The 72,089-nt window shown below is 45.1% G+C and overlaps 2 protein-coding genes across 6 annotated transcripts in view; one reads left to right on the forward strand and one right to left on the reverse strand.

Moving 5' to 3' along the window:
• Positions 1 to 20,819: 20,819 nt before the first annotated feature.
• On the reverse strand, positions 20,820 to 34,852 carry LOC144510435 (serine/threonine-protein kinase SBK1-like). Its single transcript, XM_078239882.1, has 5 exons — positions 34,800 to 34,852; positions 29,950 to 30,009; positions 27,450 to 27,646; positions 24,079 to 24,281; positions 20,820 to 21,608 (listed from the first exon to the last, which is right to left on the reverse strand). The coding sequence occupies exons 1-5, from the start codon at positions 34,850 to 34,852 to the stop codon at positions 20,820 to 20,822; spliced, it is 1,302 nt and encodes a 433-aa protein (XP_078096008.1).
• Positions 34,853 to 70,043: 35,191 nt separating this feature from the next.
• The window catches only part of xpo6 (exportin 6), a 110,646-nt gene continuing 108,600 nt past the window's right edge, over positions 70,044 to 72,089 (forward strand). For all 5 annotated transcript variants that reach the window (XM_078240459.1, XM_078240461.1, XM_078240462.1 and 2 more), the window contains exon 1: positions 70,044 to 70,204. In XM_078240459.1, coding sequence (XP_078096585.1) covers positions 70,202 to 70,204 — 3 coding nt within the window. In that variant the 5' untranslated portion in view covers positions 70,044 to 70,201. The remainder of the gene's footprint in view (positions 70,205 to 72,089) is intronic.

Raw genomic sequence — 72,089 nt, forward strand, 5'->3', positions numbered from 1 at the left:
GCACATTTAGAGTTATCAGACACCTGCGTGTCCTGACAGAATTATTGCTCAGTCCCAGCATCAAGTTTCACATTAAATAAGTGAAACAAAAATAATAATATCTATGTTTATATAATTGTTTAACTATTTTATACAAAAACATGCTTGTATTAAAAGGGATCCATGGAATTTTTATAACACAAAAGGGGACATTCAGAAGCAAAAGGAACAAGAATCTTTGCATTAGAGTATTCAGACATATTACAGACTTTTGGAAAGAACTGTTCTATCACAGTGCATACTTATCAGAGTACATTGGGAGGCTTCCATCTCTAAATACATCTTATTGTTTGGTTTTGTCTATACTAACATAATCTACAAGTGAGGTGAAGATGTCGGCGTTGGACTGGGGTCGGCACAGTAAGTAGTTTCACAACACCAGGTTAAAGTCCAATGGGTTTATTTGGAATCACGAGCTTTCGGAGCACTGCTCACCTGACTCACCTGATGAAGGAGAAGTGCTCCGAAAGCTCGTGATTTCAAATAAACCTGTGGACTTTAACCTGGTGTTGTGAGACTTCTTACATAGTCTACAAGTTCATTCTATTTCAGTGTTTAAGTCAGTTCCATGCCTATCACACTGTTTTGAAGAGTTCTATCTTTATTGCTGAGTTTTGGAGTGGTTTGCACTCATTAGTCCGGATTGGAGAATTCCATCCATTGTGCAGTCAGTTGGAGTGATCAGTCTCTGTTATGATGTTTGACAGTTTCACCGTTATTAAAGTCTAGGTGATTCCCATCTTGGTGTGTTCCATAAATATTACAATCCATTGATAAGCTCCATCCTTACTGCTGTATGTTTGTTCCATCCTAATTACAGCCCAGTTGTGTTTATCCTTATTACACTCTATTGATGAGTTCTACTCTAATTACAGCCAATTGATGATCTCCTCACGTATCTTGACATAATTGTCATTCAGTCTTGTTGCAATGCATTAGTAATGCCATCATATTACATACTCCAGGAGTACAATGTTGTTATTCAACAATAAAGTGACAGTTTGAGATTGGGGCATGAGGTATAGAGTTGAGTTGAGTTGAGTCCCTACAGTGCAGAAGGAGGCCATTCAGCCCATCACGTCTGTTCGACAATAATCCCACCCATGCCTTATCTCCGTACCCCCACGTATTTACCCTGCTGATCTCCCTGACGCTCTGGCACTGCGGTATGTGATTGGGGGAAGTCACAGTAACTAACTATCTTCCATTGCCAATGAGTCCTTTCATTTCTGCAGCTTGTGAGAATCCCCAGAAGTATATAAGAGAAACCACTAACCTTCTATTTAATCTGTGGATCTCACATTATAAAGGGGCAGAGTGGAGACAGCAAAATCTATAAACAGCCATTACTACTGTGATTGTCAAAGGCAGGGTACTATGGTGCACATACAACTGAGACCTGTTTACTACAGCCAGCACTGGGCTTGAGCTCATGTTTTATTACAATCTTAAACTGCCACATGACTGAGTCAGATTGCATGTTTATAGCAAGCTATTCAGTTTAAAGCATTATGCCATTTATCCACTGCCCTAACCCGATCTATATTAACCATTGCACCACCTGTCAAATGGCTGAATTGCTGTATACTGTTCACACTATTCTTCAGTAATATTCTTTACAGGGATGAATTGTGTCCACATGTTTATCGCATTTGAAAGCATATTAGCTAGATTAAAATGTAATTTTTTTTCTAATCTAGGCATTTTAATTCTCTCTCTGCATCTTTTTAGCACACTGGTCAATACACTTATGTTCATTAACCCACTTAAAGTAATGAATAATGAATTAGCAGAGACAGGAAGCTAGCTGGAATCCTTGAACTAACCGACTAAAAAGAGCACCTGAAAGATTAAACCCAGCACAGACTAGGAGTTCCACTCATTTACGGGTTCCCTAAGCCTTGCTTTTTGACTTATTTAATTTCATTACCTTAAAGGCACCTGAAACCATTGGTACAGTATACCATCCAAGATGGTCCATAAAGGGAAAAACACTTTTTGGAAGAATCAAATTTCATTCTGTTTTATTTGAGGACATAATCCAGGCATACATGCCAGTATGGTACTGTGGGAGTGCTTCATTGTTAGTGCTATGCCGGTTGATCGGTGTGGACTGTCTTGGCCCTGTTTTATTGGTGAGATCAGCTTTGCGCCCAGAAAGGACGCCAGGAACATGGCACTTCATGGAGTAGCCCCGAGGCTTACTGAGAGAGAGCTACGCTCTCTGCTGGATGCAATAGAGGAGAGGAGATACATTTTCTTCCCCTCCAGATGAGCGATGAGCCAGGGGTTGGGCCAACAATGAGGCCTCGGAGGCAGTGGCAGCGACAGTCAGTGCCTGTGCACTGACATGGAGGACTAGCCACCAGTTGCGGAAGAAAATGAAGAACCTAATTCGGTCGGCAAGGGTGAGTGTCCATCCCATCCTGGCATCAGTCCGGTCTGTCACGCTTGGAATGTCCACGCGATCCACTCCCTGACACTCCGCGGCCTTCCAGCATCCGACCCCCTAGCTTCTGCCTCCAACCCTTCTGGCAACCCAGTCTCAACCTCTGCCTGCCGAGGCAATGTCCCAACATATGCCACCCAACCAAGCCCACCCCAAACACCTGTGCCCTTCCAGCCATCAGGCATAACATCCCCCCCTTCTGTCCCCACAGGAGAAGATAGTCCATAAATGCTGGGAGCAGGAGAAGACCAGAGGTGGGGTCCCTGAGCTGCGAATCCTAACTCCCTTTGAGGAAAGAGCCCTTGACCTGGTGGGGGAGAACGAGGACAGCCAGGTAGGCGTGTGACCAGAAAGTGACCATTTGCAAAACCTTCATTCCTATAACGTCTCTCAAGTAAGTGGCATGCTGCCCAGGTACTTGTCTCTTCCTTGCACTGAACCTTGTGTCCTTTGTTGCAGGAGACGACCCTAGTGCTGCATCCACTGAGACACCTCATGATAGTTCGGGGGACACCTCGGAGAAAAGTCCTGAGGAATCTTACAAGGCCAGACAATCCATTCGGCACAGGCTTCCAACACATAATCCATCAATGCAGATACAGGCACCTCGGTGGGCCAAGTTAGTGATGAAGCATCTGGGTCACTGTCTCGTGTGCACAACACAGCTGTTGATGCACATTAGGTGGAGGCGGAAACATCCGAGGCCCCTGGCATGTGGAAGTCTGCCAGAGCCAAGTGATCAGCTGGCACCCGGCCAGGTGCCAAGTTGCTAGGATTAGTTCTTCCTAAACTGCTGGAGATGCAGCAGTAGAGCTGGGGAATGCAGGAGTGGCTGTCAGTAACACTGCAGCAAGCGTGAGGCTGTTGAGAGGAGTCCCACAGCCTACAGGAGATGATGTTGGCATTGCGTGGCACCCAGGCCAATGCACTGTCAAGGGTGGCGTCTACAATGGAAAGCCTGGAGCAGGAAATGGTCACCTTGGGTGGGAGGGTCCAAGGCATGGCCAAGTCACAGCGAGCCATGGATGAGCAGCTCGGAAGTAGTCTTGAGATACAACAGGTCATGGCTGTGGATTTTGAGAGTATGGCCCAGTCACAGCAGGCTTTCACTGAGGGGCTGCAGAGCTTGGCCCAGTCTCAGAGGGCACTTTTTGCAGGCCTCGAGAGCTTGGCCCAGTCTGAGAAGGCCGTCATCGAGGGCTCGCACACTATGGGACAAAGGCAGTTGGGCCTCCAGGACTGGCAGGGCCAGGAGGCACCGGGGCTTCTGGAGGTAAGTCAAGCTGCTCCGTTGTCCCTTAGAGTGTCCCAGGGGCCCATGTGCACCCCAAGGGAGGAGGAAGGGCTGGAGTCTGCGCCAGGGCCTTCCACCCGGGAGACTCCAGCCATTGCTAGGCATTTTGAATCTCCCCTTCCTGACATGTGTGCATAAGACATAGGAGCAGAATTAGGCCATTGGCCATTCAATCATGCCTGATATGATTCTCATCCCCATTTTCCTGCCTTCTCCTCATAACTCTTGATCCCCTTATTGATCAAGAACCTATGTATCTCTGTCTTAAAGACACTTAATGACCTGGCCTCCACAGCCCTCTGTGGCAATGAGTTCCACTGATTTACCACCCTCTAGCTGAAGAAATTCCTCCTCATCTCAGTTTTAAAGGAGCATCCCTTCACTCTGAGGTTGTGCCCTCGAGTTTTAGTCTCTCCCACTAGTGGAAACATCCTCTTCACGTCCACTCTATCTAGGCCTCTCAGTATTCTGTAAGTTTCAATTAGGCCCATTGAGTCTGCTCCACCATTCAATTGTGGCTGGCAATTTTCTCAACCCCATTCTCCCGTCTTTTCCCCGTAACATTTGGTCCCCTTATCAATCAAGAACCTATCCATCTCTGGCTTAAATAGACTCAATGACCTGGCCTCTATGGCCTTCAGTGGCAATGAATTCCACAGATTCACCAGCTCTGGCTGAAGAAATTATTCCTCATCTCAGTTTAAAAGGGTCATCCCTTTACACTGAGGCTGTACCGTCGGGTCCTAGTCTCTCCTACTCATGAAAACACCTTCCCCACATCCACTCTATCCAGTTTCAATGAGATCCCCCCTCATCCTTCTAAACTCCATCGAGTATAGATCCAGAGTTCTCAACCGCTCCTCATATGACAAACCCTTCATTCCTGGGATCATTCTTGTGAACCCCCTCTGGACCCTCTCCAAGACCAGCACATCCTTCCTTAGGTATGCAGCCCAAAACTGCTCACAATATTCCAAATGGGGTCTGACCAGAGCATTATACAGCCTCAGCAGTACATCCCTACTCTTGTACTCTAGCCCCCTAGAAATGAATGCTAACATTGAATTTGCCTTCCTAACTGCCAACTGAACCTGCATGTTAACCTTAAGAGAGTCCTGAATCAGGACTCCCAAGTCCCTTTGTGCTTCAGATTTCCGAAGCCTTTCCCCATTTAGAAAATAGTCTACGCCTCTATTCTTCCTACCAAAGTGCATAACCTCACACTTTCCCACATTGTATTCCATCTGCCACTTCTTTGCCCACTCTCCTTGCCTGTCCAAGTCATTCTGCAGCCTCCTCACTTCCTCAACACTACCTGTACCTCTACACATCTTTGTATCATCCGCAAATTTGGCAACCATGCCCTCAGTTCCATCTTCCAGATCATTAATGCATATAGTGAAAAGTTGTGGTCCCAACACTGACCCCTGTGGAACACCACTAGTCACTGATTGCCATCCTGAAAAGGAACCCCTTATCCCCACCCTCTGTCTTCTGTCTGTCAACCAACCTTCTATCCATGCCAATACCTTGCCTCTAGCACCATTGGCTCTTAGTTTATTTGGCAGCCTCCTATAAGACATCTTGTCAAAGGTGTTATTTTAATTTAAACACCTTCTAAGCATTCCAGTTTAATGAGACAAACAAGGACAGTAATTCAACAATTTCTTTATTTAACACTTCTAGTACCAACTTAAACATAAGCAGTTGCAACTCATTAACTCTTTACTGAACTTTAACTGCACACCAACTTTCAACTGAACATCAACTTTCAATTGAACATCAACTTTAACTGAACATCAAATTTAACTATTTAACTGAAACGTTTAGGAAAATCTTGGCCAAGAAATACCCTTGGTGTAGAATCTACCTTCTTCTCTGAAGCATCCTTCAGGGTACAGGTCTTCTTATGATGGTTGGTCTCTTCCAAATTATCGCTGACAAACAAAGGCTGCACATGTCTTTTTATCCACAATTCTCCACTTGCTTCCGGAAGACTCTCTGTCATCCAGCCAACTTTGTAATCAGAAACCAATCACATGGCTCGAACATCCAGTGAAATTACTTTTGAACAACGCCATTATGCTTAGTCCAAACTGCATGCTCCATACATAACTGCCATAAAAATCAGAGATGCAATGTCTGCCAATGTAAACAACTTCCCCTATCTGACCAACACAGGAAGCGTCAGATAACAGTTCCCAAACTAGAACCTTACCCAGAGCAACTTTATGACCTGCATCTGGTTTTAATCTATAAGTTGACCAAAAATCCCAGCATGCTTAACTCTCAGCCAGAAAAGCCATTTTAAAGCCAATATTGCCATTATTGTTGTTAAGTCATTGCTGTAGCCATTCTTTCTCTGTCCACAAAGGCTTTCTGGAAATCCAAATAAATCACGTCCACTGGCTCTCCTTTGTCTAACTTCATAGAATCATAGAGTCCTACAGTGCAGAAGGAAGCCATACGGCCCAACGAGTCTGCTTCGACCACAATCCCACCCTATCCCATAACCCCATGCATTTACCTTAGCTACCCCCCTGATTCTAAGGGTAAATTTAGTATGGCCAATCTATCTAACCTACACATCATTGGACTATGGGAGGAAATCCACAGAGAGAATGTGCAAACTCCACACAGACGGTGACCCAAGTCAGGATTCGAACCCGGGACCCTGGCGCTGTGAGTCAGCAGTGCTAATGACTGTGTCATCGTGCCTTACTTCTTCGTTATCTCCTCAAAGAATTCTAACAGATTTGTCAGACATGACCTCCCTTTGACAAAGCCGTGCTCACTCAGCTCTATTTTACCATGCATTTCTAAGTACTCCACAATTTCATCCTTAATAATGCACTCCAAGATCTTAACCACGACCGAGATCAAGCTAACTGGCCTATAATTTCCCATCTTCTGCCTCCCTCCCTTCTTAAACGGGAGAGTTGTATTAGCCTTTTTCCAGTCCTCTGGGACCTTCCCTGACAGTAAGAACTCTCACAACACCAGGTTAAAGTCCAACAGGTTTATTTGGTAGCACAAGCTTTCAGAGCGCTGCTGCTTCATCAGGTGAGTGAGGAGCTGTGTTCACAAACAGGGCATATATAGACACAAACTCAATTTACAAGATAATGGTTGGAATGCAAATCTGTACAGGTAATCAAGTCTTAAAGGTACAGACAATGTGAGTGGAGAGAGGGTTAAGCACAGGTTAAAGAGGTGTATATTGTCTCCAGCCAGGACAGTTAGTGAGATTTTGCAAGCCCGGGTAAGTCGTGGGGGTTACAGATAGTGTGACATGAACCCAAGATCCCGGTTGAGGCCGTCCTCGTGTGCGGAACTTGGCTATCAGTTTCTGCTCAGCGATTCTGCGTTGTGTGTTGTGAAGGCCGCCTTGGCGAACGCTTACCCAAAGATCAGAGGCTGAATGGCCATGACTGCTGAAATGTTCCCCGACAGGAAGAGAACACTCCTGCCTGGTGATTGTCGAGTCGCAAGAGTATGTACCGTGGCTCGGCCAACGTTGTCTACCTGATAGCTGCAGGAAAGGATGCCCCGAGGCATGGTACATTGGGGAGACCATGCAGACTACGACAATGGATGAATGAACACTGCTCGACAATCAGCAGGCAGGAGTGTTCTCTTCCTGTTGGGGAACACTTCAGCAGTCACAGGCATTCAGTCTCTAATCTTTGGGTAAGCATTCTCCAAGGCGGCCTTCACGACACACGACAATGCAGAATCGCTGAGCAGAAATTGATAGCCAAGTTCTACGCATGAGGACGGCCTCAACCGGGATCTTGGGTTCATGCCACACTATCTGTAACCCCCACGACTTACCCGGGCTTGCAAAATCTCACAAACTGTCCTGGCTGGAGACAAAACTCTCCTCTTTAACCTGTGCTTAACCCTCTCCCCACTCACATTGTCTGTACCTTTAAGACTTGATTACCTGTAAAGATTCGCATTCCAACCATTATCTTGTAAATTGAGTTTGTGTCGATATATGTCCTGTTTGTGAACACAGCTCCTCACTCACCTGATGAAAGAGCAGGGCTACGAAAGCTTGTGCTACCAAATAAACCTGTTGGACTTTAACCTGGTGTTGTGAGACTTCTTACTGTGCTTACCCCAGTCCAACGTCGGCATCTCCACATCATACCTTCCCTGACTCCAGTGATTCCTGAAAAATCACCACCAATGCCTCCACAATCTCCTCAGTTATCTCCTTCAGAACCCTGGGGTTTAGTCCATCTGGTCCAGGTTATTTATCCACCTTCAGACCTTTTAGCTTCCCTAGCACCTTCTCCTAACTGAGGCCCACTACATTTACCTCATCTTATGGGCAGCGGGATGAAGAGGGCGGTACGGATACGTCTGCGACACCAGAAAATCGGCTGGGGCCCTCCAGAGGACACCCGCCAAGGGCATCACAGGCATGGGGAGCAGAACACAGCTGACTGCCTCCACCTCTGATGTGCATCCTGTGGGGTACCGAGATGTAGCAGTAGGCCAATAAAGATTAAGAAGTTGTCGGGTCACCAAGAAGGCATGGGTGAAGGACTGCATTTTAATTAGGGAGAGGGTTATATGCACTGTTAAATCTCACGAATAAATATTACTGTACCCCACAGCTGTGACTAATCTGTCCGTGATTCGCCTCCCACTAAGACCGTACCCAGGGGGGCTCAGAGAGTAATTCCGCACAGAGAGGCCCTTCGACCCACTGAGTATGTGATCACCATTTCCCAACGCCTGTGCCAGACCCCAGGCTGGCGTGGGACTCCAAACACTCGTCTCAGAATTCCCAACAGTCGGGGCCCCGTAGGTCCACAGTGTCACAACCTGGCATGACATCCCCAGCACCCATGAAACCCTGGGACATCCGCCCCTCCCCCACCCCGAGGTTTTGCACTGGACGGTAGTACCCCTGACCCTCACTCAGACATGGGCACAGATGCCAATCTGCAGTCAGAGAACAGGTAGGAGTCAGACTTGTGTGGCACCAGGGCTCCATCACAGCGTGCCATGTAGCGAGCCGTCATTGCCCTCCTGCCTGGACAGTAACTTGGTCACATGACCAACCCAGGCCTGTTACCCTGGTATGATGTCGATGGGATCCATGGTGGTTGGGGGGGTGGGGTGCAGCAGGCTCCCAGGGGAAGAGGCTCAGGGTTTGATCTGGTGGACCGCATGCCCCTTTGTCGGAGAACCTTGTGGTGATCAGGACCTCCCTTGCCGCCCTTCCCTGCCGGACCCTAGCCATTGCCTGACCTCCCTCCTCTAGCTCCTCCTTGGTCTATTCCTCCACATCCCCCTGGGCCCTATCCTCTTCAGGGGTGTCTGCCTGGTTGCCCTCCTTCTCCAGGAAGTCTCCCCGCTGCTGCGCCAGGTTGTGAAGCACACAGCAGAGTACAATGATGTGGGAAACTGTCAGGAGGCTGTACTGAAGTGCTCTGCCAAAGCAGTCCAGGAGGCGGAACTGCATCTTCAGGAGCCTGATGCACCATGTGATAGTGTGGGCCTCATTATAACGGGTCTCTGCCTTGGTCTCAGGCCTACACACTGGCATCATCATCAGCCAAGCCTTTAGAAGAACCCAGGGACATCAGAGCTCTGCAATATGAAGCTATCCTGCACACTCCCCGGGTGGTGTGCGCACATGTGCATGATGTTCATCGTGTGGTCGCAGACCACCTGAAGATTCAGGGAGTGGAACCCCTTGCTGTTCACAGACCATGTTACCTGACGGTTTGGGGCCCACAGGGCAATATGCTGAACGTGCACGTTCAGCATCCCGGCAATGGCGACGAAGCCAGCAGCCTAGGCTTCCTGCTGAACCTGGCCCTCACCAAATTTGATGTATTGGGCTGTCCAGGCGAAGAGTACTTCCATCACCTCGCAGACACATTTGTGGACCAAGGGATGGGCAATCCCACAGAGGTCTCCACTAGCAGCCTTGTAGGACTTGGTTGTGTAAAAGTTGAGAGCCACCGTAACCTTCACTGCACTAGGAGCAGGTGTATCCCTGTCCCTCGAGGTGCCAGGTCCATGAGGACCTGACAGGTGCCGCACCATCTTCTTACTGAGCCATAGGCTGTGGGCAGCACACGGCATCCGGCAGCTCGTAGAAGGATGTGTGTCCTGAAATGCTGAAGTCTCCGTCTCCCGTGTGCCCTGGTCTCTCCCCACTCCCCCCTTGGGGTTCCCATCAAAGGCAGCAGTGCAGACTCCATGCAGTGTGGAACCATGTTTAACACCTGCAGAGCTCCCTTGCTTTGAGCAATAGCTGAGAGAGCTGCTGCTTGTGACTATTAGTGGGGCCTGGGATGGAATGTCTGCAGAGCCTGTCCAGCAGACAGATGTTGGGTAACCATGGTGACGTCAGTGGGGTTGGGAGTCTGCCTCATATGCAACCCCTCGGGGCTCATTTAGTGGGCAGGCAAATGTGCGCAACACGAGCCCCAACCACAGGACTCCCTGGCAGAAGACCCCCAAACTTCTGAACCCATGCAAGCCCACCACCCCACCTTGCCACATGGCTGTGGTTGAGACCCCCTCCTTGCACTCCAGAGGTTGGTGCTCAGTGGTACTCAACTTCTCACTCACCTTCGTCACTGCTGTGCCTGAATTACACTTATATAGAGCAGCTGTAATTCTCGCCAGCGTGACGTCTCACCGACAAGGTGATAAATGTACGTGAAAGGGGGACGATTGCATGCTGCACTCGCGACGATATTGAAATCCATTCAAATGCATGCCAGTGCACATCTCACCCATTTTTGGCGCAAAGCTGAGCACACCCGGGAAATGTAGCTGGTAAGGTCGGAACTAGCGTGAAACCGGGTGCGTTTCCAATTTTTTCACTTTGCATGCAATCTTGCCACCTCGCCACGCTGATTGACAGACGGGATGAGTTTGCGACCTTAGAATTCTTTTGGGTAAATTCCACCTGCTGCCTTTCCCAAAGCCCCAGCTGTTCTGATTGCCATGCTAGACTCAATGGCAGTGTATGAAGATGAGGGACAGGGAGCTAACTTGCTATCCTGGACAATATTCACTCCTCAGCTGTGAAGTTCAGACTTTCCTCTGTAAACTTTGTACAGTTTGTCATTTTGTCAAACTCATTCCCAGCAAAAGCCAAAAGTAAGAACACAGAAAGACAAAGAGCAAGCTTCACTTCAAACCAAGTGGTTTTATTCTATTCAGGTAGAAACATGGAGAAATTCTACACATCTGCAGTCACTGCTGACATTACTGGGAGCAGCTCAATGGCCACTTTACACTCCAGGACCCTCAGAAAAACACATGAATGGAAAATATTCTACATATACTGCTGTACAATAAGATCTGATTGCATATGCTTATTATTGCATTAACAGTCTTCAGAACAGTACGTGCTCGCTACACAATGTTAGGCCAGAAGGCTGACAGCAACTTTGACATCAATGACATGTGCTGTTCTGTAAAGGCAACAGACTTGGTTAGTGTGGATATTAAATCTGCGCACGTTACCTATAAAGCACATAGATATATATATATATATGGAGAGAGAGAGAGAGATACTGATGGAGCGACTAACAGTCATTATTATTTTCACACTTTGCAAATGGCAGTGTGTAGTGTGGAACAAACCTGGTGCAGATCAATTACTTGTTCAAGATATCCAATTCAGGATTAACGCTGCATACCAATTAGACTTTTGCCATTTTCACCAACAAAGGCCCTTTGATAGCATACAGTGCCTTGTAGTTCCATTTAGCAATTCCTAATCATTGGCACGAACGCTATATAAATAGATGTAAGCCCTCATCAACACCCACCCTGACAGATATTCACAGCATACAACTTCCTAAGCAGAAAGAAGCTAATCAGAGATAATTTCTGGGTGGGATTGTAATTTGATTAATAGAATGTCCCTTCAGTAACTCCCATTGACTCAGGTGTTTATGAGTCCTAGCCAGGGCTTGCAGAGAAGCAGAAGGAAAAGGAATGAGATTCTGAGATCTAGATTTGTGTTGGTTTTCCCTTCAAAGGCAGGATTCGCTTCGCACACTAAATTCCTTCAATCAGTTTGAACCCTGCAGACCAAAATAACCACATTGAATATCAAAGTGCAGGTTAGTTTGTGCTGAAAGTGAGGGAGGTAAGTATTGAACGGATATTTGTCCATTTTAGAGAGCCATTGTCAACACCAAGAATCTCCAAGCCAGATACACATGGGTTAAATAAAGAAAAAATCTCTTACAATTTGCCATCAAACATTTCCAGGACAGGTACAGAACAATTTCATAGAATCCTTACAGTGCAGAAGGAGGCCATTCTATCCATCGGGTCTGCACCGACCACAATCCCACCCAGGCCCTATCCCCGTAACCCCGCTTGTTTACCCTGCTAATCCCTCTGGCACTAAGAGTCAATTTATCATGGCCAATCAACCTAACCTACACATCTTTGGACTGTGGGAGGAAACCAGAACACCCGGAGGAAACCCACGCAAACACGAGGAGAACGTACAAACTCCACACAGACAGTGACCCAAGCTGGAAATCGAACCTAGGTCCCTGGCGCTGTGAGGCAGCAGTGCTGACCACTCTGCCACCATGCCGCCCTGGCCCTGTTGTATTGCCCTATGGTAGAACTGATGAAAGCAGCAGGATAATGAATGCTTTAAGTTCTGTGAATCCAGACTAAGGTCAGAATGGACATTTTCAGCAGGTCTAGCGTATGTATGGAGAGAGTAACAAGTTACCTTTTCAGGTCTGTGACCTTTCATCGAAACCGATAGGTTAAATCTCCCCAGACCTATTGCCAGACCTGCTGAATATTTCCACTATTTTATGATTTTATTTCCAGGATCCAGAGCGTTTTGCTTTTGAATGGTTACAATGGGTTCCTTGAACAAAGAGAGACAATTCCACTGGACTTTCTCTGGTAAAAATAACACAGCAGAATGTTGCGTGTAATTGGTGTTACACCATAGGCAAAGAGGTTACCTCCATCCGATGGTTTCTCAGACCCCATGGAAGAGTCGATGCTGAGAAGGCTACACTATTTCAAAGCAATTTTGGCAGAACAACCCAGGAATCATATTAGTTCCCACTTATTGATAGCTAACATTTTATATATTTATTTTTACTGCCTGCCAAAATGACGATTGAGGTATGTACATATCACAAACTGAGGTAAAGGAGCATTATATATGTAGATCTACAATAGCTCTACTCCTAAAATTATTGCATAACATACACATGTATTCTTTTAAGGACTACTATCCTTAGCAGCAGCACTAATAGTTATAGGCCTTTCTACACAAACTGCTCTATTTAAAATTATTCTCTGTTCACTCCGTCAGTGTTGAGGCCAATCAAAGGACACTGCTGTGTGTGCAAGAGTCTGTCATAATGTATCCCACAAGGGTTGGTGTGACACCAAATTACTTAGGATGGATCAAACCATCAGGTCACTCCCTCCAACACTAGAACATGTGAATAGCAAATCCAACCACAGTAATTCTTGCAACACATCCCCTTCTTTAAAATGTGTGTCTAACATCATACTTGTAATAATGATTGATTTAATATATTTTAATTTTACAATTTCTACAACACAATTAAAAACATGGTTTAATATTTAATATTTCCACATTGAGATTGAAGTTCATTAAATTTCATATGCTATTAAGGAACCAGTCTACACAGAGGCCTAAATACAAGACAGTTGGACAGTCAGACTGGACCCTTTGCCTGAATCTCATCATCTGATTGTCGGGCCAAGTAGTTGTATTGATTACAGCAGTGAGTCCCCCGGGAAAAATCACGAGTTGTGCGATCGTGTGCAGCTCTGTAACAATCCTCAGTGCTCCTACTATTTTGGCAGAGGAAGTGGGGGTCCCCGATTCTTCCAGCCCTCTGTGCTGCTCGATTAGTGTTTACTTCTGCTCCCCACTAATGGGGAACAGGCGGCCCAACCCTGCTGGAGGGAAGAGAGACCATTGAAGCCCCCCCCCCCCCCCCCCCCCCCCGGAGGTTGGAGATAAGGGGGTGCCCCTTGGCAGTGCCAGCCTGGTATTGCCCAAGGAGCACTTTGGCACTGCTCACCAGGCAGGGGCCTATTGGGGGTGATCAGTGGGGGGGGGACCCACTGCCACTTTGCATTGGGATCACTGGGAGTGGGAGAGAAGAGAGCGATCGGGGCTGGCCATCTGGGAGGGGGTGGGTCGGGGCTGGCTGGATGGTCGGGGTCGGGGGAGATCAGGTCTGGCCAGGAGGGGGAGCATACATAGGGGCGTCTGGGAGGCCAGCAATTGTGGTTGGGGGGGGGGTGGTTGGAAGGCCAGTGAAGGGGGAACTGGCCAGCGATCTGGAGGCCAGCAATGGGGGCGACCACTGCACATGTGCCAATCTCCATGCTGACAGAATGGCGCATGTGTAGTAGCCTGCTCAGCAATATGCTGCCAGCCTCTTACGTGGGAATAGGGGAATAGGCCTCGCCCACAGATTTTGAGTGATTCCCACTAGGGCACTCTGTGATGCACAGAGTGTTGGAGAAACATCCTGGAAATCACGCTTTAAAAAAAAGCTGGCGGGATTTACTCCCATTTTCCCGCACATTGGGAATTTGGAATTAGAATCCCAGCCAAGAATTCACAGAAAGCACAGAAATAAAACCAACTTTTGGACTTAGCCACTGCCTGTTTTATTTTAAATGCTCATCAATGTTCTTCCATGCCTGAGAGCATCAGCTCTCAATGGTATCAAGCTAACACCTACCGGTACCTCATCCAATGGCCATTCTTAATGCATGAACTGTGACAACATCTATTGGTAAGCTATTCAACCACAGAGGGATGGGCATCACAGTCAAGCCATCATCCACACAATACTGGAACAGTCAGGAGTCAGGACCCTGGCCAATCTTTCTATCTTAGGGCACTCAGGCAAAACAGTAGTACCCCACCTGTCACTCCTAAAATCAAATAACCCAGCACAGATCTGGAATTGGACTTAGATTATTCCTTCTTAGGTAGATGCAGATGCTTTACCAAATAATCTCTGAGGTATCAGAAAGAGCCTTGCTGATAACATTTTTATATTGAGCATTATTAATACTGAGTCATTCTGTAAGACATGTCTCAATTTAAAGGTCTATTACTATAAATGATGTTAATACCTTAATGGCATATATTATTGTTGCCAAGTTATATTAATTCTTGCTGATATTAAGCAGTGGTGTCACTCATATTAGTACTGCTGCAATGTAGGGGACATTTTGCAATTCCTGTTCTTGACTGAGGCTTTAGGAGAAGCACGTATTGAAATTAGGATGGGATGGATTTTTCGTACATTCCTTTTAATGGCAGAAAACCCAAAGGAACTGTTGATCTTAATGACCAAATCCCTGACATGCGCCAAATGTGCAAAGAAGCTCTATGTCACAAGAGCAATACTGTAAAACTTACGCTTGTGGGGAAAGTAAGTCCAGCACCCAATTGACCTGGATCCTAGATATACTTCTCATGTGTTCCTCCATTCATCACTTCAAATCAATGCCACTGCCAGTAACAGATCTGTATTTCAACCCAGTGATAAGCAGCTCAAAATATTTGCTTGACTTTGGAAAGGCACAACTTATGTACAGTGCCAACATGGACTGATTCCATGTTGTAACTTCTGTGTATTTCTCTTTACTGCTGAGTTTTCATTGTTCAAATGTGGGAAAGTTTCACAGACCCACTGTTAGATATTATTGAAATTACAGTGATGAATGTTAATGTTTGTAATTATTTGCAGATATTAAATATCAAGTATCAGTAACAGTGAGTGTTATTAATCATGTTATTAATGAGCTGTATATTAATAATAACAACACTGAAATGGACCCTACAGGATTGGAATTAAATGTTGTTAATCTATCTGGCCAATTCCATTATGAAAGTGATATCTTTCTCTTGGTCAACAGAGCTTTTCCTGGTGATCCTTCATCCCATTGCTAGTCCAATCTCTACTCATTGTTCTACTCTTGTGCTAATCCCATTCCCCAATACCACAATACAGCCCTGGTGCCCAATGCTAGTTCCACTCCCCTTTATGCTATCTTGGAGTGTAGCATCCATGAGTGAATGAGAAGCTGGGGAGGGAATTGAAATGTTGATCACTTGGTCCCTAATAGTGGGCGAGGTGGGGGATGGGGAAGAATTGTGGCTTGAATTGAGTTTAGCATGTGAGTGATGCTTCCTCCTGAGTAAGCATTTTATTTGATTCACTTTCTAAACATTCTTTGGAAATGTGGAGAAGGTGTATTTGTACATTGCCAACATCTGGTTACACCTATTGGTAGTCTCTTCTAAGACGTACAGTATTTAGCTCCTACTATGACTGGCAGGAACATTACCAGTACTCCACTTTGGGAGAGAGGCAAGGGAGGGTAGCTAAGTTTCCTACAAGCCTACTTATCTATAGATGTATAGGTGTCAATTTTCCACTGTTTCATAATGGAGTCAAGAGGCAAAATAGTGGACTTGAAGACCAACAATGTAATTGGGAAAGATATATATATAAATAAAAGAGCCATGAAGCTGTCATACCAGCAGCTGTAGCTCATTTGATAGCATTATCCCCTTCTGAGTCACAAAGTTCCAGGTTCAAGTTCCACTCCAGGCTGGAATACAAACATCAAGGCTAACACTTCAGTGCAGTATTAAGGGTGTGCTGCATTGTCAGAGTGCCCTTTTTGGAATGGACATCAAACTAAAGCCTGATCTGCCTCCTCAGGTGTTTGTAAAAGATTCAATGGCACCATTTCAAAGAAGAGCTGGGGAGTTCTCCTTGATGTCCTGACCAATATTTATCCCTCAATCAATATCATAAAAAATAGATTATCTGGTCATTAGCGCATTGCTGTTTGTGGGAGTTTGCTGTACTCAATTTGCTGCTGCATTTCCTACATTACAAAAGTGATTGCACTTCAAAAATACTTCACTAGCTGTAAAGCATTTTGAGATGCACAGTGGTTATGAAAGGTGTGCTATAAATGAAAGTCTTTCTTTCAGGCACCAAGTTTATTTAAGGCTGACTCTTTCAAGGTCATGTACTGACCTCTGGAAGAGGAATTGAGGCATAAACCACCCAGTGGAGGAGGGTTACAGGAAAGGTAAAGAAAAGAACACTAATTCCACCATAAACTTAAAAACTAGGGTGAGAACTACTCAACACACACTAGGGTATTTTTTTGTTCTATTCCAGCAAATTCTCAAACATTCAAAGGAAGATGTTAGTACTTGTCAGCAAGTCCAAAACTAGAGGCCATCAGCTCTCTTAAGAAGGATCAATCTGGGTAGCTATGATAGCTGCGGTCATCTTCCAGATTTTGACCAACCATGGGTGAATAATGCTTCCCTGTGGTCCCACCAGTAACAACAATTAGTTAAAATGACTTCCAAAGAATGAATGGTGAGCTACCTACCCTGCAGGGTGGGACAACCTATGTTCATGCAAAATGCATGGTTGATTCTATTAGATCCATACTACATGGGTGGAGTGTGTCCCAGACAAATAACACCCTAGTAAGTCTGCCAGATGTAGCATAAGTAAAGGGAGAGATACAAAAGGGTCCAGAGGGGCAATGTTTTCACACAGAGGGTGATGAGTGTCTGGAACAAGCTGCCAGAGGTAGTAGTAGAGGTGGGTACAATTTTGTCTTTTAAAAAGCGTTTAGACAGTTACATGGGTATAGAGGGATATGGGCCAAATGCGGGCAATTGGGATTAGCTTAGTGGTTAAATATAAAGGGACAGCATGGACAAGTTGAGCCAAAGGGCCTGCTTCCATGTTGTAAATCTCTATGACTATGACTCTAAATTCTGCACAGTTGCTAGATCCAAACCTGGTAGATGTGCAATTTCCTTTTCCACCCAGACCAGTGAAAAAGATCAAAACCAGCAAAATTTTGCCATCTGTTCTAAATGCAATTAATTCTAGCAGCCAGATCCACAAGAATTGGAGAGCCAGTAGGTGGCAAAGCAAATGAAAATGAGGTGGAAGATAAAAGCCCCAAAAGTTCCAAAACAAGGAGACACCATCAGTCATCCAAAGCTATGCATTTTGCAGTATAAGCATGAAAGAAGCCATGAGACCTAAAATGATTGCAGATGACACCAAGCGTAATGCGATGTACCAAAACATTGGTCTGTTCAGACTACATCTTGAGAAAAGACATCAAATTAAACATTTTAGAACTGCACCAGATGCAATAGAATGTTCCATGTCTTCTGCTGAATACCATTTGATTGCCTGCCATCACATCAAATGAAAAGAGCTGCCCATATACAAAGGTGGTTTTCCTACAAAAATGCGAACAAGAATGTCCAACTCAAAGGGGATTCAACCAGCATGAAAGACATCAACAAACTGCACTAAGAAGTGAAGTAAGGATTGCCTTGGAAAAAATCTGGTAAATAAATTGGTTGGATGAGGCAATAGCTCTCTTGGGTTGAACTAGAATAGCAGTGCCAAGGGATCTGAGACATAAATAAGAATATCTTATAAGAATAAGTACTATATGGAAATCCAAAATCAGTAAGTAGATTTTGAACAAATGTTGGATCCTTCAACAAGCTGACCCATCAGATGTAGATACAGCTAACGCTGATCAAACCCAAATTGCACATCATGTCCAAATAATAAACCCACCAAATGGGATTTTGATGACCAACTGATACAAACTGAGGAATTACTCAGTAACAAGGAGGACCCTGTAGGGCTCTGAGCATAGAGTTAATTGCAGAGATGATGCTAGGTAAAAATATAACAAAACCTTGCAAGAACAAGAAGACAGGTCATAATGAAAACTGTAAAACATTCAAATCTGGTGCAAGAAAAATGAGCAGGTAAAAAGGCCACATACAAATGGTTCTGATATTATACCTAAAAGACAGAAGATAGTTGGCAGATCAGGGTTTTCAACCACTTCAAAATTTCTTCTTATCAAACTGGAATTGGAAGATTGCTTTCCAACAAAGCTAAGTGCAAACTACATGACAGTAATCAAAAGATCCTTATTTACATAGGTCACAAGGACCAAAACAAACTGATAAAAGAAATAGAAAAGAGATTGAAACAGTGCTGAAAGGTACAAAATAGATGAGTGCAGCTGGAATGAATGGTTAAATATATAATGGTTAGCGACTTCCTAAACTTGAAAAACAAAACCACATTCCATTGATTCTATTATTCAAAGCAGTCACCATTCCAGAGATTCTTAAAGAAAGGTCAAACAATACTGATTTCAAGAGTGCTAAGAGGGTTCACTCAAGTAGTTGAAAATCTATGCACAGACAAAAGTACTGTTATAGAGGGGATAGCATCAAAATTGATTCCATCCATATAAAGGGGTGTTAAGCAATGCAGTCCACTATCACCATTATTCTTCAATATATCCTTGGACCTCCTGATATGCTAACTGGAACACAGGAGAATGAAAATATAACTGAACAATATGTTCATTGATTGCTCATCGCCAGTTTTTTGGATGATATAATGATCCTCAGCAACTCACATGCCGGAATGATTGAGAATCTTAAAAACATAGACGTTTTAATAAAGACGTGGGGCTCAATGTCAATAAAATACAATATTCTATTTATAAGTAAAAGAAAGAGTTTCCTGTACAATCTCCAAGAGAACCAGAAAATAAAAGAGAGCCATGTTAACTCGATACCACCAGGGTAACACAGAAATACTTGGGTGCACAAACAGGCCACTGGGCAAAAGTCACTGAAGACAAATGGGCAGTGAAACTCAAGTTTGTGGATAACAGGTCTGAAGGAAATTGAGCTGAAAGCATCAAAAAACCCACAAAATCCCAAGGATTTATTACCATCTACTCTGGCCAAAGTTTCTCACAATACATGTACAGAACTAGACAAACAAATAAGAAGGTTGATTAAGGAGTTACAACAAACCCAAACATGGTCACTGATGAAATCCTATCTGCAAGTAATAAAGATGGAGGCTTGGGCTTGCCCAAGTTGGAGATTCAAATCTGGTCTGCAATCATTCGCCAACTAGTATCCCTCAAAAACTCCAGGGATGCAGTCATCAGGGCTGGAAAGTTTACTGATATTCAACTATTTGCAACATCCAGAAAAACAGATTAATACCTAACATTGGAACTAACCATTAATCTTGTGTAAAGATTGGCTGTTACAACAGGAGATGAAATTGTTGTTAACGAGTTTAAGTACATGAGGAAGAAAGAAATAGAAGTTATTTTGATGGGATGAGATAAAGAGGAGTGGGAGGAGGCTTGAATGGAGCATTAACACAGCATGGATCTGTTAGGCCAAATGGCCTATTTGTGCTGTAGGCCATTAAAAGCAATGTGCAAACTAATCTACTGTGCTTCAAACACTTCCAGAGAGCTCCCCAAATGCCTAGTGGATAAATCCAGTGTGGCACTGAAGCACATTGATCACCTAATCTATGCTGAGTAACCCCATTGCTCATCATTATCCAATTGGGAAATCCACACATGTACAAGTTAACAAAGTACAGAATTAGGCTTGGCTGTGATGCCGCTCATTCAATTCACCTCACAATATTCACATGAAGAATGGTTTCTTAGATGCAATATCAGATAATGACAAGCAGTGCTAAATAAGGGAAAATTTTGTGCTCCAGGCCTATGGCAACTAAAAGCTGGACTGAGTCTGAACAAACTCATTCCATTTAGTGATCTTCATAGCCAATTTTTTTAATCAACATCCTCGGCAGAATTTAAATTCTGGTCCCAGAGAGCAAAGGCCTATGTCTAAATGAGTTCTCCCCTTTGTCCAAAGGTACATTACACCTTTGAAACAGTTTGTAAACTTTGCCACTATACAAGTAGGGGCTTCCTGCACATTCCAGATGAACCCATCTGACTTCTATCTTGCAGCACAATGCAAGCTTTCAGTGGCACAGCTGAAGGACCCACAAGACTGGAAATCCTAACATACTACCTCCTCCTCCACAACAGTGCACACCTACTAGAAGAATCAGAAAATTAAACACAGATTTCAATTGCCGTAGCAACAATCATTCGGCCTTTGCCCTTGTCCTGTCTTCCCTCCATCCGACTCCCTGGTGGATGTGAACTTGACTCAATTGATGTGGATGTGAACCTGGAACCAGCTGCTTCTGACAAGAGGCTTCTTCTCAGTGGAGTGGGCATGCTGGGGGGCAATCCCTCTTGTTTATGCACCGACGTGGCTGATTTATCGGAGGAATGGGTTCTACACCGATAGGAAGGCCTCCTCCTCAATTCTACCATCAAGTCACATTTCAGGAAATAAAACACCTCCTTGACAGAACATCTTTTCTCTGGATTGACGGCCAATAGCCTCTGAAACATCCGGAGGGCTCCGTCTGTGAATCTTTTCCACTGCGAGGGAAACCCATTCAACCGACCCCTCTGCCATCGCACAAACTCCTCATAGAATGTGTCAGACGGCATGGCAGCCTCCCAGGGAAAGTTCCCAGTCAACATGCAGAAGATCAGAACTCCAAAAGCCCAGACATCAATGCTGCAGTCAACTAGAAAGCCTTCAGTCCTGTTGGCCTGGCAGATCTCCGGAGCAGTGTACGGGATGGTTCCACTGATGCGTTTCACCCTGCAGCCAACCTTTCGTGTCATCCCAAAATCAGACAGCTTCACCCGTCTGCATTCCTTGTCGAACAGGAGGACGTTCTCTGGCTTTATATCCCTGTGAACCAGGCTTTTACTGTGCATGTAGTCAATAGCTAAACCCAACTGCTGCACGCAGCGCTTCACACTGTCCTCAGGCAGACCCACCTACACAGATAGACAAGAGATAATTAGGTGTGGCCAGTTTCAGTTTTCACCTCCCCAACTTTTAATCCTTTCAAGTAAGGTCATTAATTATTGTGCAACGAAGGGGACAGACCAGCACTTTAGAAACTATTCTCCATTTTTGGAGTGAAAATATTTCTAAACCAGTTCCTCAATTCATCGCTCAGTCCTTATCAAAGTGGTGCATCGCACAGAATGTCATCAGAGATTGAACTTCAATTTGCCTTAACAACTGATGTTGATAGAACTTGACAGTAACAATTAATGATTTTGCTGAACTCAAGTGCCAACTAGCCTGTGGACATTTCCAGGCCCCAACTGATGTTATAAGATGAAGGAATTTTCCATTCCCGACAGCATTTTCAACATAGACAGATGAAATATTTTATTTTTAAACAGTCTGATTTCCATTTGCTCTCGTCTAGTTGCATTTTCCTCCTCTATATGTTAATTCATGCCCCCTTGTCAGCCAGGATGACTGAAACATAAGTTACTTTGTACTTCTATTGACCGAGTTTACATGAACCACTAAGTCCTACTTGTCCAGTGGGATGGTCTCTGCTGACTGCACTGTAATCTCAAGGAGACGCTCCACAAAACATTGACCATAACATCATAAGACATAGGAGCAGAAGTGGGCCGTTTGGCCGATCAAGTCTGCTCTGACATTCAATGAGATCATGACTGATCTGATATGATAATCCTCAACTCTACTTTCCTGCCTTGTTCCCATGACCCTTGATTCCCTTACTGATTAAAAATCTGTCTATCTCAGCCTTGAACGTACTTAACGATCCAGCCTCTACATCCCTCTGCGGTAAAGAAATCCACAGATTCTCTATCCCCTGAGAGAAGAAATTCCTCCTCATCTCTGTTTTAAATAGGTGACCCCTTACTCTGAGATTATGCTCTCTGGTTCTAGACTCTCCACAAGGGGAAACAACCTCTCAGCATCTACTCTATCAAGTCTCCTGAGAATCCTACATGTCTCAATAAGATACCTCTCATTCTTCTAAACTCCAATGAGTTATGGCCCAATTTACTTAACCTTTCCTCGTAAGAAAATCCCTCCATACCCAGGATCAAATTAGTGAACCTTCTCTGGACTGCCTCCAATTTCCTTAGATAAGGGGACCAAAACTGTTGGCAGGAGTGGTCTAACTAGTGCTTTGTATAGTTTTAGCAAGATTTCCCTATTTTATTTGCCATTCCCTTAGAAATAAAAGTCAATATTCCATTTGCCTTCCTTATTACCTGCTGAACTTGCATGCCAGCTTTATGTGACCAAATCCCTCTGAGCTGCAGTCTTTCTCCATTTAGGTAATATTCAGTTCCTTTATTCTTCCTACCAAAGTGCATAACTTCACATTTTCCTACATTATATTCCATTTGCCAAGTTTTACCCACTTAACTTGTCTATATCCCTTTGTAAACTCTGCATCATCCTCACCACTTGCCTTCCCACTTATTTTGTGTCATCCGCAAACTTAACAATAGTACTTTCATTTCCCTTGTTCAAGTCATTGATATGCTGATACAAATGTGAAAGCCTCATCTATTGGATCAATGTTTTACAGAGAATCAAGGGCAAGATTCCAAATGCAAAGAGATGAATTGGAATTATGGGAACACAAAGATTCCATCAGGGCCTCAATGAGATCCAACACACCAGCACTGGAATTAACAGTACAGTGCAAATGGCAGCACAGTTATACCAAAACAACAGCCCCAGCACCTCATACCCTCACAATCAAACCCATGGGTCTGGACACACTCTATTACAATGAATGTTCCAATAAAATATTTTTCACAAAGGGGGAGTAGTGCCACAGTGCTAATGTCACTGGATTAGTAATCTAGATGCCCAGGCTAATGTGCTGTTCTATTGCAGCTGGTAGAATGTGAATTCAATTAATTGTGATTGAGTCACAGTTCAAGGGCAATTATGGATGGGCAACAAATGCCAGTGATTCCCACGTACATAGAATCCTACAGTGCAGAAATCCTACAGTGCAGAAGGAGGTCATTCGACCCATCGAGTCTGCACCGACCACAAACTCACCCAGGTCCTATCCCCATAATCCCATGCATTTACCCTAGCTAGTCCCCCTGACACTAAAGGGCAATTTAACATGGCCAATCCACCTAATCTGCACATCTTTGGAGTGTGGGAAGAAACCCACGCAGACACAGGGAGAATGTGCAAACTCCACACTGACAGTCACCCAAGGCCGGAATTGAACCCTGGTCCCTGGCGCTGTGAGGCAGCACGGCTAACACACTGTGCCACTGTGTCGTCCCATGAAATAATAAATTTAAAAAGAAAGTGTTTCTCACAATCCCTACCAATGCCCAAAGGATAACTAACCTCCATCTGATAAGAACTGCCTATAACATTTCTTTACTTATATTTTCTTCCTTGAAAGGATTCTGGAAATTGCTCGCCCCTCACCTGGGGAGGGATGATATCGAACAAATCTCCTCCTGGAGCATACTCCTGACCAAACACATAGCAGTCTTCAGTCTCAAAGACAATGTCAAAGACTTTGATGATGAAGGGGTTGGAGGAGAGGTTGTTAGTGACACTATACTCTCTCAAGAAATTCTTCAGCTTTGTTTTATTTTTGTTCAAAAACTTTAAAGCCATTTTGGTTCCTGCGGAGAGAAAAGAAGATGCAGTAATAAGAACAGGGCATGTGAGACTGACTCAGGCAGCAACAAGGATTGACTGTGAAGGGAGTAAAGAGAACTAATTGTCCATAACAAAACCCAAAGCCTCTGGGTGAGGATGTGCAGCAAGAGGCTCCCAACACTTTCTGCAATTGTCAGACTAGATTATGCCCTCAAATCACAGGAGTGAGGCTTGGACCTATAAATAGAAACTCACATTCTGTTCTTCTCTCCCATACTAACTCTCCGTCACAAACAGCCTGCCCCACTCTCAGATACCAGCTCTATCATCAGGTGTGCCACAGCTCACCCGGTTTCCACACTCATTTCACACTGGACACAGGCAGGAGATGATATTGGGACAGAAGTGATACAGTTTTCTTTTTACCTACTGTTTATGGGTAGAATTAAGTTCATTTTTACAAATAGTGTACGAGAGCTGGGCTATGGACAGACATTTATTCCCAACATGCAGCAATTTGCAGAATGACTGATTGTAATTAAGAGAGGCTCAATGTTTCTATGCAGCTCTTATTAAAAGGCATCACCTTCTCCAGGCTTCCATTCATACCATACAGTTTACATTTTCAAATCTTTGCTCTTTATTAATGTCAACTCTCAGTCTCGCATCGGTGACAGCCTTGCTCGGGGCGTTTTACCACTCAGGTGCCCGAGTTATTCCAGATGAAAGCACTGCTTTGGTGGGATTAATATAAGAAATCGATTGGGATTACAGTTGATGTGAGGTGGCTGAAGATGAGGGGGTTAAGTAAGGAAACTTCAGGGAGTGAGTTGTCTTTATCGGGTTAATCTCCAGCACTCCTCAGACTTAAGTCACGGCTGCAGACTCACTGCGAGGAAGCTGCTGACCTAGTTACAGTGTCCATCTTACATTGGTGAAAAATAGGCTAGTTAAAATTAGCGGTCGAATCAGCTAATTCATAACATAGTCAACAGCAGAGAGCTCTGAATGTACATTCCTAATCTCTGATGCTGTTTTTTTTAACGCTCAGGGAACTCTCTTGCCAGTTTCCTTTGTTGGTATTGTTGAGCATTCAGCTCCATGCTAAAGAGAGGCAGTGAACAACAGAGGTGAAGGCGAGAGTGCTTAGAATGGGTACTGAAGAGGTAGTGAAAGAAACGAGAGCGGCCCTCATTCCACTAAACACAAGCTCTTTGTAAGTGAGACACTGAATGCAGGACAAGTGCTGACTTCTTTACGTTCCTTGGCTTTCTATGAAATGCGCCATGTTGCTTAGCAACAATTGAACAGCAACAGGAGATTAAAAGTCGTTTCAGCTCAGACCGCTATTTGAGAACACTAAAATATCCCGGTGTTAAACTCAAACCCAAGCCAGAATACTGACCTTTATCCGTGTGCAAATGCAATGCACACGGACTCCGCACTCAAAACATTCATATCAGCCCACCTTCTCACACTGCCCTCAATACCGCCCCCCCCCCCCCCCCCAACCACACACACACGTCCCATCCCATCTTCCTATATCCACTGTTTCGCCATATCTTTCAAACACACCAAACCATCCCACCCTTCCACTTGTAATCTGCTCTCTGATTTGGGAGGGAGCGGGAAGGGGGATAGGCGGTGATGATACTCCACACAACCTGCGGAACAGACACGTTGTACATTGAAATAACCCAGCTCCAAGCATACCCAACATAAAGTCACTATTGCGAAACATGTTCTCGGACAGTAGATAAAAGGCAGACAGACAAGCAGCAACAAAGAGTGTGTTAGAGCAAGAGTCAAAGAGGCAGGCAGAGAGGCATACTTAAACACAGAGAAGCCATGGACTCAATTACTACAAGGTGTGTTGCCGCTTCCTAAATAGGCAGGAGAATGTGATGGCAGATATTGTAATAGTGCAGTAAGCACTGTCCAATCCCTGCAGGCTACTCTTCGCTTCTATCCTTTCCGACCCCAGGATTTTCTAGTTCCATTTTGTACTCAAACAAGACAAAAAATATTACTCTATTGGTGCGAGTTAAACAGGGAATAAATCTCTCAATCTTTCTGGTTTGCTCGCTGAAATATTCTGAACCATCTTTGTTCCTGGTCCCCTAGAGTCTCAATCCACCCATTCCCTCTTTTTCTACTGACAGAATTTATTCTTATCCTCCATTCCAGTCACTCTCCAGGCTGCTACCTTATTCCTACCAATTGGGAATAATCACTCCCCAATTGGGGGAGAGGAAACGTTTTGCTACAGAAGGCAACTCTAACCCATTGAAGCTCTAAAATAAAAACAGAAAATGCTGGAAAACCTCAGCAGATTTGGCAGCATCTGTGGAGAGAGAAACAGAATTAATGTTTCAAGTCCATATGGACTTTTAAAAAATGTTTAGAAGGAGGCCATTTGGCCCATCGAGTCTGCACTGACCACAATCCCATCCAGGTCCTATCCCTGTAACCCCACATATTTACCCTGTTAATGCCCCGACACTAAGGGGCAATTTAGCATGGCCAATCAACCTCACCTGCACATCTTTGGGGTGCGGGAGGAAACGGGCGGCACAGTAGCACAGTGGTTAGCACTGCTGCTTCACAGCTCCAGGGACCTAGGTTCGATTCCCGGCTTGGGTCACTGTCTGGAGTTTGCACATTCTCCTCGTGTCTGCGTGGGTTTCCTCTGGGTGCTCCGGTTTCCTCCCATTGTCCAAAGATGTGCGGGTTAGGTTGATTGGCTATGCTAAAATTGCCCCTTAGTGTCCTGAGATGCGTAGGTTAGAGGGATTAGTGGGCAAAATATGTAGGGATATGGGGGTAGGGCTTGAGTGGGATTGTGGTCGGTGCAGACTCGATGGGCCGAATGGCCTCTTTTTGTACTGTAGGGTTTCTATGATGAAACCAGAGCACCCGGAGGAAACCCACGCAGACACGGGAAGGATGTGCAGACTCCACACAGATAGTGACCCGGGTCGCTGGCGCTGTGAGGCAGCAGTGCTAACATTGTGTCACCATGCCACCTTCAGAGCTCTGTTCTGTTCATTTTCGAAACACGTGATGTTTACCCACAGCTGTAGCTCTGCCCAGTGGCCGGTGTGTTCCGTCCATATTCAGCACGCAGTGTCCACACTGAGTTTGAGGGCAGCCGGCACCGCGGAACTGTTTACGTGTTTGCCTGGAGTTACCTGCGATTTTGTGAATGACGAGCTCCACCTTGCCGTACGTTCCTTTGCCCAGTTCTCGGATGAAATCATAATGCTTATGAATATCCGAGGCCGATAGACTCCGCACCGCCATCGCCTGCATGTCCTGTGTGTCGCCCAGCATGCCATATGAGCTTCGAGTCAAGTCCTGCTCAGTCCCACAGACATTCATCCTAGCACTGGAAACAAGCCAAAAAAAAAACAAGCGGTTACTAAAACATCCAACTGCGGGAGTGGCCAGCACATGAAACATCTAAGCAGATTAAAGATTCCGCAGTGTGGATGTATATCTCAACCTTTCCTCATTTAAACTCCTTCAACTACAAGAACAATGTTATTCAGAAGAAAACTGACATTTCTAAGTGGATTATTTTAATTTTGGACGAGAGCCAGTCAGCCGCCCATTGAACATCGTCCCCGATTAGATTTCGCTTTGAAGGAAATGGTAGGAAAATTCAAGACTGATTTATAACGGACGGCTGATTAGATGCCTCCCCTCATTTCCCACCACCACTCAGTGCTGTAATGGGCCCCTGGCCTCCGATGATAATGGAATGAGATTGTGAACTATCCATCCAATAATAACACAATCTGGTTCTAATCTCTCACCCAAGACTTGCAACCTACTTCCTCCACTCTGAGAAGACGAACTTGCATGTATAAAGTTCCTTTCACAGCCACATTGGGAGTCACAGCATTTGTACCCCCTCCTTACTTGGCACAGTCCAGATTGGGAACTAAACGAAGCAGGAGCTCTGCAACCTGACCAGGCAAGTCTCTGATCAGGTCCCAGCATCACGCAGCCATGTGGGGGTTTCAGTCTCCAATCGTTTCTTAAACGATGCCGAGGTCTTCCTGGAAGCTTGTGTCACATTGACCACAATGTAGGCGACCCTACTGAAAGACAGTGCTCCGTCACCACAGCCTACATGAAGCTCGGATGTCTGATAACCTTTTTTTGTCCACTGAACAACAGTGTCCACAAAAGATGAAACCACAAGAAAAGTGCAGTTCGGAGAGGGGCGGGCTGCAGCTGAAAGCGTCGGCACACAGGAAACATTTTATCTCGGTCAAATGCAGGTACAACAACTTCATATGAATGACTTACCACCAAAAAAGCAGGTCAGGTGCGGTGTAGTGGCATGAGCTGGAGCCCTTCCATCTGTCTCTCTCTTTCTCCATTTCACTTTCAATCTCTGAGGACGTGACATATTTCTATTCTTTGCGTCAGCCAGGTTCGTCGAGAGTATTTGAAATCCAGCACATTCATCAACCAGTAACCGATTTAATCAGCTCCATTAACAGCTACAGCGTTTTAGGAGCTTTCCATTTTCTTTAACCAGTTCTTTGCCTCTTCCCATTTTTTTCTCCCTCGCCTCCTAAGACACTGACTCAGTATATTGAAGTACAGCTCCAGGTACTGGCTACTCTCCAACACCATGCTCAATGGCTGTCCATCAGGCGTAAACCTCGACAGTGCAGTTCAGCGGGAAGCTCAAGACTGTTCTCACCCACCTTGTAGACACACACATACACACACACACACACACCAACAGGGAGCCCACGCCACTGTCCCAGCTAACTGAGAGCACACTTGGAGCCTTCTGATCTGCATGGCTCCGTGGATGCCATTACCTACCGCAAAATCCTTTCAGTCTTTGATACTGGCAGCATTTTCTTTCAGAATCCCTCCGTGGATTCTTGTCCTCTGCTCAAATTCAGAGCTACATGTCCAACATTTGCATCACTGCATTCCTGCTAGTTTGTACACCATTGTATTATGTGCACACTGAGCTACAGCGAAGTTCGCCCAAATTGATGTTAGACTACAGGCACTGCGCATTAGTGGAAAACTATTTAATTCAAAGACAAATGTGATCTTTTTTCCCCAAGAGAGTGGGGAATGGGATTTGGGTGATCTGAAACATGCCATCTGGTAAGTGAAGCCTGCGGTGCTTGGGAGGAGTAGGCGACTTTGGACCAAAGCCCTCCACCAATAGGAGTTTCCTCACCTCGTGTCTGGGTCTGTGTTAGACTAATTGACAGAGATTGATTGCGGTGATTAGTCAACAGCATCATTATATCATTACAGGATAACAGACGGTGAACGAGATGGATCGTGGTCTTTTTACATTTAGTTGTTCCTGTTTGAGTGGCATCGAGAGATGGAACATGCCCAGTGCACTGGAGGTAATTAACCGCCTGGTTTCAGAAACACCAGGCAACTATCTCAACTAAAGTCTATGAAATCAGCTCATTTCCACCCAGTCTGGCAGAGAGATGCGATATCAGGGCACTTAGAGAGGGAAAAGAAGTTAGTGTCAGGAGCAAACCCCAGGAGCAAAAAGCCAGCAGGGTCATCAACAAAACGGTGAAACAGACAAACCAAGGTGGGAAAGACATTGTTTACACTTATTCTCTGCACACCCAGAGGTTTCCCTCGATCAAATCCTTTACCAGCCATGTGCAAGCCACCAGGTACTTCCAGTAATCAGACATCCTGGACGATTTCACCAGCTGTAAGTGGGTATTGCGTTTAAATCTGGTGGCAAAAAAGGGCAAACATAAGTCAAAGGCGACCCTTGAATCGTTGTTGGCCCCTGTTACACAGCATTGGCATTGCCAAAGGACATTTTTGACCGAGTGTACAGGCCAAAATGTGCCATTGTAAAACTACACAGTCCCAGAGACTCCAATGCAATCGATAAACCTCACAGCTTCTTAGACCAAGTCTTGCAGCTGCCTGGACCACTTGCAACATGGACCATAGTCAGTAACTGGACACCCAACCCCAGCGCTCAGGACCACAGCAGTGTCAAGGGGTCAGAGATTCAAATCCTTGAAAGGTAAATTTAGGATTGAACAACCTCGTTACACAAAAGCTGGGCCGGCAGTCTATGGGGAAGTGGAAGTGGAAAAAACCCTTGAACGCTTCAAGAAACAGCTGGATTATGAACAGAGATTTTGCACTGCAACCTCCAAAGAGACGTAAAAAAACACATTAAGAATAATTTCCAAGCTAATTTTCGGACAGTCAGTCAAACCGTAGGAAGAACCCGTTGCATAGGCTAAAGAGACTTGCACTTCATAACCTGAGGGCATCCCGAAACATTTCACAGCCAATTAAATACTGTTCCAAGCGCAATCAATGGATAAAGCTTGAATGGAGAAAGCTTTATAGGAAACACAGCAGCCACTGAGTGTACTGTAAGGCCACACAAACACCAATAACAAACAATCAATTTACTGGTTTCAGGATAAACATTGGCTCAAGACATGGAGAACTTTCCTTCCAATAGTGCCCTGGGAATCTTTTACATTCGCCTGAAAGGGCAAATGGGATTTTGGTTTAATATTTCATTTGAAAGATAGTGCAGCACATCCTCAACCTGGATGTTACACATGTTTCCTGTTTGAAGTTCCAATCCACAGTGCTCTGATTTAGAGAGGAGCGTGCTACCACTGAGCCACACCTTTGCTCTCCGCAGGACAGAAACTATACAGGCGCACACACTGTTTCACATTCCCGCCCCGCACTCACCATACACACCAGCACACACTCTAGACTGATACATGACGGCACGGTGGTTAGCACTGCTGCCTCACAGCTCCAGGGACCTGCGTTCGATTCCCGGCTTGGGTCACTGTCTGTGCGGAGTTTGCACATTCTGCCAGTATTTGCGTGGTTTTCCTCCGCATGCTCCGGTGTCCTCCCGCAGTCCAAAGGTGTGCGTTTAGATTGATTGGCCATGCTAAATTGCCCCTTAGTGTCCCGGGATGTGTAGGTTAGAGGGATTAGTGGGGTAAATGTGTGGGGTGCTGGGGATAGGGTGGGATTGTTGTTGGGCCGAATGGCCTCCTTCTGCACTGTAGTATTTCTATGACATTACTCATATCTTTAAATCTAGTCAATGTTGAAAGCTTCGGATGATACACTGGTTTACAGGCAGTTTCAGAGAATATCTTAAGATGAAGAAACATTTTTCTCACAAAAATCCACCTTTAAGAACTGTACTTCTCTGGAGTGATCAACAGATCCCCAACCTGCACAATATAGTACAAAAGCAGATGACTGCGGATGCTGAAGTCTCTCTCCACAGATGCTGTCAGACCTGCTGAGATTTCCCAGCATTTTTGTTGTTGTGGTGCATAATATAGTGACTGTACTTGGTAAATACTGACCAACAAAACCAGTGATCAGGGAGATCCCAGGTTTTACTGCTGCCTTTGCGTTGATTATATTGTTCAAAGGTGAAGAACGAGGATGTGTGGAGCTGCATCCCTGTATTCCAGTGCGGAATCAGCACGGTCAGAAGAAGCAGGAACAGGGCTAACATTCAGAAGGAAAACTCTCAAGTTAGAAAGGGAAGGGATTAAAAATTCTCGCCCATACGACAGGCAATTCAAACACTTGGAGTTGTCTTCCGACACACCAGAAAATACAGAAAGCAACTGCAACTTTAGAACGTCTCAAACATTAACAGGAAATCACACCTCTTCAAACATCCAGAATTGTTGGCTGTTCCAGGCCACCTGTATTAACGGAGACCGAGTTCAAACTGAATAAAAACATTTGATATTAATGTCACAACTCTGAAATACCCTGGAGTGATTTCAAGCTTTATCCAATGGAAAGGACCAGTGAGGACCAGGGATCTAAACCTCAGACAGAGTTCTCCCTCGTACCTGCTCCCAAACAGTTACATCAAAGGTGCTTCTGCCACCGCTCAAGTGGCAGAAAACAGGTTCGCTTACCCTGTGTGGGTCTGGTTGTGATCCCGGACTGCACCCTCTCCGGGCGTTCAGACTCACCTGCAGCTTCTGGACACCTGAGCCGCTTCCTCATGCTCCTTCTCCCTCGGCTCTTCCAGCCTTTCCTGTTTGTTGCCCAGTTGGAATGTGGGAGCTTCCTCCCCTTGGGGTGAAGTGTGAGATTGCGATGAAAGGGGGAGTAGGGACGAGAAGAACAGGGTAGCTGGACTGCAGCCCCCCCCCCTCCTTTATTCACCGCTGCTTGGTCACTGAGCAAGTCTCTACATCACATCTCAGCTGCAGTCCTGTAGCGGTTCCTTTGTCCTTTGTTCCTCTAACGCTCAGTCCTTGTTTCTATGTCAGGCTGTTCTGCTCTTCCTCCTGAATTCCAGTTCTCTCTCTCTCTTTGCTGGGATAAAGCTCAGATTCTTCCCGCCCTGTTTATTACAGGACGGCTGCTGCCTCTCACGCTGCTGCTACTCCACTCCCTGGCTCTGTCCCGGGCTCACCGCTCATTCACTGATATCCCGCTCCAGGCTGCTCCGCCCCACACCCGCACAGCGCTGGGTCCTAGAGTCCATCCCAGCCAATGCACAATTTCCCACCTCCTTCACACAGTTCCCACCTAATTCCCGTTGCTTTATGCCAGAAAACATAAACAGTATCACAATACTGAAATCAAAACAGAAGATAGTGGCGATGCTCAGCAGATCTGGCAGCAGCCAGATGGAAAAACAGTTATTTCAGTTCCAAAACCTTTCATCAGAACTCGGAAAACCTTTCCTAACTCTTCAGAAGTGTCACTGACGTTAACTCCGTTTCGCTCTCCACAGATGATCCCAGATCTGCTGAATATTTCTAGAATTTTCTGGGGGGAGGGGGATTCCAGATTATCAACACCCATTGTATTTTGCTTTTGTACCGCATCACTGTACAGTATTTAGGCCATAAAACCATAAGACATGGGAGCAGAATTAGGCCACTCGGCCCATCGAGTCTGCTCTGCCATTCAATCATGGCTGATATTTTTCTCATCCCCATTCTCCTGCCTTTTCCCCATAACCCCGATCCCCTTATTAATCAAGAACCTATCTATCTCTGTCTTAAAGGCACTCAATGACCCGGCCTCCAGCTTTCTGCAGCAAAGAGTTCCACAGATTCACCACTCTCTGGCTGAAGAAATTCCTCCTCATCTCTGTTTTAAAAGATCGTCCCTTTAGCCTGAGGTTGTACCCTCTGGTTCTAGTTTTTCCTACTAGTGGAAACATCCTCTCCATGTCCACTCTATCCAGGCCTTGCATTATCCTGTAAGTTTCAATAAGATCCCCCCTCATCCTTCTAATTTCCATCCAACGAGTACAGACCCAGAATCCTCATCCGTTCCTCATACAACAAGCTCTTCATTCCAAGGATCATTCTTGTGAACTTCCTCTGGACCCTTTCCAAGGCCAGCACATCCTTCCTTAAATATGGGGCCCAAAACTGCTCACAATACTCCAAATGGGGTCTGACCAGAGCCTTATACAGCCTCAGAAGTACATCCCTGCTCTTGTATTCTAGCCCCCTCGACATGAATGCTAACATTGCATTTGCCTTCCTAACTACCAACTGAACCTGCACGTTAACCTTAAGAGAATCTTGAACAATGACTCCCAAATCCCATTGTGTTTCTGATTTCCTAAGCATTTTCCCATTTAGAAAATAGTCTATGCCTCCATTCCTCCTTCCAAAGTGCATAACCTCACACTTTTCCTCACTGTATTCCATCTGCCACTTCTTTGCCCACTCTCCTAACCTGTCCAAGCCCTCCTGCAGCCCCCCTGCTTCCTCAATACTACCTGTCCCTCTACATATCTTTGTATCATCTGCAAACTTAGCAACGGTGCCTTCAGTTCCTTCCTCCAAATTGTTAATGTATATTGTGAAAAGTTGTGGTCCCAGCACTGACCCCTGAGGCACAGCACTAGTCACCGGCTGCCATCCTGAAAAAGACCCCTTTATTCCCACTCTCTGCCTTCTGCCAGTCAGCCAATCCTCTATCCATGCCAGGATCTTACCCTTAACACCATGGGCACTTAACTTAATTAACAGTCTCCTATGCGGCACCTTGTCAAAGGCCTTCTGGAAATCTAAATAAATCACGTCCACTGGTTCTCCTTTATCTAACTTCCTTGTTACCTCCTCAAAGAACACTAACAGATTTGTCAGACATGACCTCTCCTTGACAAAGCCGTGCTGACTTAGACCTACTTTATCATGCATTCCAAGTACTCTACGATCTCATCTTTAATAATGGACTCTAAAATCTTGCCAATGACCGAAGTCAGGCTAACCGGCCTATAATTTCCCATCTGCTGCCTCCCTCCCTTCTTAGACAGCAGTGTTACATTTGCTATTTTCCAGTCCTCTGGTACCCTTCCTGCCTCCAGTGATTCCTGAAAGATCACCACCAATACCTCCACAATTTCCTCAGCTATCTCTATATCTGGGATGTAGTCCATCTGGTCCAGGTGATTTATCCACCTTCAGATCTTTCTGTTTCCCCAGAACCTTCTCCTTAGTGATGGCCACTACACTCACCTGTGCCCCCTGACTTTCCTGGAACTCTGGCGTCCCACTGGTGTCTTTTCCATGAGGACTGATGCAAAGTAACTATTCAGTTCCTCTGTCATTGCTTTGTTTCCTATTATTACTTCACCAGCCCCACTTTCCAGTGGTCTAATGGCTCTTTTTGCCTCTCTCTTACCTTTTATATATTGAAAAAAAACTCTTCCTTTTTTTTATATTACTAGCTAGCTTACACTCATATTTCATCTTCTCCCCCCTTATTGCTTTTTTAGTTGTTCTCTGCTCGCTTTTAAAGGCTTCCCAATCCTCTGGCTTCCCACTAATCCTTGCCACTTCGTATGCTTCTTCATTTGCTTTTATGCTGTCCTTGACTTCCCTCGTCAGCCATGGATGCCTCGTCCTCCCCTTAGTATGTTTCCTCCTCCTTGGGATGAATTTCTGTTGTGCCTCCCGAATAAATCTCAAAAACTGCTGCCATTGCTGTTCCACTGTCTTCCCTGCTAGGCTCCCTTTCCAATCAACTCTGGCCAACTCCTCCGTCACTACATGGACTGTGTCATTTCAGCACCATATTTAGTGTGAGATAGTGTGAGATCATTCAAATCCCATTCACTTACACAGAGTTAAACTTGGGCCCTATTTATTATTAGAATCACAGTTCAACACCTTTGATGTATTTTTCCCTTTATTATGCCAGTGCTTTACAATTATCCAAAACTCTGCTTCCTGTACCCTAACTCACATCAAATATTGCTCACCCATCACTCTGGTGTTGTGGACATATGTTGGCTATCAGCCTGGCAATTTCTCAACTTTAACATTTCATCCTTGTTTTCAAATCCCTTTATGGCCTTGCCACTATCTATTACTGTAGCCTCAGATTTAGCAACTCAAAACTGGGCATCCAGCTGTGGGTCATCAGCAGCAGCAGAATTATATTCAATAACCATCTGTAACCTCATGGCCCAGCATATCTGCCACTCCACCATCACATTCAAGTGGGGGATCCACCCTGGTTCAATGAAGAATGCAAGAAAGCATGCCAGGAGCCATATAAATACTGTGGCTACAGGAGCAGGTTAGAGGCTAGGAAATCTGAAGTGGGTAACTCACCTCCTGACTCCTCAAAGCCTGTCCACCATCTACAAGGCACAAGTCAGAAGTATGATGGAATATTCTCCCCTTGCCTGGATGAGTGCAGCTCCAAAAACACTCAAGAAGCTTGACACCATCCATGACAAAGCAACCCATTTGATTGACACCCCATCCACAAACATTCACTCCCTCCACCATCAACACAGTGGTAGCGGTGTGTACCATCTACAAGATGCACTGTGGGATCTCACCAAGACTCCTTAGATGGCACCTTCCAAACCCACGACTGCTACCATCAAGATTAAAGGACAAGGACAGCAGACACATGGGGACACCACTGCCTTGATGTTTCCCTACAAGCCACTCACCTCCTGACTTGGAAATAGATTACCTTCATTGTCTCTGGGTCACAAGCCTGGAACCCATTCTCCAACAGCATTGTGGCTGTACCTACGTACAGTACTACATGGACTGCATTGTTTCAAGAAGGCCACCTTTGCAAGGTCAATTAGGGATGGGCAATAAATTCTGGCCTTGCCAACGATACACATGTCCCTTGAATGAATAATAAAAAAAACATCAAAACCTGAGGCTTATGTAACAGACAGCTTGAAAATCCATCTTATTCATGCCACTGGGTCCGGGTGCTTCAAACAAATCTATGTATTAGAATCAGTTTTATGCTCAAGAGAATAACACCGAGTATATACAAAAATATGATTTTTGGGGCCAGAAAAATTGAGTTATCTTATTTGCTGGGTTGACTTTTACAGTGCGATCTATGGTAGATAAGAATGGACCCGAGTGAGAGTAGTCCCAACCAGCTGGACAACAGTGGAAAGGCGCTGAAGAAGGATTGTGCGGTCAAGCATGTCAAAGGCTGAAGATAGGTCGAGAAGAATGAGGAGGGAACATTTATCTTTGTCACAGTCACATAGGACGTTGTTTGTGAGTTTGATATGAGCTAATTTGGTACTGTGGCAGGGGCAGAAACCTGATTGGAGGAATCCAAACACTGAGTTCCAAGAAAGATGGGAATGGATTTGGAAAAGGAAAACATGCTCAAGTGTGACAATTATGAATTATAGAATTTCACACCAGAAAGTCAAACATCAGGAGTGAACACTCGCGAGTATTTCATACAAATGACTGATAAGATAGATCCAGAGGTATATTCAATGTTCATCTACTAAACAAGTCAAATCTTCATGTTATCAAGTAGGTTCACTTTTAATCTGTATAGGTGGTTATTTTTCGCCACAATCAAAAGATTAACAAAATCTCAAGACTAAGTAATTATGTATCTTTGAAGCAATCAGTTTCTGAGAATCTGATGTTGTTACCCAACAACTCCTTTTTTCATGTAAGAGAATAATTATTAACCGGACAAGATGTGCCAAGAAAAAGCAGTCAGTGGTTCATGTTATCCCAGTAATCTTGTGGAAATTCTAAAGAATGGAAAAAAAATAGTCAGATTAGTGTATACTTATTTAGCTTTGGGAAAGATTTTGCTTATTGAGTTTTTTAAAGAGTGAGCCACGTAAAATTAATTATAAATTAGATTGCTGGACTAAATATTGCTTTGTTACCAGAAAGAGAGACATTTACTATGAATAAATGTAACAGTCTTTTAGGGGCATTGACCTCCTTAGTCCTTGAAAGATACAGAATCAAAACAATATGCTGATGACACCAATCTGCATATCCAGATGTTTAGTCACTGATACCTGCAATGTCTCCCTAACTAAATTTTTGATTTGATTTATTATTGTCACATGTATTAACATACAGTGAAAAGTATTGTTTCTTGCACGCTATACAGACAAAACCAACCGTTCATAGAGAAGGAAACGAGAGAGTGCAGAATATAGTGTTACAATCATAGCTAGGGTGTAGAGAAAGATCAACTTAATGCAAAGTAAGTCCGTTCAAAAGTCTGACAGCAGCAGGGAAGAAGCTGTTCTTGAGTCGGTTGGTACGTGACCTCAGACTTTTGTATCTTTTTCCCGATGGAAGAAGGTGGAAGAGAGAATGTCCGGGGTGCGTGGGGTCCTTAATTATGCTGGCTGCTTTGCCAAGGCAGCGGGAAGTATAGACAGAGCCAATGGATGGGAGGCTGGTTTGCGTGATGGATTGGGCTACATTCACGACCTTTTGTAGTTCCTTGTGGTCTTGGGCAGAGCAGGAGCCATACCAAGCTGTGATACAACCAGAAAGGATGCTTTCTATGGTGCATCTGTAAAAGTTGGTGAGAGTCGTAGTTGACATGCCAAATTTTCTTAGTCTTCTGAGAAAGTAGAGGCGTTGGTGGGCTGTCTTAACTATAGTGTCAGCATGGGGGGACCAGGACAGGATGTTGCTGATCTGGACACCTAAAAACCTGAAACTGTCGACCCTTTCTACTTCGTCCCCATTGATGTAGACAGGAACATGTTCTCCTTTACGTTTCCTGAAGTCGATGACAATCTTCTTCATTTTGTTGACATAGAGGGAGAGATTATTGTTGCCGCACCAATTCACCAGATTCTCTATCTCATTCCTGTACTCTGTCTCGTCATTGTTTGAGATCCGACCCACCATGGTGGTGTCGTCAGCAAACTTGAAAATCGAATTGGAGGGGAATTTGGCCGCACAGTCATAGGTGTACAAGGAGTATAGTAGGGGGCTGAGAACACAGCCTTGTGGGGCACCGGCGTTGAGGATGATCGTGGAGGAGGTGTTGATGCCTATCCTTACTGATTGTGGTCTGTGAGTTAGGAAGTTCAGGATCCAGTCGCAAAGGGAGGTGCCAAGGCCCAGGCCACGGAGTTTGGAGATGTGTTTTGTGGGAATAATAGTGTTGAAGGCTGAGCTGTAGTCAATAAATAGGAGTCTGACATAGGTGTCCTTGTTACCTAGGTGTTCCAGGGCCAGGGAAATGGCGTCTGCTGTGGACCTATTGCGGCAGTAGGCAAACTGTAGTGGATCCAGGTAGTCCGGGAGGCTGGAATTGATTTGTGCCATGACTAACCTTTCGAAGCACTTCTTAATGATGGATGTCAGAGCCACCGGCCGATAGTCATTAAGGCATGCTGTTTGGTTTTTCTTAGGTACCGGGATGATGGTCGTCTTCTTGAAGCAGATAGGGACCTCAGATTGTTGTAAAGAGAGGTTGAAGATGTCTGTGAATACTTCCGCCAGCTGAACCGTGCAGGATCTGAGTGCACGTTTGGGTACCCCATCCAGACCGGTTGTTTTCTGTGGGTTGACCTTCAAGAAAGCTGCTCTGACATCTACAATGGTTCTTCCAGGGTGGAGGGCATGTTCCCGCTGACCTCTTGCTCAAAATGAGCATCGGATGCATTGAGCTCATCAGGGAGGGGAGCGTTGGAGCTGGCAATTTTACATGCCTTCATCTTGTAGCCTGTTATGTCTTGCAGACCTTGCCATAGTCGGCAGGGGTCGGTGTGGCTAGCCTGGGACTCTAGCTTGGTCCGGTATTGTCTTTAGGCATCTTTGATGGATCTCCTTAGATCATATCTGGCTTTCTTGTATAGTCAGTGTCACCTGACTTAAACGCCTCAGACCTGGACTTCAGCAAACAATGGATATTCCTGTTCATCCATGGTTTCCATTTGGGGAACACACGGATTTGCTTCTTTGGCACATACTTACTAATGAAATCAGTTACTGTAGTGGTGTACTCGTTCAGGCTGGTCGCAGATTTTTAAATACTGACCAGTCCACTGACTCCAAGCAGCCCTGTAGGAGATCATCCGACTCCTCAGACCAACATTGTGCGACTCTCTTTGATGGATTCTCCTGCTTCAGTTTTTGCTTGTAAGCTGGGAGCAGGAGCACAGCCTTGTGGTCTGATTTACCAAAGTGTGGGCGGGCGATAGAGCGGTAGGCATGTTTGATATTTGTGTAGCAGTGGTTTAGGATGTTTGGGCCTCTGGTGGAGCAGGAGACGTGTTGGTGGTAATTTGGTAGTACGCTCTTGAGCTTGGCCTGATTGAAGTCCCCGGTCACGAAGAACAAGGCCTCGGGATGTTTCGTCTCAAAGCTATTCGTAGTGGTGTATATTTCATCCAGCGCAATCTTCACGCTGTAAGACACAACACTAAAATTTGAAAAATACTATGAAGCTTCTTGTCCAGTTAGATTGGTTTTGCCCTTCATGGGGCTCACTAGTGAACAGCCTATGCAGTAAGAAGCCAGCCTCTGATTGGATAAACTGGAAATGAGGGAAAATAAGTCATCGAAGGTCCAGGCCAGGATGAGAGCAAGGAAGAGAGAGGATGGCGGAGCGAGGTAGGTATTAGCCATCGGGTGGGAGGGGAAGCAGCCATGGAGTGAGGGAGGCAGCGGGCGAATGGGGTGGGAGGGGATGTGGTCATGGAGCAAGTAAAGCAGAAGCCTTGGAGCAAGGGAAAAAGTGCCCATGGAGCAAGGGAAAGAGGTGAGAGTGTGTGTGCATGTGTGAGAGAGCGAGAGGGAGGTGAGTGGTAGAGTGGCTGAGGGAGTGAAGGGAGTCGGGTGTGTGGGAGAGAGAGGGCGAGAGTCTGTGTGTATGTATGAATTGCTCTCCAGCAACACTCCTAATATTAAATGAACTTGTGAGCGAAAGAAGCAGCATCACTCCTCCTATTAAAAATGACAAAAAGTTAAGACTTAAGTACTTTGAATAAGAGAACTTTTTAATTATAATAAATGTATACATGTAAGAAATAGAAATACTTCTGTAAATTTGTTTTTGAATGTTTGTACCAACGGCGCAAAAGCAATTTTTTGTGGTTTAACTCTTCCAACATAATAAGGATGTTTCCCAGGGTTTCTGTCAGTACTCTTGGGAGGTTAAAAGGGTTCCATGGCCAAAGAAGTTTGGGAAACCCTGGTATAGAGCCTTGGTGAAACTGCATCTGGAGTATTGTGCACAATTTGGCCTCCTTACCTAAGGAAGAATATACTTGCTGTAGAGGGTGTGCAACAAAGGTTCACCAGACTGATTCCTCAGAGGGCGGGATTGAGGAGCTAGCCCTGTAATCTCTAGGGTTCTGAACAATGAAAGGTGATCTCATTGAAATATACACAATTCTTACAGGGCTCAACAGAGTAGATGCAGAAAGATGTTTCCCTGTCACTGTCTCAAAATAAGGGGTAGGCCATTTAGAACAAAGATGAAGTGGATTTTTTTTTTCACTCAAGGGTGATGAATCTTTGGAACAGGGCTACAGAGGCTCAATCATATGTTCAAGATAGACCAATAGATTTCTACACATTAAATATATTAATGGATATGGGGATAGTCAGGAAAATGGTCTTGATCAGAGGATTGGCCTTGATCTAGCTGAATGGTACAGGAGGTTTGACAGGCTGAATATCCTACTCCTCCTCCTCTTTCCTATGCTTCTTCATAGTGCTTTTGAAGTGCAATCAGTGTTATAGGAACTATAGAAGTTAACTTGCACATAACAAGCTCCCACAAATAATAATGTGATATTGACGTGTTAATCTGTTTTTAGGATGCTAATTGAGCTATTTCAAGTGAGGAAGGGTTGGGGGGTTCCAGTCCAGCTTTGGGGTGTAGGGGTTGGATGGAAATCGAACTGACACAGCCAGGGATTTCCCAGTCATTGAGTAGCAGTCAGTAGAAGAAAGACAATGATCCAACTAGCTAGAGTCAGGAACTCTCTTTCCATGGTTTTGCTCAGTACTTTTGTCTGCCATTGTGCCACATGTGATAGAGAATGCAGAATTGCACCTTGTGTCAGAATTCTGTCTGGGTGATGTTATACTGAGGCTCCATCTGCAAATGGACATAAAAGATCCCACAGCATTAGTTTGAAGAAAAGCTTGGGAGTTCTTCCCAGTGCCCTGGCCAGTATTTATCCTTCAACAAACCTTGCTGAAACAGATCATCTGGTTATTATCATATTGCCGTTTCTGTGATTTTACAGTGCACAAATTGACTGTTGCATTTCCTACATTGCAACAGAAATTACATTTCAGAATAATTCATTGAGACATTCTGAGATCTTGGAAGGAGCTGTGCAGGTACAACATATATACAAAATTGGGAAAGACCGGAGGGTCCATCAAACCTGGAGCAACTCTGTGGCTTCACTAATGGAGGATGCCAATCAATATTGAATTTATTTTAATTTGTTCATGGGATGTGAGTAGTGCCAGCATTTATTGCCTATTCCTAATTGCCCTTGAGAAGATAATGGTGAGTTGCTTTCTTGAAACAATGCAGTCTTTGTGATGTAAGTACTCTCACAGTGTTGTTAGGAAGGGAGCAATGTTCTGTCTAAGCTGCAAGAGTGCATGGCTGCATTACAGTTCAGAATTTACTGTGCAGAGGACAGCTCACAAGCAGCATTCCCTTCAAAATGTGCACATCTGTGGTTACGAGATAGTCTTAAAGGGACCATACACTGCAGCAAATGGGCAATGCACAACAAAGGAAAATTGGAGGGAATATCGGTAGGGTGTTCCATGATTTTTACACATTGCCAATAAATGAGTGACGACATATATCCAAGTCAGAATGGAAATAGATGGAAACTTGTAAGTGGTGTTCTCATGCATCTGCTATCCTTGTACTTCTAAGTGGGAGAGGTTGTGTGATTGGAAATTAGGCTCAAAGAAGCTTTGATGAAGGGATGCAGTGCATCTTGCTGCCACTGTGTCCCTGGTGGAGAGAGTGAAGTTTTAGGTTGTGGCTGAGGCGCCAGTCAGCAGGTTGCTTTGTCCTCAATGGTGCCGAGCTCCTTGTGAGTTGTTGGAGCTGCTCTCATCTGAGAAGGTTTTGTGCTGTGTGTCTATAGGACGAATGTGATAGGGAATTCCAATTCCCTATCACGCTCCAAGATGGCGCCGGAGCGAGGCGACTTCTTGCAAGCTGTGCCCAGCATACTTTCTAATTCTATCTTTTACTCTCGTTCTATGCTTTTAAAACTTCATTCTAATTCTTTTAAACTCTCTAACAATGCTTTAATGCAATTTCTTACTCACCTCCCTCTCACTCTCTCACACATGTACACACACACTCTCACCTCTTTCCCTTGCTCCATGGGCACCTTTTCCCTCGCTCCAAGGCTTCTGCTTTACTTGCTCCATGACCACATCCCCTCCCACCCCATTCGCTCGCTGCCTCCCTCACTCCGTGGCTGCTCCCCCTCCCAACTGATGGCCTTTACCTACCTCGCTCCGCCATCCTCTCTCTTCCTTGCTCTCATCCTGGCCTGGACCTTTGATGACTTATTTTCCCTCCATTTCCAGTTTATCCAATCAGAGATTGGCTTCTTATTGCATAGGCTACTCACTAGTGAGCCCCATGCAGGGCAAAACCAATCTGATTGGACAAGAAGATTCATAGTATTTTTCAAATTTTATACATCAGCCTGGACTACTGCAGAACCCCTGGATGCATCCAACGGAACCCCAGGGTTCCCTGGAACCCGCTTTGGGAAACCTAGCTCTATACAATTGCAATGAGACATCTTAACGCCTGTACTCAAATCCTCTTGCAATAAAAGCCAACATACCACTTACCTTCCTAATTGCTTCCTGCACCTCCTTGTTAGTTTTCAAAGACTCATGAAGAAGACAACCAAGTCCCTTTGGATATCAACACTTCCCAATCTCTCACCATGTAAGAAGTACGCTGCATTTAGTTTTTTTCCTACCAAAGTGGATAACTTCACATTTCCACATTATATTCCATCTGTCATGTTCTTACTCACTCAATTAGCCTGTCTAAATCCCCTTGAAACTTCTTTGCATCTTCCTCACAACTCACATGCCCACCTAGTGTTGTGTCACCAGCAAACTTGGAAATATTACATTTGGTTCCCACATCCAAATCATTAATTTAGATTGTGAATAGCTATGGCCTGCATATGTACTGATACCAAGCTAGTCAGAGCCTTCCAATCTGAGAATTAGCTAAATTTATTCCTATCTCAATTTTCTGTCCTTTAACCAATTTTCAATCCATGCCAGTATATTGCCTCAATCCCATGTGCTCTAATTTTGTTTACTGACCTATTGTGTTAGACCTTTTTGAAAATCCAGATTTACTATATCCACTGGTTCCCCCTTATCTATTTATTATTATTATTCTGCTGCAAATCTATAAATGCAAGTCTTTATTTTACAAAGTTTCCTGGAATCTGCACCTGGTGCAAAGCAGCCAGAGCCCATCCCAATGTCCGGACTCAGTGGCTTGGGTTTTGTGCACCCCCTTGTGTCTCTTGCCTGTATGTACAAGCCCCAGATTAACCACAGACCTTGTTGTACAGATGCTCAATCCAGCCCAATGTATGATCTCAGGTCTAAATGGTATAATATATATAATGGAAAGAATCTTCTGAGGCATGTTTACTACAAATCAAAGATAACACTCAGAGAGGTTATCAGGTCCCCGATGGTATATAAATGTCTGGTGCTCATAAAAGGTTGATAAATTTATCGAGTATTGATAGCTGCCCATTAAGTATTGCCAGGAAGAAACAGCATGAAAGAGCCAAGAATTTGTTCATTACAGAGCTGATTACCATTCTGTTGGGCAGTGTGAAGTCTTGTAGTGTCAATGTTATCAGTATCCTGCAAGGTATTTATCAATTGGACTGGGGTTTTTCTTTAGGTAAGAAGAAAAGTGAAATTAAAAATAAACAGCAAAATTGCAACTAGAGACACTCACTACACAAGTACCAATTTGGTAAGTTCAAATCCCACCCCGATAGTTGGGAAGTTTAAATTCGGTTCATTAAATAAATCTATAATAAAAATCTAGTTTCCATAATGGTAGCCATGAAATTACTGTGACATCGTAAAAAAACCCACCAGGTTCACAAATGCAATTCAGGGAAGGAAATCTGCCCTCTTTACCTGGAGTGGTCTATATGTGACTCCTGACCCATAACAACATTGTTGACTCTTACCTCCCCCCTGAAATAGCCCGGCAAGCTACTCGGTTGTATTTAAGAAGATGGCTCATCATCACTGTCTTCCAGGCAATTAGGAATGACCTTGCCAGCCTGTCCACATTCCATGAACTAATGCAAAACTGTACAATTTTGTGGTTTAATACCAAGGACAGTTGTCTGCATCTATGCCTTTTAACCGATGATCAATTATGATTCAAACTGCTATTTATGGGAAACTGGGGTTGATGTGAAAGAAATTACTGCTCTGTAAATTGTCTACAAGGTCTAAAGCTGGCAATTAATTCCATCCTAATAGTGTGGAACTAACTCTAAGCTATTACCACACTGATGGCCTTGTGAAAATGCATATTCAGTTATACTTACGTCAATGTTGTTTTAAAATAGTAGTAGTAGAAACTCACAATAAAATCCAAGCTCTCCCTGGTAGACGCTATAGTACAAAATTATCCCTGGCTTGGGATGGAACAAGGATGTGCAATTCATGTATCTGAGCTACTCAGTCTATTTCATTGTGGGTGCCAAACGCACAGAGCCTGCATGCATTCTACCCAGCAGCCACATTAATCCCTCACCATGACATATTGCAACTAGAGAGCCTGGTCACAGCACAACCTTTAGAACAAGTATTGACAGGAAGGGTACCATTCATTTAAAAAAATCAACACCCTTGCCCTGGCACCCATCACTCCTTGCCCTAAGCTTCTGTGCCCTCAACTGGGTGCATATGTCCCTCTCCTGCATATTGGAGAAACCAAGAGCCCTTCTCCCGGAACTTGATGCTAACGATGCACTCCCAGATTTAACAAGAGGCATACCTGGATGATCAGTAAAGTAGGCAAGTACATTAAAAGGTAAAGTCGCAATACTCCCAGATGACCATAGGCTGCTTTCCCCTTTGAGCTAGTAATTTAACCTGAGGATCATCACACCTCAGACGAGGGGCAAGTTTAAAAAGGCAGGCCTTTATGAATAGCCTCAGCCAGTACGAGAACTGAACCTGTACTATTCATCATTCTGCATCACAAAACAGCCATCCAGCCAACTGAGCTAACTGACTCCCACAATGTCCCAAGTACATTAACCTCATGTTATTTATTAAGGCTAGTGCATTTGTGTGCAGCACTCAAGCCCCAACAAGTCTGATCCAGAATGATCAAATTATGGAATATTTAAAGGAGAAGGGAAGCTCAATGAAGCTAACAGTTGCCTCTTTATCTAAAAAAAACTGAACATTTTGATGCTGCAAAGGCATTGGAAGATCTTCAATCAGTAATCCAGGGAGACTGTTGAAGTCTTTAACCTTCCATTCAAATCATCTTTTGTGGGATCTGTCATCTCAAGCACAGCAGTGATCTTAAGACTAATTTACTGAGATAAATGGTAAATTGAGAACTTTAGAGTCTCCTTTGAAACACATTGCTGTGGGTCTGGAATCACATGTAGGCCAGACCAGGTAAGGATGGCAGACATTAGTGAAGCAGATGGGTTATGACAATTGACAGTGGTTTCATGGTGATCATTAGACTTTTAATTCTAGATATTTTTTATTGAATTCAAATTTCACCATCTGATGTGGCAGGATTCGAACCCAGGTCGCCAGAGTAATGCTCTGGGTCTCTGGATTACTACAGTGACAATACGACTACAACATCGCCTCCCTCAAGAGTCTGCTCTTGATCATCAGTGAAGTGATGGAAAGAGTAATCAATCACCAATGCTATCAAGTAGCTCTTATTCAGCAATAACCTAATCACTGACGCTCAGCTTTGGTTCCACCAGGGTCACTCAGCTCATGATCTTATTACAGCCTTGGTTCAAAAATTGACAAAAGAGCTGCACTCCAGAAGTGAGGTGAGAGCGACTGCTGTTGACATCAAGGCAGCATTTGACTAAGTGCAGCAACAAGGAGCCCAAGCAAAACTGGAGTCAATGAGAATCAGTGGACTCCATTGGTTGAAGTCTTACCTAGCACAAAGGAAGATTATTGTGGTTGTTGGATGTCAATCATTCCAGTCCCGAGACATCACTGTAGGAGTTCCTCAGGGTAGTGTCCGACACCTTCAACTGTTTTTACAATGGCCATCCCTCCATCATAAGGTCAGAAATGGGGATGTTCACTGATGATTGTACAATGTTCAGCACCTTTTGCAACTCCTCAGATACGGAAGCAGTCGATGTTCATATGTAAAACGTGGACAACATCCAGGCTTGGGCTGATAAGCAGAAAGTAACATCTGCGCTACACAAATGCCAGGCATTGGCCATCTCCAACAAAACATAATCTAACCATCTCTTTGAAATTCAGTGAAATTCTCATAGCTGAATTCCCCACTATCAACTTCCTGTACCAATATCAGAACTGGACTGGTCGTATAAATGCTGCAGCTACAAGAGCAGGACAGAGGCTGGGAATTCTGTAGCAAGTAACTCACCTCCTCTCTCCCCAAATTCTGTCCACTATCTACAAGGCATAGGTCAGGAGTATGATGGGATACACTCCACTTGCCTGGATGAATGCTGCTTCAATAACACTTGAGGAACTTGACACCATCTAGGTCAAAGCAGCCCACTTGATTGGCACCTCACCCACCAATATTTAATCCCTTCATCACTGATGCACAGTGACAGCAGTGTGTACTATCTACAAAATGCACTGCAACAACTCACCATGGCTCCTTCAACAGCACCTTCTCATCCCATGACCTCTACTATCTGGAAGGACAAGGGCAGCAGATGCATGGAAATACCATCACCTGCAAGTTGCCCTCCAAGTAACACATCATCCTACTTGGAACTACATCACTATTCTTTCACTGTCACTGGGTCAAAACCCTGGAACTCCCTTCCTAACAGTACTGTGGGTATCCGTACAACACATGGAATGCAGCGATTCAAGATGGCAGCTCACCACCACCTTGTCAGGGCAATTAGGGACGGGCAATGAATTATGTTTGAATCAGTGACACCCACATGCTTTGTACAAATAATAAATATCTATTAAAAAACTATTCCAATGCATTAAAATAATCAGTTAGTGAGTCCCACCCTCAGTGAGAATCCTTCTTCATACATCAAACTCCTATTAAACATTCTTACAGAGAAGGGCACAAATTAGTTCAGGAACCAATTTGTCCTCCATCTGAGCGATAGTAGTCTTTTTTCTTAATGCTACTAACAATAATACTGAAACGAGGGGTGATTCTCATTGCTCTTAACTCTCATTTTTGCCACAATTCTTTGTGAGTAGATTTCATGAAGAAAGATCTGCTCATCAAATACAATGATTCAATAATCTCTATCCTTGGAGTGTGACAAAAGTATCATCGGAAAAGGATAACATTCTCAACTACTGCTATATAGAAGAGTTTTATGATTAACCTTTCTGCCCATTGTCCTGTACCAATTGGACTGTTTTTTGTGCTTGGGTTGTGGGCATCAATGGCAATTCTTGCATCTATTACAATTTCATAGGTGCCCTGAGACATCCTGAATCAAAGCAAGAGGTTTCATATGGCTCAATCGTTTTCTAGGTCACTCCAGAGGGCACTTATGAGTTAACTAAGTTGATATGGGCCTGGTATCACACACAGGCCCAGACTAGGTAAGGATGAAGTTTTATTTCCTGAGAGGACATTAGTGAACCAGTTGGATTTTATATCACCAGGGTTTAGACTGGACAGCGCCTGATGCTCTCTGATATGCTTGTTCCCCCTTTCCTAGAGAGGCCAACAGGACCAGGTTATCAGCTCCCTACAGCAGGCACCAGACCAGTAGTGAAAGCCTTTACTCAAACCACAAAACAGTGGAAAGTTTCAGAGTTCAATCACATGGATTCAGGAGCCTTTCCAACTTCTCCAAAAGGAACAAACAAACAGCCCAATCAATAAAATACTGGAGGATAATGATAGAATCAATGAGATATAGAGAACATTGTGTAATCTGTAGGACAATAAATTACTTAATTGTGAATTAACAAACAATAATTATTTAAAAGCATATGTTTCTCCATTTATGTGAAACCATTGGAGTCAGAGGAAACTGGGTAATTGTGTATCTCCATTATTTGTAATGCTGACTGATGCCTGTCGTGCTCTGTGAGTTTTGAGTCCCAGCAATCAGGTTTCAAGGGAAAGGACAGTCTGGCAAGGTTACAAAATATATTGTACACAATGTAATTGTTATTATAAAAATATAGGAACTTCTCAAAGTCAGGAAGCTCCAATTTGCTATTCGGCTAGTCTAAAATCATGGTCCGCATAACATTAGATGGAGTCACCCCCCATTAGTGATGGTGCTCAGCTACCTGGAAGGGAGAGGGAGGAGAAGACCCAGGCCAAGGGGTGGAAAGGAAGTGGATACCCGACTAAGAAGTAGGAGGAGGATCCATTTGTTGAGGAGGAGGGCTCTTGATCTGAGTTGTCGATATATATGAGCATTCATAACTGATAATCATACAAAAAGTACCTCATTCTGTAATTAAATCATTCAAATGCATTCTGATTAATTTATCCCGGGTATGGAGGGATTTTCCTGTTGTTTAGAAGAATGAGAGGAGACCTTATCGAGATACATAAGGCGTGATTTTCCAAACATAAAACTAAGCGCCCAACGGGCGGGAAAACGGGAGGTTTTTCCGCCCATTGTTTGGACGAGCTTAGTGAAATTAATTTATGGCATTCTGTGCAGCACAGAGCCCCAACGCCCCCCCCCCCCAACGTCGCCGGCCCTAATGCCTCCCCAACCCCCAATGGCCAGCCTCGACCCCCCTAATGGCCGGCCTCACCACCCTGGCCTCTGATCACCAGCCCCACCAGCAGCCCCAACCCCCACTATGCAGAGTTTCCCCCTTCCCTACCCTCCTACCTTCACCCCCCCACTAGTCTGGCTCTTAACCTGCCCCCTGTGAGGCCCCACCCCCTTGGCACTGCCTGGTGCCAAGCTGGCAGTGCCAAGCAGGCACTGCCCAAGGGGTACCCCCCCTTTCACCCCACCTCCTGGGAGCCTCAATGGCCTCCGCTCCCACTCGTGAAGCCATCACACCTGGTCCCCATTGCTGGGGATCATACATGAACCTGGCTGGTGTGGACCTCCACTGGTGGGTCGGAAACATTAGCAAGCCCAAGTTATACCTTCCCGGGCTCCCTGAAGAGATGTAAATAAGGTTTTGCATATTGTAATGAGCCACGTACTATTCCCCGGCACAAGGCTGCATAAAAAAAATTGGCCTCCTGTTGACATTTCTCGCCCCAGTGCTCTACTCAACCCACGTAGCAGGGCAGGAAAATCCCATAGGATTCTCAGAGGGCTTGACAGGGTAGATGCTGAGAGGATGTTTTCTCATGTGGGAGATTCTAGGACCGAAGAGCATTATCTCAAAATAAGGGGTCATCTATTTAAAATAGAGATGAAGAGGAATTTTTTCACTCAGAGGGTAATGAATCTGCGGAATTCTTTACCGCAGAGAGCTGCAGAGGCTGGGTCGTTCAGTATGTTCAACGCTGAAATAGACAGGTTTTTAATCATTACAGTGATCAAAGGTTATGTGGATGAGGCGGGAAAATGGAGTTGAGGATTATATCATATCAGTCATGATCTCATTGAATGGCAGAGCAGACTCAATAGGCCAAGTGGCCTCTTCTGCTCCAATGTCTTATGATCTATGGTGGAAGGAACCTTTCTGTATTTAATGCAGTCTATTGTCTTGTTTTCTTTCTCCATTTGTGATGGTTTGGACTATTCATGAGGAACAGTTCCACAGACTATTGCTGCAGGATCATTCCATAGCCTCCGGTAATTTAGTGTCTACATTTTGTTTACTCTTAAACAGCAGATAATGGCAGGAAAGAACCACAGAATAGAATCCCTACAGTGCAGAATGAGGCATTCGGTTCATTGAGTCTGCACAGACTCTGACAGAATATCTTACCCAGGCCCGAATCCTACTCCCACACATTCACGATGGCTAATCCATCTAACCTACACATCTTGGGGCACTAAAGAGCAATTTACCATGGACAATCCACCTAACCTGCACATCTTTGTCCTGTGGGAGGAAACCTGAACACCCAGAGGAAACCACATATAGGAGCAAGACTTCCAATGCACAGTGTGTACCATCTACAAGATGCACTGCAGGAACTCATCAAGCTTCCTTAGACAGCACCTTCCAAACCCATGACCACTACCATCTAGAAGGACAAAGGCAACAGACATACAGAAACATCACCACCTTAAAGTTCCCCTCCAAGCTACAAACTATCCTGACTTGGAAATATATTGCCGTTTCTTCACTGTTGCTTTGTCAAAAACCTGGAATTCCCTCCCGAACAGCACTGTGTGTCTACCTGCATCACATGGACTGCAGCAGTTCAAGAGGCAGCTCACCACTGCCTACCAAAGAGCAACTAGGGATAGGCAATAAAAATGCTGGCCTAACCAGTGATTCTGACATCCCATTAATGAATAGGAGGAGGCTATTCAGCCTCTCAAGTCATTGCACCTTTCAACTGGATCAGGGCTGATTTGTATCTTAACTACCCACCTAGGTTTCATATCTTTTAATACCCTTATGCACCAAAACTTCATCACCATTTTGAAATGTTCATTTACTCAGTAGTTTTTGGGGAGAGGGTTCCAGATTTTTACTTCTCTTTGCATGAGGATGTGCTTCTTGTCATAATTCCTCAATAGCATTGGTCTATTTTTTGGTCATTTCCCTTGTTCTGGTTCCTCCTCACCCCACAAGAGGAAATGGTCTTTTTTCCTATCTACCCTACTAAATCTTTTAATAATCTTTTTAATACTTCCATTATATCACCCTTACTCTTCTACATTCGAGAATAACAAGCAGAGTCTGTACAACCTGTCCTTATGATGTAGTGCTAGACATGCCATCACAGTCTAGTCTGCATCTGATCAGGCCATTTATGAGAGCCATATTTTTATCTGTCTATGCAACTTTGTTGGGCAGTTGGGGTTGTCGTTTGTTGTATTGAAAACTGGGTTAATTACATTCACTTTCTGAAGTGACGGCTCCATAATCAGCACGATGTGCCTGGGCCAGCTCACCACTGAGTTGATTTAAACTGACAGGGAGTCTGGATGTGATTACAATCTCCCCAAAGACAGCTGTGCCAGCAGTAATGGATTCTCTCAGCAGTCGCATAGGGCTGGTATCAGCTGACCTGACCTTTATAAGAGACACAGGTCAAGCATTCCCGTCCTCAGACGCCCCCCAGTCGTGGAGGGATGGTAAGCTTCTTGTATGTCCACAAAATATTGGCAGTGACAGCAATACACCCACAAGTGTTTCTCAGCTAATCATTAATGGAGCCTAAGGACACACACACGGTTTTCTTGGCCAACCTCCTACCATCCAGAAACTCATACAAACCTCTGCTACCCAATCCCATCCCAAAATCCACTTCTGGATGAGCTGCAATTACTTCTGACTAAATTTTGAGAATACTCAAGCCATTCCCCCGGCACAAACACGGTACTCCTGACATCTGACATCCCCCTCTTTGATCACTGTCTCAGGATTTAGCTCCAAAAATGTTTATATTCTTGCCGTCCTACCTGACCTTCAACACAATATACTGTCCATCACAAAGACCGCCTGCTTTCACCTCCATTACAATGCCTGCCTCTGTCCCTGCTATAGCCCATGTGCTGCTCAATTCTGCATTTGTTCCTTTTTCACTTCTTGACCCAACTAATTTGTAAAATACAAAATAACCCACGGCACTATTCGAAGAAGAGCAGGGGAAGTTCTCCCCGGCTTCCTGGACAATATTTATCTCTCAACAAATATCATTAAAACAGGTTATTTGGTCATTATCAGATTGTTGTTTGTGACTGTGAAGCGTTTTGGGATGTCATGGGGTCATGAAGGGCATTATATAAATGCCAAATTTTGTTTCATGCTGCCACATTCCCATTAATACCATGTGTCCAATTTTATCATGCGTTGAAGTAATGCAGCACTTATCAAGTGCCCTTTCAACACTGATCAAGCAGAGAGCAATCAAATCCTGAAGGTCGTGATTCTGAATGCCAACATAGACTGATCACTATAAGGACCTGCTTGAGATAGACAATCAAGTACCAAAATCTCATTACAAACAAACATAGCAAACTTAAAAATGCTTTCAATGTTAAGATCAAAAGCAAATTCTGAACTAGGGATATGAAATAATCAATATTCCCAGTTTAATCTCTGCTATGAATAAATGAAGAATAAATATCAAGAATAAAGAAGACAATGACCAGACTAAAAAATAAGTTTTAAAAAGTTCATGAAAGAGGGACTTTGCAGTGCTCTGACCTATTGAGAATGTAATTCTTCAGGTATAAGAAATAGAAAGGTCAGTTTGCTTGAAATGTGCTTCCAGCTGAAGAAGCTTACTGTTCAGATTGCCCTACCATAAACCAGTCCTATTGTACAAAAGAATGAGCAATCTATAATGGGATAAACTAGAGAAGAGATGCAAGGATGAACGAGGAACAACTGGTGATTGTGGAGGACTCATGAAACACAAAATCCGAGTGTCAAGCCAGTCCATCTCAGGAAGAGACAAAGCCAGATCAATGTAACATAGGAACATAAAAACTGTCAGATGATGCACAGTAAAGTACTACCAAAGATCCATACCTGATGAATAAATACATTTGAAAGAGTTGACATTGCATAAATGTGGTTTGTAATTCCTCATGTGTAGAAGATTGAGGGGTGATTTAATTGAGGTGTTTATAAATCTTAAAACGAATCAATAGTGTAGATGGAATAATCAAAAAACAAGGGGACATAATTCTAAAATTAGACTTAAGCATTTTGGGGGGAATCAAATAGTTTTTCCTAAAGGTAGTAGAAATCTGGAATTCCTCCCCCCCCCCCTCACACTCCCTCCCGGTCTCCCCTCCAAAAAAAAGGCTGTGGATACAAAGGGACATTTGGAGCTTTCAAGGCTGAAATCAGTAATTTTTTGTTAAATAAGGAAGGTGATTGGAATTTAAGTATCAACCAGTTGTTTGTCCTTGATTTGAGGATGACATTTTTTTTGTCACAAGTAAGTTTTACAGTAACAGTGTCACCACAATCTGGCGTCTATTCGGGTCAATGCACCTAACCTGCACGTCTTCCAGAATGTGGGAGGAAACCAGAGCACCAGGAGGAAACCCACGCAGACACGGGGAAAACGTGCAAACTCCACACAATGACCCAAGCCGGGAATTGAACCTGGGTCCCTAGCGCTATGAAGCAGCAATGCTAACCACTGTGCTATCGTGCCACCCTATTCAGGGTCACGAGTTTCTGCCATGGGTCTCCATGTGACTGAACTGAACTGACCAATTCTCGACTCTCAGATCTTTGGGCACATGGGGCAGGCTCTGAGTGTAGGACTTGCTGCCTTTTTTTTTTCCTTTTCTATCACCACTCTATCTCCTCATTAAGATGTTGTGACTCATGAATGTTACAGCTGGATGGACAGGTTTTTGTTTTTTGAATGAATGACAGCAAGCTCCTCTGATTTAATTGTCAATGTTGCTGCCCTTTTAGGAAAGCAAGAGTGTCTCTGAAGCATTTTCTTTATCCTCCCCTGGAATGTTGGCCACTTGAGAGTTGAGGGAACAGGACCTAGTGATGTAAATGCTTTTCAACCATCTGAATAGTGTCCAAACCATCAAAGTTGATTTTACAGGCATTTTCTCTGAATGCTTGTACAGCTTGCTTCAAGGACACTAGTGTTTGTTCAACAGTCCTCTCATTGAATCTGAAAGAGGCATTGCTGATGGAATTTCTGTCACTGACACACAGTCCAGATCTCACTATAGTACAGGAGCATGTGATGACAACTGTTTTGTGCACTGATCAGCCATGTCCTAATTAAATGGCAAAGCAGACTCCAGGAGCTCAATAGTCTCCTTTTTGTAATAACTTCAGCGAGACACATGAGGTTGGCCTCTTCGAGTATGAACTCCCTGATTGAGGTCATAACTGGCTGCCCAAACAGGGAGCCTCGTCTGTATATAAAAATGAGAGTGTCAGGTCTTCTGGCACTCCGGATTCTGACTGTGTATTAAAAGCACTCTATGAGTGGAATAGAGTTTGTAAATAAAGGGAATCTGGTGAAGGGACACTGGCCTCGGAGGAGTTATTTCCATGGCAACTAGGAAAAAGAAGGACCCTAAGGAACTTGCTTACTAACAGCTGGCTTGGCTTTGGGAGTAAGCTATCTTTAGCCATCATGCCTCTGTTTGGGAAGCTGGACTCTTTTGACCCGGATGCGGAGGAATGGGCTCAATATGTGGAACGCAAGCGTTAATTTTTTAGAGCTAATGACTTTGTGGCAGATGAAAAGCAACAGGTCATTCTTCTGATCGCTTGTGGACTGTCAGCATTTGCTGTTATTCACAGTTTAACTTTCCTGGAGGCATTAGATACCAAAACCTTCCAGGAACTGGCTGATCTATTGAGGGAATATTATGACCCTAAGCCACCTCTGATCCTGAGGAGGTACTGGTTTTACTTGGCAATCCGGAAGACGGGGGAGGCTGTCACGGGTTTTTTAACAAGGTTGAGACAACTGGAAGAAGCTTGTGAATTTGGGTTGATGCTTAATGAGGTGCTAAGAGATCTTTTGGTATGTGGGATAAATAATGTAACTATCCAAAAACACCTGTTGGCGGAAGCCCAAGTGGAATTCAAACAGGTGCTACAGCTGGCCTTATCATTGGAAAAGGCGACATGTGGGGCATATAAGTTGCAAGGTATCCCGATGGAAATGGACACCCATATCAGTTCGACTGAGTTAGAGAACCACCACTTGAGTGTAAGCGATTACATAGCCTCCTTCAGGAAGGATCTGGATACAAGTAAACCCAGATCTGCCTGCAAGACAACCCCAAAACAAATCCAAGCTTTGACCAGACAGTCAACAGTCCCTTCAGAATCCCGTCCGGCAAGGCATTGTAACTTGCTGGTATGTGGAGTTGGAGCAGCAAAGTAAACTTTCAAAACGACATGTAGTCCATAAGAGTCATACCCTGGAAGGTCCACCTACTTCTGATGGGGAACAATTAAACTGCATAGCAATGTCCTAATCGGAACCAATTCTGTGTCGGTGGTCGGAGAATCAGTGTTCAGTAAAATTCACACTGGACTCCTTAACTTTACTCAAGACTTCGGCAAGACTGAGGACTTATATAGGGGAGCTTCTGAGAGTTGTGAGTACAATCTTTGTTCCTGTCTCTTACGAAAAGCAACTAGTTAGGTTACCATTAATGGTACAGGATGGCTCAGGCCCAAGCCTAATGGGGCAAAACTGGTTGAGAGAAATCCACTTGGATTGGGTAAACATCTTCCAGTTAGAAAATGGTCACTTGAGTGAAGTCCTGCTCAAATACCCGGAAGTTTTCCGAGAAGGGCTAGGAACCATAAAAGGAGCCAAAGTGACATTACATGTCGATCAGGACGCGGGCCCGGACAGTACCATTTGCTTTAAGGGAAGAAGTGGAAACAGAAATTAGAAGACTGGAACGAGAAGATATCATAAAACCTGTCCAGTTTATGGAACGGGCAGCACTGGTGATGGCTATTTTGAAGCCAGATGATTGATTCCATCTTTGCCATCTTCTCGTATGAAGAGAGATTGAACAGTTTAGGCCTACACTCTCTGGGATTTAGAAGAATGAGGGGAGATCAAATTGAGGTACATAAGATGATAAAAGATAGACTTGGAGTGGATGCTTCCTCTTATGGGGCATTTTTGGACGAGAGGTCGTAGTCTTAGGTTAAGGGGTAGCAAATTTAAAACAGAATTGAGGAAAAACTACTTCTCCCAAAGGGTTGTGAATCTGTGGAATTCACTACCCCAAAGTGCAGTGGATGCTGCGACAGTGAGTAAATTTAAGGAAGAGTTAGGTAGATTTTTAATTGGTAATGGATTGAAGGGTTATGGGGAGAAGGCAGGAAAATGGGGATGAGAGTGGAGTGGACTCGGTGGGCTGAATGGCCTAATTCTGCTCCTATATCTTTTGAACTTATGCAGGGACTTTAAACAACAATAAACTGTTATTCACAGCTGGACAAATACCTGATTCCCTGGATTGATGATCTATGTACAAAGTTAGCAGGGGTACTCCTATTCTCGAAATTAGATGTGAGTCATGCTTATTTGCAGTTGCAGCTGGTTGAGGATTCGCAGAAATATTCCATGATCAATATTCTAAAGGGTCTCTATCAATACACAAGGTTACCTTTTGGGGTAACATCAGCCTGCTCGATTTTCCAGAGAACAATGGAGAACATATTACAAGGTTTACCTCAGGTGGCCATTTACCTGGATGACATGCTCATTGCAGGTAAAACACCTACAGAGCACGGTGGAAGTCCTTAGTCATATTTCAAGAGCCGACATGCACTTAAGGAAGGAGAAATGCATCTTCCTGGTACCTCAAGTAACATATCTGGTTACAAAGTGGACAAGTCAGGCGTACATTCTTTGGAGGACCCGGTATGGGTGATTAAAGATGCCCTGGCTCCCACGTCAGTCGAGGAGTTATGATCGTTTTTAGGGCTGGTGACGTACTATGGAAAATTTATACCAAACGGGGCCTCCATCTTGGTTCCGTGATATCAATTGCTAAAAAGGATCAAGCTTGGGAATGGTCCGCCCGTCAAGACCTTGCTTTTAAGAAAATAAAGCAACAGCTGTCATCATCAAATGTCTTAACACATTATGATCCTAGAAAAGAGTAAGTGTTAACCTGCGATGCATTTCCATATGGCATCGGGGTAGTATTAGCACATAGATGGCCAAATGGACTGGAACGCCCAATAGCATATGCCACCAGGACCTTGGCTATAGCAGGAGGAAAGTACACCTATAATAAAAAAGAAGGGTTGGTGGTAATATTTGTGGTGAAGACATTTCATCAATACCTTTTATGGGAGGAATTTGTGATTGTCACTGATCACAAGCTGCTACTGGGACTATTAAGAGAGGACAATCTGGTGCCACCGATAGCATTGGCTCAGATCCAGCGATGGGCATTATTAAAGTTTATTAGTGTCACAAGTAGGCTTACATCAACACTGCAATGTAGTTAATGTGAAAATCCCCTAGTCACTACACTCCAGCACCTGTTCAGTTACACTGAGGGAGAATTTAACATGGCCAATGCACCTAACCAGCACGTCTTTCGGACTGTGGGAGGAAACCAGAACAACCGAAAGAAACCCACGCAGACACAGGGAGAACATGCAAAACACACACAGTGCCCAAGCCGGAAATCGAACCCAGGCCCTGTGCTACCCCAGCACGGTGGCAGCTTACAACTATCAGTTGGAGCACTGGCCGGGAGGTCGAGTGGCAGATGCTTTGAGTAGGCTACCTTTAGCAGACTCCCCACCGATGGTACCCCGAATGAATTTTCTGGATCCCCTCCCAGTGGCCGCACATAATGTATACCTTTGGACACTGTACTCGCAAAAGTTAAACAGCGCTGACAGGGCAAACGGAAAGGTTAATACAGCCCCATTTCTATCCTTATTGGAGTAGAAGAGAGCAGCTCACGGTAGTAGACGGAATACTGCTACAGGAGGCACGAGTGGTTGTTCCAAGTCTGGCTGAACTACATCATGGTCACCCAGGAGTGTCCAAAATGAAGATGCTGGACAGGAGCTATGTTTGGTGACCCAGAATGGATGTGGACATAGCCGCGCTTGTGGGTTGGTGCCAGGAATGCCAACAAGGATGAAGGTTGTCACCAGCAGCTCCACTACATCTGTGGGAATGGCCAGGTAGATCATGGACTCGGTTGCACATGAATTATGCAGGCCCATTCATGGGTTTGATGTTCTTGGTCATGGTGGACGCCCACTCCAAGTGGATGGACGTACATAGGATGCATTGGGCAAACACAACAATAACGTTAGAGAAACTTCACACCTGATTTGTGATGTATGGGATCCTGGAAGTGCTAATCTCTGACAAAGGATCGGTTTTCGCCACCCAGGAGTTCACCCATTTCATGAAGTCGGATGGGATTTAACATATGAGGATGGCACCATACCATCCATCTTCAAACGGCCTCACGGAGAGTAGACCAGACTTCAAAAGCTGGGTTAAAAAACAGCCAGCAGGATCAAGGGACACCAAGCTCTGCCATTAGTTGTTTGACTATAGGACAAACCCCATGCCACTATGGGAATAGCACCTGCAGAATTGCTCATAGACAGATGACTCTGCTCCAGATTAAGTTTGCTATTTCCAAACCTGAGGGGGAAGGTGGAAAAGCAACAAGAAGCACAAAGCAAAGGCCATGACAATAGTACAGTAAGAAGTCTCACAACACCAGGTTAAAGTCCAACAGGTTTATTTGGTAGCACAAGCTTTCGGAGTGTCACTCCTGCAGAAGGAGTGACACTCCGAAAGCTTGTGCTACCAAATAAACCTGTTGGACTTTAATCTGGTGTTGTGAGACTTCTTACTGTGCTTACCCCAGTCCAACGCCGGCATCTCCACATCATGACAATAGTAGCCAGGAGAGACAGTAGGAGACTGGTGGAAAAAGTTTGGGTGAAGTATTACACAAATGGTCCCATATGTTTACCTGGAACAGTTCCGTCTAGGATGGGGCTTGTATCCTACAAAATACGTATGAGCCCATCCTGAAAAAACATCTGGACCAGGTGTGAGCCTCAATCACATTTTGTCCTGGAGCCGACCCGGATTCGATTCCCGGCTTGGGTGTCTGTCTGTGTGGAGTTTGCACATTCTCCCTGTGTCTGCGTGAAAGAAATGCTGGTTAGGTGCATTGGCCATGCTAAATTCTCCCTTAGTGTACCTGAACAGGTGCCGGAGTGTGGCGACTAGGGGATTTTCTCAGAAATTGCATTGCAGTGTTAATGTAAGTCTACTTGCGACTCAAATAAATAAGCTTAAACTTATGCCCAGCAGACTGAGAACCGAGGAGAGTCCTCTAAGACTGGCCAGCGCCACCTCTCCATCAATGGAAACTAGGACCTCGGAGTCTGAAATGGACACTGAGACGAAGCCAACGCTACTCTTCTGCCATCCGAGAAAGGGGACGAACTAGAACTCCGGCACTCGCGTCGTAAGAGATAGTCACTTGTTTGACACATTCCTCTCACGTCAGATGCCGAGTTGAAGGATCAGAACCTAGTGCTGAAAGGATGCAAGAGACCCATGAGGCGCATGAAGCGTCGAGATTCCACAAACTTAGGGGGTGTAATGACTTCAATGAGGCACTGGAGGTTGTCCTCTTGGAGTATGAACTCCCAGATTAAGGTCCCCTAAGTTAATTTGATTTTGTTTATTTGGTTGGATGCAAAAAGATGTCCCTGATTGAGGTCATAATTGCCTGCCCAATCAGGGAGCCTCACCTGTATATAAAAATGGGAGAGTCAGGTCTTCGGGCGCTCTGGATTCTGGCTGTGACCAGAAGCACTCTATGAATGGAATAGAGTTTGTAAATAAAGGGAATTTGGTGAAGGGACACCAGCCCCTGAGGTGTTAGTTCACTCCTATTTTTAATATTGCTGCAGATCTGATTTGAGTGTTGAAAATGATGAAGGATAAAGGGAAAAAAACCTATTTCTACTGATTAGAGAATCATAAGTAAAGGCATGAATTTAAGATCATAGCCAAATGGACAATGCTGCAGTTTAGAATTTTTCTACATAGAGGGTTGTTAGGATGTGGAATAGAGCATTAAAATCAATGGACTCCAAAGAAGGGAAAAGGATACATATTTGAAAAATAAAAATGTACAAAAAGATTGGGATTAGATCGAACCTCTTTCATTGAACTGACACAGACACCATAGGTTAAATGAAAAGATAGGATTCACACCTCTTCATGCTTTTCATGACCGCTGAACATCCCAAAGTCCTTTGCAGCCAATAGAGTATTTTTGAAGTGTACTCACTGTTATAATAGAAACATAGGAACAGGAGTAGCCCATTTAGTCCCTCAAAACTGTTCTTCTGGCTGATATGTGACCTCAGTCCATTTACCAACCTTTGCCCCATTTCCCTTTATACTTTTGGATTGGGTTACAAAAATCTGTTAATCTCAGATTTAAAATTAACAATTGATCCAACATCTATATCTGTTTGCTTAAGAGTTCCAAACTTCTACCACCCTTTGTGTATAGAAATGGTTCCAAATTTCACTCCTGAAGGTCTGGCTGTAATTTTCGGGCTATGTCCCCTACTTCCATACTGACTTCCCAATTATCGGAAATAGTTTCTCTCGATTCCCTGATCTGTTCGTCTTAATATCAAATCACCCTTTAACATTCTAAATTCCAAGAAATACAATCCTAGTTTGTGTAATCTCTTTCACTAATTTAATTGTGGATTCCAGGTATCATTGTGATAAATCTATGATGCATTCCCTCCAAGGCCAGTGTATCCTTTCTAAAGTGGGGTGCCCAGTCCTACTCAAAGAACTCTCAAGTGTGGTCTAACCAGGGCCATGTATAGCTGTAGCATGACTTCTACCTCCTCTACCTTGTATTCTAGATTTAAAAGGTCAGCATTCCATTATTAGTCTTTTTGATTATTTTCTGTATATCTTCATAACATTTTTATGATCTATGTATTTGGACCTCCCCTATTTCTAGCTTTTCACTAGTTAGAAGTACCATGTTCCACCTGTTTTAGGTTCCTGACCTCACATTTGCTCACTTTGAATCCATTTGCCACAGTTTCATCTATTCAATTAATCTATCGATATCTCTTTGTAATTTTATGCTTCTATCTACATAATTACAATGCTATCTATCTATGCGCCATTGGCAAATTGGTTAAGTGACTTTTAACCCATCAATAATAAATATGTTGCATAGTTGAAGCCCTACCACCCCTTGTGGGACAAAACTAGTCATCAATGAAAACTCAAACTAGGAATGGGCCAGACAAACGCATGCACACTATCCCCTCTCTCACATTCCTGTCACTCATTCACACACAGAGATTCTTTTTCTCCCCTCTCATATTCTCCTCTCTCACTCACACACGCACCCATTCTCCCATCTCACTCTCTCCGCTCTCAATCACACATTCTCTCTCTCTCTCCTCTCTCACAATCCTCTCACACATTCTCCCCCCCCCCCACATAACTGTCCCCTTTCACACACACCTGCTCTCTCCTCTCTCACACTTACTCTTTTTCCCCCCTTCTCACATTCACTTTCCCCTCTCATACACATACTCTCTCTCCCCTCTCATATGCACACTCTCTCCTCTCTGGCACACTCTCTCTTCCCCCTGACACACACTCACACTCTCTCACTCTCCTCTCTCATACACACTCTTCCACCAGACATACACTCTGCCCTCTGGTGCGCACACCCTTCCCCCTCACACATGCACGCACAAACACACTTTCCCCTCTCACATACACTCTCTTCCCTCTCTCACCCCCCTCACACATACACACTCTCTCTCCTTTCTCACATGCTGTCTCCCTCCTGACACACACACCCTTTCCCCCTCACATACACTCTCTTCCTTCTCACACACATTTTTCTCACCCCTCTCACACATACACTCTCTCTCCCCTTCACTCTCCTCTCTCACAACACTCTTCCCTCTCACACGCACTCTCCCCTTTCTCACACAGACAAACACGCATTCTTCCATCTCAGACTCTCCCCCGCACAGTCTCCCTTCTCATACTCTCTCTCACCCATACACAGTCACTCCCCTCACACACTCACCACTTTCTGCCACACTCACAACCCTTCCTCCCACACATACCCTCACTCCTCTCTCTCTCTCACACGCATACAGACTGGTAGATCCCACTCTTGCTCCGGACTCCAAAGGTTCCCACTCTTGTTACCACCAGCACTCACTGACGCCGCGCCCCGCTCCCACTGACCTCCACCACTCTTGCTCCTCTGACACCCTCCCAATCCTGCTCTGCACCCATTCACACTACCCTCTTCCAGCCCTTGCCCTCATTCCACGAATGTTCTCCCCTTTCTCTCAGGTTTGCTGGCATCTCATGCTCTCACTCAGGGCCTGCTCTTGCTCCAGGCCTGGTCTTATTCCAAGCCTGCTCTCGCCCTTGCTCCAGACCTGCTCTCCCCCAGTTCTAGTGCACACCCACTAGTCCCAGCCTGGGACATCTACAGCTTAACAAGCCCAATCCTGGGCCTGCCTTATAATGAGTTCCAGCTGGACAGGCCACTGCCTGTTTCCAGGGGAACTCAAGGCCCCATAGGGCGACCAATCAGTGATTACCATGGATCTCATGTGGGGCTATCACCACCGCCACCCCCCCCCCACCCGCCACTTCCATGACGATGGGACCTTCTGATTTTCCTGGAAAGTTTTGCACTGCTTGATTAGGTTTGCGATATCACTGTCTAAGCCAGACCACCAGACATTGCCACATGTGAGCATTTTCATCTTAGAAATTCCTGGGTGGCCATTGTGCAATTCTTGAAGTATTGATCGCTGGCCTGGACGCAAGACAACCACTCGGGCTCCCCACAAGGTGACGCCATCTTCTATACTCAACTCCTGACATTTAGAGAGATAATGTTTCATATCCTCTGTTGGACGCCCTTGTGGTCCATTACTTAAGGCGATGTGATGTATTTTCACCCACATAACTTATTTTTGGATTTGCTGGCAGAGTGTCCATGCGGTTCAGAATAATGACGACTTAATCCATCTTTGGTGGAGAAGGTAGGTTGGTGGTTAGCAGCAGGCAGCATCTTTCCTTAAATAAGGAGACCAATACTGTACACAATACTGCAGATGCAGTCTCACCAATGCCTTCTACAACTGAGTCATAGCCTCCCTACTTTTGTAATCAATTCCCTTCATAATAAATTATAACATTCTATTAGCTTTCCTAACTATTTGCTGAACCAACACTAGCCTTTTGAATTCGACCACAATCATTTACATGGCATATCCATCCCTATATCATTACCCATCAAGCCAAATGATCAACCCTGGTTCACTGAAAAGTGCAGGAGAGCATGTAAGGAGCAGCACCAGTCATAAATAGAATGGAGAGGTCAATCTGGTAATGCTACAACACAGGACTACTTGCACATTAAAAAGTGGAATCAGCATGCAACAGAGGCCAAGATAGGCAATCCCAGAACCAATGAATTGGACCAAAGCTCTGTTGTACTGCCACATCTAAATACAAATGGTGGTGACAATTAAACAACTAACTGAAGAAGAAAACTTCACAAATACCCCCATCCTCAACAATGAGGGAGCCCAGAACTTCACTACAAAAGACATGTTGAAACATTCGCAACCATTTTCAGCAAGATGATCCATCAACATCCTGGTAGCGCTGCTGCAGGCATGTGCTCCACAGCCTGAGCAAAGATATTCCAGTACAGCCACAAAACTGGCATCTACCCAACAATGTAGAAAATTGCCCAGGTATTTCCAGCCCACCAAAAGCAGGACAAATCAATCTGGCCAATTACTACACTCGACCATCACAAAGTGATGGAAAGTGTCATCGAGAGACCTACCAAGCAGCACCAATACTGCAATAAGTTGCTCAATTTAGATTCTGCCAAGGCTACTCAGCTCCACGCCGCAGTACAGCCTTGGTGCAAAAATAGACAAGTGCTGAATTTAAGAGCAGCGTTTGAAAGTGTAGCATCATGACTTTGACATGGTTCATCCAGTTCCTTGCAGGAAAATGGGCAGCAAGAATCTTCCACCAGCCTTGGTCCATCATAACCTCTTTCGCTCCAGCTCGGGCAGTGTCTTGCTCTTGGAGGTCCTCCTTAAAAGCATTTCCAGTCCAGCCTTCTTCCACCATTTGGTGGTCGCTCTTCTACTACCACTCTGAAAACCTGCGCAGCCACCCTCATTCATCTCTCCATCACAATATCCCCCGAGTGTCTCTGACCAGTTCTCTGTAGCACTTCTTAATTTTTGATGTTGTCTCTTCATTGGATACTAGGATCTTACACAGGCAGTATTGGCGAAAGACGTTCAACTTATGTGGCAACTTTGATGTTTTCTTCCGTGTCTTTTTAGGATAGATTGCAGTTTTGCAGGGCCAGAAGCTATGACAAAATTGAAGCAATTGGCAATTGGGAGAAAACATTCCACCATCTGGACACATAGCCAGCACAAAGGAAAATGATTTGTGGTTGTTGGAGGCCAAACAGCTCATTCCCCCAGGACATTGTTGCAGGAGTTCCTCGGGGTAGTGTATTCAACCCAATCATCTTCAGCTACTTCATCAATGACCTTTTTTCCATCATAAGGTCAGATGTGGGGATATTGTGGTCGGTGCAGACTCGATGGGCCGAATGGTCTCTTTCTGCACTGTAGGGTTTCTATGATTTGCTGATAGTTACACAATGTTCAGTCCCATTTGCATCTCGTCAGACACGGAAGCAGTTCGTGTCCATATGCAGCAAGAACTGGACAACATTCAGATCAGTGGCAAGTAATATTTGCACCACACAAATGCCAGGCAAAGACCATGTCCAGCAAAAGAGAATTGAACCATCTCCCCTTGACAGTCAATAGCATTGCTAGTATTGTATATCCCCCACTATTAACATCCTGGGAGTTGCCATTGACCACTGACCTGGACCAACCACGTAAATACTGTAGCTACAAAAGGAGGCCACAGGCTGGAAATTCTATGGTGAGTACCTGGCTTCCTCTCTCCCCAAAGTCTGTCCACCATCCACAAGGTACAGGTCAGGAGTGTGATGGAATACTCTCCACTTGCCTGGAATAATGCAACTCTAACCACATTCATGAAGCTCAACACCATCCAGAACAAAGTAATTCACTTGATTGGCAGCCCATCCCTCCCTCCACTACCGACACAGTGGCAGCAGTACGTACCATCTACAATATGCACTGCAGCTCTCACCAAGCCTCCTTCTTCAGCATCTCCAAACCCCAAACGTCTACCACCTAGAAAGGCAAAGGCAACGGATGCATGGGAACACCATCTCCTACAAGGTCTCCTCCAAACCATACACAATCTTGAAATTATATCACTATTCTTTCACTGCCACTGGATCAAAATCCTGAAACTTCCTTCTTAAAAGCACTGAGGGTATACCTGCACCAGATGGACTGCAGTGGTTCAAAAAGGCAACTCATCAACACCTTCTCAAGAGCAATTAAGAACAGACAACAAATGCTGGCCTTACTGGTGATGTCTGATGCGCTATCAATTACGACGCGGAGACTTCTGAGAGTGAGGGAAACTAATAGGCTTTTATTCACAGAGAACAGGAGCACACCCTTGTAGCTGACCTGGTCTAGACTGAGGCAAGGAGGAGGGACCATCACCTTTATACCCCACTCTGGGTGGAAAGGGAGGGGTCTCAGGTGGAAAGGGAGGAGTCTCGGGCCAGGTGCAGCATGGGTGTGTCCAGGCAAATACTTGTAGTAACAGTGGTTCACCACATTCACCCCTCCTTTAAAAAAGAGTCCGGCGGGGTGGGTGGAACCATATGTACAGGAGTATATATACATAGAAAAGTCACAAGCTGAAGTGAGGCGTCGTCCCTTCACAGGTTCAGCCTATCAGGCGGCTTGACTAGTCGTTGTGACGGCCGCAGTACCGGTTGGGGGCTTGCTGCCAGTGGCAGTGTGGAGCCGCTCGAATCCACCGTCGTCCCTTCTGGTCTGGTCCTGCGTGGTGACTCCAGGGGCTCAGGCGAGCTGCGTACAATAGGCAAAGATGTAAGCGGACCTGGTGCTACCTGAACAGAGGGGTTTAGGGGTGTGGGGTCATAGTGGGCTCCGGAGCACCCGGAGGCGCCAGGTCCCGGATAGAGACCGTGTCCTCCCGCCCATCGTGATATGCCACATAGGCATATTGGGGGTTGACGTGGAGGAGCGGGACTTTTTCAACTAGGGGGTCCGACTTATGGGGTCGTGCATGCCTCCGGAGCAGAACTGGGCCTGGGTACGCCAGCCACGACGGTAGTGCGATTCCCGGGAAGGGAATCGCACTACCGTCGGGAAGGCAAACATCCGCTCGTTGGGGGTGGCGTTGGTGGTCGTACACAGGAGGGACCGGATTGAATGTAGTGCATTGGGGAGTTCTTCTTGCCAGCGGGAGACTGGAAGGCCTTTAGACCGTAGCGCTAGTAGAATGGCCTTCCAGACTGTCGCGTTCTCCCTCTCCACCTGTCCGTTACCTCTGGGGTTGTAGCTGTTAGTCCTACTCGAGGCTATGCCCTTGGAGAGCAGGTACTGACGCAGCTCATCGCTCATGAATGAGGATCCCCGGTCGCTGTGGATATAGTTGGGTTACCCGAACAGGGTGAAGAAGCCGTGCAGGGTCTTGACGACCGTGGTCGAGGTCATGTCCGAGCAGGTGATGGCAAAGGGGAATCGGGAGTACTCATCTATCACATTGAGGAAATAGATGTTGCGGTCAGAAGAAGGAAGGGGCCCTTTGAAATCAACGCTGAGGCGTTCAAAGGGGCGGGTGGCTTTTATGAGGTGTGCCCGGTCCAGCCGATAGAAGTGCGGCTTACACTCTGCGCAGACCGGACAGTGTCTGGTTATAGACCGGACGTCCTCAACAGAATAGGGCAGATTACGAACCTTAATAAAATGGTAGAGCCTGGTGACCCCCGGGTGACAGAGGTCATTGTGGAGAGTCTGTAGTTGGTTCACCTGCGCGTTAGCACATGTTCCACGAGACAGGGCGTCTGGAGGCTCATTGAGCTTCCCGGGTCAGTATAAGATATCGTAATTGTAGGTGGAGAGCTCAATCCTCCACCTCAGTATCTTATCATTCTTAATCTTGCCCCTCTGTGCGTTGTTGAACATGAAAGCCACTGAACGTTGGTCCATGAGCAAGGTGAACCGTCGGCCAGCTAGGTAGTGGCGCCAGTGTCGCACTGCTTCGACGATGGCCTGAGCCTCCTTCTCGACCGAGGAGTGTCGGATTTCCGAGCCCTGAAGGGTTCGTGAGAAGAAGGCTACGGGTCTGCCCGCCTGGTTAAGGGTGGTGGCCAGGGCAAAGTCAGACGCATCACTCTCCACCTGAAAGGGGATTGTCTCGTCCACAGCGTGCATCGTGGCCTTTGCGATGTCCGCCTTGATGCGGTTGAAGGCCGAGCGGGCCTCTCCCGACAGGGGAGAAAGGGTGGATTTGATAAGCGGACGGGCCTTATCTGCATAATTAGGGACCCACTGGGCGTAGTATGAGAAGAAGCCCAGGCATCTCCTCAGTGCTTTAAGCGTGGTCGGGAGGGGAAGTTCCATAAGGGGGCGCATGCGGTCGGGATCGGGGCCGATGACCCCGTTTTCCACCACATATCCCAGGATGGCGAGGTGGTGAGTGCGGAAGACACACTTCTCCTTATTATAGGTCAGATTTAGGAGAGCGGCCGTATGGAGGAATTTGTTAAGGTTGGCGTCGTGGTCCTGCTGATCATGGCCGCAGATGGTGACGTTATCCAGGTACGGAAAGGTAGCCCGCAGCCCGTTCTGGTCCACCATTCGGTCCATTTCGCGCTGGAAGACCGAGACCCCATTGGTGACGCTGAAGGGAACCCTGAGAAAATGGTAGAGGCGGCCATCCGCCTCGAAAGCTGTATATTTGCAGCCCTCTGGGCGGACGGGGAGCTGGTGGTAGGCCAATTTGAGGTCGATCGTGGAGAACACCCGGTATTGCGCAATCTGATTGACCACGTTGGATATGCGCTATCAATTACGACGCGGAGACTTCTGAGAGTGAGGGAAACTAATAGGCTTTTATTCACAGAGAACAGGAGCACACCCTTGTAGCTGACCTGGTCTAGACTGAGGCAAGGAGGAGGGACCATCACCTTTATACCCCACTCTGTGTGGAAAGGGAGGGGTCTCAGATGGAAAGGGAGGAGTCTCGGGCCAGGTGCAGCATGGGTGTGTCCAGGCACATACATGTAGTAACAGTGGTTCACCACAATGCCCACATCCTGTGAAAGAATTTTTAAAATCCAACCTTGTTGCCTTTTCTTGATGATATTGACTACCAATCTTTCTTCTTTCACCATCGTAAGATCTTCTTCATTGCTCGTGTTCTGCCCAACTGTCCTGCTCCACATGTCTCCAGAACCACATTTCACAACATTCTAGTCTTTACATCTCTGCATTTCTCAAGGTCCACATTTCAGCCTTATACAACAAGTCACTCCAAATCACAGCTACTTTCTTATGGACTCTATTCATTCCAGTGCTTTAGCAATTCTTTACATTTGGAGAATGTTATTCAAGCTTTGATTTTGTTATGTCATTGGGAATTCCGGGTGATATGATGGCACAGTGGTTAGCACTGCTGCCTCACAGCTCCAGGGACCTGGATTCAATTCCAGCCTTAGGTGAGTGTCGATGTGGGTCTCCTCTGGTTTCCTTCCATAGGAAAGCTCGTGGCTTTTGCTACCAAATAAACCTGTCGGACGTTAACCTGGTGTTGTTAGACTTCTTACCGTGTTCCTCCCACAGTCCAAAGGTATGCAGGTTAAGTGGATTGGCTATGCTAAATTGCTCCTGTGTAGGTTAGATGGATTAGCTGTGGTAAATATTTGGGGCTATAGGGACAGGTGGGGAAGAAGGCCTGGGTAAAATATTCTTGATGTTATCTTGTAAATTGAGTTTGTGTCTTTATATGCCCTGTTTGTGAACACAAGTCCTCACTCACCTGAAGAAGGAGCTTGAGGCTCCGAAAGGTAGTGCTGCCAAATAAACCTGTTGGACTTTAACTTGGTGTTGTGAGAGTTCTGAAAATATTCTGTCAGACTCGATGGGCCGAATGGCCTCTTCTGCACTGTGGAGATTCTATGAAATAACACCCATAGACGTCCCCCACTACTTTAATCACCTCTTAAAATATGTTGCAGAATACTTTATGTGCTGTAAAACCAGATATGAGAACAAGTAATTTATGAAATGCTTGCAGGAGAGACTTTCCCTCAGCATTGAATTGTTTAGCTGCACATTGTCCTGGTCTGTGGATGCTGTGTGTGCAGTCTGACTGTGATTGGTCCAATGTACCTGAGTTGCCGACCAATCACAGGCCGGCTTTCCGCCCAGTACCAATCCAAAGTCACTGGCCAATCCAGCTGACCAATCAGAGCGCAGCCTGCCAGCCAGCCAATGGGCCGGCCGTCTGGGATCCAGCGCAATCCAGTCTGAGCCGGCCCTCTCCCGCCAGGGCGGAACCGGATCCGGGGGCGGAAATGGCGCGGGGGAAGCCTGGTGACTAGGCCCGAAAGACGGAGAGACGCAGCGACAGACAGCCGCCCAACCCCGCCCTCGCTCGGTTAAAGGGGCTGCGCTGGATGCTCGGAGCATGAGCCGGACGGGGAGGAGATTGCAGTACAACCATGGTGAGTGCAGCTCCTCTCAGCCTCGTCCTGCTCCCTTTCGCTGCGGCAGTGAACCGGAGCCTGGCTGAGGAGAGGGCAAGGCTGCTTTCCTGCAGTGGGCCTCGGCTGGAAGATATTTTGCTGCTCTGCAGTGAACCCGTTATGCAATCCACGGCTGGGCTTCCTCTCTCTTGGGTAGTGGTGACCTGCCCTCATACCTTTGCATTTCATTAGGGGAGTGCATTTAGGTAGTATTGATATCCCACTTTCTGTGCTGCAAGTGTAATGGCTCTGCTGACATCCTCTGGGAAGATATATGGCCTTTGCTGCCACAGTCCACATACCTGATTGAATGCCAAGAACATAATAATAGGAGACCATTTAGTCCCTTAAATTTGTTCTCTCATCCAGTGGCTGACTCTTATTTTGCCTTGGTTCTGTGTCCCTTGATACCCTGCCCTGCCCCAATAAAAACGAAAGCTAGCTGTGTGCAGGCCCATACCCAGCATTCCTTAGAGTGACCCTTAGAATAATTGTTTGAGATTGTGGCCCTCAACAAGAAGTTAGTGTGCTATACTGCAGATCCTGATGACATTGCCCCATGGGATCTGTGCATGGCTGCAGATACAGCTCAGGAATGGAGTAAGGTGAGTAGAATCCCTACAGCGCAGAAGGAGGCCATTTGGCCTAGAGTCTGCACCAACTCTCTGACAGAGCATCTTTACCCAGGCCCTATTTCTGTAACCCCATGTATTTACCCAGCTAATCCCCCTAATCTGTACATGAAGGGGCAATTTAGCACGGCTGATCCACCTAACCTGCACATTTTTGGATTATCAAGTAACAAGATAGATTGACAATTGTCATATCCAAAGGCTGCTGAGGTGAATAATTATTTGGCAAGCTTTTATGCTTATATCTGGGCTATAAATGGGAGATGTCATAGACAAAAATAAATTCAATTCTGGGACCAGAGTGGCACCATGTACATGGTACAGGTCATGATGTGGCGATGCTGGCGTTGGACTGGGGTAAACACAGTAAGAAGTTTAACAACACCAGGTTAAAGGCCAACAGGTTTATTTGGTAGCTTACCAAATAAACCTGTTGGACTTTAACCTGGTGTTGTTAAACTTCTTACATCGTACAGGTAACATGGCTTGGAAATGCATTAGAGGCGTTGCATTCAGGAAATAGTCCCATATATTCCGGGTGGCACGGTAGCACAGTGGACCGGGCGGCACGGTAGCACAGTGGTTAGCACTGCTGCTTCACAGCTCCAGGGACTTGGGTTCGATTCCCGGCTTGGGTCACTGTCTGTGTGGAGTTTGCACATTCTCCTCGTGTCTGCGTGGGTTTCCTCCGGGTGCTCCGGTTTCCTCCCACAGTCCAAAGATGTGCAGGTTAGGTTGATTGGCCTTGCTAAAAATTGCCCATTAGTGTCCTGAGATGTATAGATTAGAGGGATTAGTGGGTAAAATATGGAGGGATAGGGCCTGGGTGGGATTGTGGTCGGTGCAGACTCAATGGGCCGAAGGGCCTCTTTCTGCACTGTAGGGTATCTATCTATTCCAAATCTGGCCACTTCATGCCAGAATAGTCATTCTGCATTTTTTTATCTCTCACCCATTTATGCTATTTATTAATGTGTGAAAAGATGGGCAGAAAAATGCCAGCTGGTCCATGAAATCTGTTAGGGACTCTGTCCCTATCCCACCAGCAGCAAAGTCATCTCCTGGGAGAGACCAAAATATTTTTTAAAAACACCATGGCCAGTCCTGGTGGAAAATGTTTAGGTAATTCTTTGGCAACTGCTGAAGGTGACGTTTATTTAAACTGGATGACATTGGCAAGGTATATTGCCTTTTGTGCACTGTGGTATCAAACATCTCCATCAACTTGTCCA

The sequence above is a fragment of the Mustelus asterias genome, chromosome 23 (assembly GCF_964213995.1).
Source record: "Mustelus asterias chromosome 23, sMusAst1.hap1.1, whole genome shotgun sequence".
In the NCBI taxonomy this organism is placed as follows: domain Eukaryota; kingdom Metazoa; phylum Chordata; class Chondrichthyes; order Carcharhiniformes; family Triakidae; genus Mustelus; species Mustelus asterias.

Bases quoted from the DNA above. Each gene is read 5' to 3' on its own strand.
- LOC144510435 (XM_078239882.1), bottom strand. From the start codon at position 34,852: ATGGAAAAGACACCAGTGGGACGCCAGAGTTCCAGGAAAGTCAGGGGG. The intron at 27,647-29,949 runs GTACCTGGTGGC...GCTTGTTTCCAG, and splicing joins AGGATGTCTGATTACTGGAA to TGCTAGGATGAATGTCTGTG. The intron at 24,282-27,449 runs GTAACTCCAGGC...TTCTCTCCGCAG, and splicing joins CGTCATTCACAAAATCGCAG to GAACCAAAATGGCTTTAAAG.